The sequence below is a fragment of the Microcebus murinus genome, chromosome 2 (genome assembly GCF_040939455.1).
Source record: "Microcebus murinus isolate Inina chromosome 2, M.murinus_Inina_mat1.0, whole genome shotgun sequence".
In the NCBI taxonomy this organism is placed as follows: Eukaryota; Metazoa; Chordata; class Mammalia; order Primates; family Cheirogaleidae; genus Microcebus; species Microcebus murinus.
Genome location: NC_134105.1, coordinates 31,697,261 through 31,767,818, shown reverse-complemented (window position 1 = coordinate 31,767,818; position 70,558 = coordinate 31,697,261). Strand labels below are relative to the sequence as shown.

General features: G+C 48.9%; 1 protein-coding gene, 2 long non-coding RNA genes and 2 pseudogenes across 3 annotated transcripts; 4 read left to right on the top strand and 1 right to left on the bottom strand.

Moving 5' to 3' along the window:
- The first annotated feature begins 16,339 nt into the window (after positions 1–16,339).
- Positions 16,340–46,225, top strand: SLC2A1 (solute carrier family 2 member 1). Its single transcript, XM_012748462.3, has 10 exons — positions 16,340–16,672; positions 28,866–28,961; positions 40,789–40,949; positions 41,099–41,339; positions 41,885–42,047; positions 42,140–42,327; positions 42,587–42,691; positions 43,168–43,269; positions 44,558–44,761; positions 45,140–46,225. The coding sequence occupies exons 1-10, from the start codon at positions 16,655–16,657 to the stop codon at positions 45,338–45,340; spliced, it is 1,479 nt and encodes a 492-aa protein (XP_012603916.1). The 5' UTR covers positions 16,340–16,654; the 3' UTR covers positions 45,341–46,225.
- LOC142864141 (uncharacterized) lies at positions 18,871–22,351 on the top strand. The gene is made up of 2 exons (XR_012914727.1): positions 18,871–18,936; positions 20,985–22,351. It is a non-coding gene; the product is annotated as an uncharacterized LOC142864141 (long non-coding RNA).
- LOC142869910 (uncharacterized) lies at positions 43,873–43,986 on the bottom strand (annotated as a pseudogene).
- Positions 46,226–47,650: 1,425 nt separating the features above from the next.
- Positions 47,651–52,757, top strand: LOC142864137 (uncharacterized). The gene is made up of 3 exons (XR_012914719.1): positions 47,651–47,964; positions 50,645–50,724; positions 52,114–52,757. It is a non-coding gene; the product is annotated as an uncharacterized LOC142864137 (long non-coding RNA).
- Positions 52,758–68,425: 15,668 nt separating this feature from the next.
- LOC105862283 (vacuolar protein-sorting-associated protein 36 pseudogene) lies at positions 68,426–70,294 on the top strand (annotated as a pseudogene).
- The last annotated feature ends 264 nt before the right edge of the window (positions 70,295–70,558 follow it).

The following is a 70,558-nucleotide window of genomic DNA, read 5'->3' as shown; positions in this document are numbered from 1 at the left end:
GGACCAGGGCCCCACCTGACACCTGCCTGGTTCAAAGGAGCTCTTCCCCAGGCTGGACTTGGCTCGGATTCCCAGGTGTGGGCTGGGGTCCTGATGTGGACCTTCCAGACTCCTGGACACAGAAGACCCATCTGCATTTCCTGACTTTGAACCCAGGAGGTTCTGCCTCCTGAGGCCTGGAAACACCTCGGCGTGGCCGGCTCTACAGCCTGTCTGCCCCCTGCCCACCTCAGCCCCTACACCATAGGCGCTCACATCTGCTCAGCCAACTGCCCTGCCCCGGGTTAGGCCTCGGCTTCTCCTGCCTGGACTCTGTCTGGTCCTGTTTACTGAACACTCGCCCTGACCTCTCCTTCCCCAGCCCATTCCCCAAAACCCACTGCCCTTCGGCAGGATTGTTCTAAGATGCAAATCTGAGCATGTCCCTCCCCTCCCTACAATCCTCCAGTGGCTGCCCATTGCCTACGACAGAAAGTTCCAGTTCCTGAGCTCTGGGTTCAAGGCCGCTGGTGGACTGCCCTGCTAACCTCCCCGGCCTACACTCCCTCTGCTCCCGTGTTCCACACCTTTGCACTTGCAGTTCTCACCGCATGTCGCGCCATCCTTAAATTCCTGCTCATTCTTCAAGAATCAGCCTTCCCGCAGTTACTCCCTGGTTTTATAACACCCTGTGCCCAACTGCGTGGTGGCAATAATCACATTGTTTCAGCGCTGTCTGTGTGTCCCCACCCACCTGTGAACTCTGTGTCAGCGCACACTTCGCCTTCGCACAGTACCTGCGTGTTGAGGGAAGGAAGAAAGAAATGAAGGAAGGGCAAGAGTGAGCGGGACAGGACATCTGGGGGGGGGGGGGTCAGAGTGGGCCAGGGGTCCGGATGAGCAGAACAAAGTGTGAAGACACAAAGGATGGCGCCAAGAGGGAGGTGAGGAAGCTGCCCCAAGAGGTTCCCCCATCTCTCGGTGGGGGTCCATCCTGGACCTGAGCTGTGTGCTCTGAAATCCCAGGCATCCCTGTCATTTCCTCCTGTTTGTTGTTTCTGCTACCCTGTGAGGAAGTGCTCCCTCCCCCGCCTTTGGGAAGAGTGGCCCAGGCTCTCCCCAGGGCTTTGTCCCCTACACAGTCTGCAGGCAGGAAGGCGGCTGCCCAGCACATTCCTACCCAGGCCCCAGGCCCCTCGGGCAGGCAAGGCCTGAGCAGGCACTGGGGAGGAGATGCGGGCTGTGAGACGGGGACCAGGAGGCCACAGGGCCTGGAGGCTGCACCATGGGCACTGCTGCTGCTGCTCAAGCCCCTGGGTAGACTTCCTCTCCCAGCTCTGCCGCCTTAGCCACATTGCTGGTGACCTTAGCCACGTTCCTCATGGCAAAGTGCCTGATGCTCAGCCGAGCCCAGGGGGCCGGGATGCACTGACAGCTTTGTGGGCAGGGGAGGAACAATCTACTTTATTCAATACAGTCTCTCCAGGACCCTACATGCCTGGCACATGAGGGAGGAGCTCAGAAACTACAGGAAGGAAGGAAGAAAGGAAGGAAGGAAGGAAGGAAGGAAGGAAGGAAGGAAGGAAGGAAGGAAGGAAGGAAGGAAGGGAGGGAGGGAGGAAGGGAGGAAGGGAGAGGGTAGGAAGGGAAGGAGGAAGGGAGGGAGGCTATACTTGCTGTAGCTAGAGGACTGCAGGGAAGAAGCATCTCCAGGGGCGGCCCTGGTGGTAAATGTGGCCATCAGAGTATGGGACTCCTTCACAGAAGAGTGGGGGGCTGGGAGTCAGAGTCTTCCACCGGCACTCAACACCTTCTCAAGCTCTCTGCCCAGTTCTTGGAGGTCTGGGGTTGGCATCTCAATGGACTCTATTCCTGCTTAAAGACATCCCCACCCCTGTCCACGGCAGGGTTCCCATTTCTGGGTGGCCATCACAATTTCCTGTTTCCTTCAAACAGTGAAGATTCCTGGGTCCTACCTCAGACCTACTGACTCAGAATATTGTTCAGTGGGATCATAAAATGGTTTTTTTTTTTTTAGTGCCTAGGTGACTCTGCCATATCAACATGTAGGAAGTCCCCACTTACCAGATCAAGTTTAAACCCCCAGGCAAGGGATTCCCAGCCCTTTGGGATCTGGCCCTGCTGCCCCACGCAGCCTCACGCCTTGCCCCTCACCCCAAACATGCAGCCTCGTGAAACTGCCCGTGTTTCTCTGACACGCTCAGGCTCTCTCGCAACCAAGTCTCCGCACACTTCATCTTTCTATCTCTCCCAACTCCCAGAGACCTTCTACACGTCCAGCGAGGCCCAGCTAAAATGCCACTTCCTCTGGGAAACTTTTGAAGAAAATCAAAATATCTCACCCCAAAATATACTTCTCTTTGACATATGAGATGACACATGACATGCGAGATGACACATGACATGCGAGATGACATATGAGATATGAGATGGCTGCTCAGAGGCCTCCAAACGGAAGCAGCCCTGCGAAGCTGCCTTTTGTGGAGCAGAGTCACATCTGCAGGGAAATCCTGCATGCATGCGGTCTGGCCTCCTCTGAGGGCCTCCCCTTATCCAATCTAGGAAAGATTAACTGAGAGTCTGACGCCTTAAAGGTCCGAAAGAAACATTCAGGCCTACAAAAAAGAAGAAAGCAAAGAAAAGAAACATTCACCACCTAGTCCCTCCGAGGGCTGCCGGCTGTGAGGTTTCACCTGTGTTAACGAGACCACCTTTGCTGGCCAGGCCCCCTCTTCTCCCCTTCCAATACCCCATTTTGCCACCACAACCTGCTTTGCCACAGTCCAAGCCCCCATTCTTTCCGTAACCTCACGATGGCACATAAGCTTCTGAACCCCCTTGGGGGTTTTGGTGTAATCACTCTGTGGTTCCCCCAACATGCATGTTCACAGTTTGTACGTCATTTCTCCTATTAATCTGCCTTTTGTCAGTTGATGTTTCAGGGAATCTTCAGAAGGCAAAGGAGTTTTCCCTGGCCCCTGTGCCTTCCACGCCCTTCTTCCACCCAGCCAGACAGAGCTCTTCTCTCCTGCCTGGGAGTGTCCCAGAATCTCCCACCTCCCTGCATCGCAGCCTTGTAATTATTTAATGATGCCAATGTCAGGCAATTTGCACAACCTGCCTCCCCAGAATCTTTGAGGTAGAGGATGATGATGATGACGACAGCAGATTTAGCGGTGAAAAGCCTACTCTAAGCCTCTACACACACCGCTAGAGCCTTTCGTCTTCACCCCAGCCTGGTGAGGTAGGTTCCATTATCATCGGGCCCATAGTATAGATGAGGATGCTGAGGCCCAGAGAGGTGAATTCACTTGTCCAAGGCCACACTGGCAAGTGGTGGAGCCAGGATCTAACCCAGGCAGTGCTCTGGGTACCCATGGGGCTTCAGCCCTTTTGCAGGTGGGGACACTGAGGCTCAAGGAAATCATTTGCCCAAACTCACCATTCTCATAAGTATCAAAATCACAATTTGCATCCAGGAATCTCTGACCCCAAAGCTCCAAAATCCCACATGGCCCCTGTTTAAACTTTCTGCTAAGGAATCCCCTGGCCAAGCCCCCATTCCTGGCCTGTTTGATGTTCCCTTCCTCTCTCCCGCAGGCCCCCAGGGTTTATTTGCCTTCCCGTCTTCCCTGGCCTCCGCTCTGATCTCACTCCCTACCCATCCTGCCCCACCTCCAGTTCCCTGGAAGGAACACCCAGGCCTTGTTGAGGTCACCACTTCCCTGGCAGCAACACATACGAGCTTTCCCATCCCTTCTCTATCCAGCATTCCAGAAGGAGCGGGCGAGGCGTTGGAAGGAGCAAGCCCCCTCCTCTCTCTGGTCCCTCCACCAGGACGGTGCAGAACGGCCCTGCCTGGCTGTCTGCCAGGGCTGAGAGGCGGCTCTGATGGGAGAACAGGGCACAAGGCTCTGTTAATGCCAGTGGTCCAGACCTGATCGCCTCACTCCTGAGCCGTGATTAGGAGGAGGGTAGGGTCCCAAGTTGGCCAGGAACCCAGCCCTGCCACCCTGGCAGGCTACCTAAATGTCCTGTGCCCCAGCAGCCCCACCCACCAGACGACAGCTCCTTCTGCAGAGAGCAGCTGTGTGGACCGACCATAGGCTGTAAAGGGTGCCCGGCACAGAGCTCCAGAAGTGAAGTGTCGCCAGTAGGTGAGGCCCTGCCTCCCTCTGCAGAACCGCAGCTGTGCATTCAGGCACCTTTTCAGAGGTGGGAAGCCGGGCTCCCCAAGGTGGGTCCCTGGTCCAGCCATGCCACCCACTGAGAGTGACTCTAATCAACCATCCAGCTGGGTAACAGCAGGCTTTCCAAATTACCTTGTAATCATAGATATTCTTTAACACACACAACTTGCAGAGCTCATTGCTTCTTCTCATCCAGCCTTTACAAAGCCTAGAGAAGCCTTTGTGAGGGCTTTGGTTCCACGCCAACCTGAGCTCATTTCCAGCTCTGCTGCTTACTTGCTGGGAGATCTTGGGCAAGTTATGTCCCTTCTCTGGGCCTCACTTTGCCTCATCTGCAGAGTGGGCAGGGTCCTCCCAACCTTTGCAGGTTTCTGTGAGGATCCCAAGTAACAGGTGTAGAGGAAGTACTGAACCGTCCTTAAAGTGCTAGTTCCCTCATTTTCTGGATTCAGAACAGCGTCTTGCTTGTCCTACAGCTAGGAAGAAGCAGGGGCAGCTCTGAGTCCAGGAGCCCTGCCTGCTTCCACGCAGGAAGACGTCCCCCGGTTTGTGAGTTTCTGAGGCCATGAGGAACGGCTCTGGCTGCTCAAGGACAAAGACCAATCTCAGGGGCCCGCTTTATGTGCCTCTTGTTACAACTCCCCTTGGTCATGGCCGGCCCAGGTCCTGCAGGTGGGTCAGAGGGAACAGGGTGAGAGCCAAGATGTGGGTGGCGGTCATGGGGTTTGGGGCCGTAAGCCCCGTGTCCCCCGGAAGGCCCACAGACACAGGACAGGAAAGCAGCGGCTGGCCCCATGGACCGCACAGCAAGGACGCAGTGACCTCATCCTCACAGCCCGGAGCACGGCCGTCAGCACCACACTCCGCGTTTATGGCCTGAGTCAGCGGGCAGAGACATTGTGCGTTTCACGGGCTGACACTGTGCAGAAAGACTCTACATCGCACTGCCCTTGCCCTGCTGATTTATTAGGGCTACCTCTGAGCAAAAGACAAAAACTCTTCTCAAGCATCTGGCTCTGGGCAGCTTACTTTTAATCTTCTCACTTTTGAAGACAATAAGATGCCATTTTTCACTGATCCAATTGACAAAAGACCGAAAAGACAAACCACACCCAGTACTGACCAGAGGATTTTGAAAAGGGCAGATCCTTTACACTGGTAGAACTGCAAAATGTCCCTTTTTTTTTTTTTGAAGAATAATTGGGCAAAGCCTTTAAAATGCACCTGTTGGCCACGCACAGTGGCTCATGCCTATAATCCTAGCACTCTGGGAGGCCAAAGCGGGAGGATTGCTTGAGGTCAGGAGTTTGAAACCAGCCCGAGCAAGAGTGAGCCCCTGTCTCTACTAAAAATAGAAAACTTAGTTGAGCGTAGCGGTGCACGCCTGTAGTACGAGCTACTCAGGAGGCTGAGGCAGGAGGATCACTTGAGCCCAGGAGTTCGAGGTTGCAGTGAGCTATGATTGCACCACTGCTCTCTAGCCCAGGCAACAGAGCAAGACTCTGTCTCAAAAAAATAAAGAAAAAAAAGGCACCTGTTCTTTGACCCTGTAATCCCTCTCCTATTAGAATTTGTACCAATCTTGGCACAAAATTGTCCTTCGCAGAGTTGTTTATAACTGCCCCAAAGTGAAAACCAGCTATAGGGGATTGGTTCAATCAACAATGGGCTATCAGCCGGCCGTTAAAAATCATTTGGGAAGAACATTTACTCACAGAGCAATGTTCATTATAGGTTAAAAGACAAAGCAATTTATATCCAGAATGAATTGCATTGACACAACCAGGCTTGATAGGCTTTGCCATTGGGGCTTGTCATCTTAGAACACTCCCTCTTGGAACCCAGCCCCCAGGCCATAAGGAAGTCCAGGTTACCCTGCAGGAGACAGAGGAGGATGTGACACCACAGGGAGAGGATGGCTCCAGCCATGTGTTGGCTGAATGCAGCTGCAGGAGTGACCCCAGCTGATGTCATGTGCAGCAGAACTGCCCAGTCAATCCACAAAACCATGAGAAATAGTAAATTGTTGCTGTTTAAAGGCACTCAATTTGGGGGTGGTTATTCTACAGCAATAGATAGCTGAGACACCCAGTTGTTTTCATTCCCAGATTCTCAGACTGCACATACACCATAAGAGCAGAAGCACTTGTTAGAGCACCCAGCCTCACTGTGTGCTCCTGAAAACAGAGCCCGGAGTGACCCCAACTTATTGAGCCTCTACCACTGGCCAGTCAGTGTGCCGTTTTTGCAAATGCCATCATGTATGGAGTGCCTAATGAATAAGTGAATAAATGTCTCAGTTAACACATACTGTAGCCCTGTGAGGTAGGAGTTATTGTTTTATTACTTAATAGATACCATCTCATTACAGAAAAATCAGAGAAATGCAGATATTACAAAAGAAGAATATAATAAGCAGCTGTAATTCTGCTACCCATATATAATTTCAGTTAATATTTAGCAGATATTTAGACAAATCCAAGTATATTACATATGCACATTTACTTTTAAAACTATGGTAAACATGCTGTTTTGTAACCTGTTTTTCCCACTCCAAAATACTTTTTGACTTTCTTTCCTTGTCAACGAATGAATATCTCCATTCAACATTTGTAATGGATGCACGGCTGCCTGTGGGACAGCAGTGGGAGGCACCCGCCCTTCCTCCACCCCGTCCCCACACAGCGGGGCTCTGCCAGCCTTGTTTGCACTCTGTGATCCTATCACCAACCACGGCCAACTAGACCCAGGACAAACGCCTCACCCAAATTGTACCTTCTCCCATCTAGAAAACTCAGAATCAGGACCAGCAAATAGTTGAATCAGCTTCCAAGGGTTGTTGAAATGGTCCCATGTCAACTCTGGCATTGTGTGGTGGTCATTCCCTGCCGTGTGGAGCAGAACTGGCCTGTCTATGGGGAAAGAGAATAATACAACAGAGAGGAGAAATGTGCCAATGTGGTGGCAGTCTGCTCCCTGAGTCCAGATCTTTGTTGGCACCTGACAGCATCCCTGACCCTGGTGTATGAGACATCTCTGCATCCTTTAATAACTTCTCCCTTTCTGGCTGAAGTTGGCTTAAACGTGTTGATACTTGCAACAAAAACACCCTAATAATCATTGCTATAAGGAAATAGGGAAGAGGGGATTCTCAGCCAAGGCCAGGCCTCTGGGAATAAGTAAAAAGAACTTCCTAGGACAGAAGACGATCGCCTGAGCATCTTCATTAAGTAGAAACTGTACCAGCTGCTTTGGGAAACCAGGCGAGCAGGCTGGAATGGAAGCTCCTTCCGGGGAGAACTCCATAGCCAAACAGTCGGGGCCCCTCCCTCCTTGATGTGGCCTCTCCCTCCCAGCCTCAGCAGCAAATGTCTGTTGGGCACCTGCCAAGTGCAGGCACTGTGTCCAGGGCAGAGGTGTACAAGGATGCATAAAGTTCCATGTGTGACTTGGGACAAGTCACTTCTACTTCTCTAGGCCTCCATCTGTGAATGGGTCAAAATGCACAATCCTAAAGCCTTTCCGGCTCTCACACCTATAAACCTAAGTCAGGGTCCCAGCCCTCCAGGAAGAAGGTATGACAAGTTCTAGAAGTGGCACTGGGCTTTCCAAGCATCTTCATCCCCATTGTCTCCTGGGATCCTCCCAACAGCCATGCCAGGCAGAGTTCATTAGCCCCACTTTAGGGATGTGGACGTGAGAGAGGCAGAGAGGTTAAGCAACCTTCTCAAGGGTACACAGCTGGTGAATGGAAGAACTAGAACTTAAATCCAAGTCTGAGCCAACTGCACCACTGGGAGAAGAATAAATAACACTTGACCTTTATTATCATAGTTTTAAAGATAAAGAAACTTTACATGAGATACCTAGAATGGTCAAATTCATAGAGGCAGAAAGTAGAATGGTGGTTGTCAGGGACTAGTGGGAGAGGGAATGGGGATCCGTGTTTACTGGGTACAGAGTTTCATTTTAGGAAGATGAAAAAGTTCTGGAGATGGATGGTGGTGATGGTCATACAAAAATGCGAATGTACTTACTACCACTAAACTGTACACTTAAATGATTAAAATGGTAAATTTTATGTTATGTAGGTTTTACCAGTTTTTTAAAATGAGGAAACTGAGGTCTAGCAGGATAATGGTGTAGATCAGAGTTTATTTTTTTTTTTATTTTTTCTTTCTTTTTATTTTTTTGAGACAGAGTCTCGCTTTGTTGCCAGGCTAGAGTGAGTGCCATGGCGTCAGCCTAACTCACAGCAACCTCAAACTCTTGGGCTCAAGCGATCCTCCTGCCTCAGCCTCCCAAGTAGCTGGACTACAGGCATGTGCCACCATGCCTGGCTAATGTTTTCTATATATATTAGTTGGCCAATTACTTTATTTCTATTTATGGTAGAGACGGGGTCTCGCTCTTGGTCAGGCTGGTTTCGAACTCCTGACCTTGAGCAATCAGCCCGCCTCGGCCTCCCAGAGTGCTAGCATTACAGGCGTGAGCCACCGTGCCCGGCCTAGATCAGAGTTTATATGAAGTCTAGGCACAGATGGGGTTTAATTCTCTGCCACTTGCTTGCCTGCTTGACCTTGGGCAAATTACTCTGAAACTGTGCCTCAGTTTCCTCCTTTGTGAAATGGGATAACAGTAGTACCTCTAGAATTTATTATGAGAATTAAAAGAGGTAACTCCATACCAATCACTTAGCTCCATACCAGGCACGTTGTAAACTATCAATGTATACAACATTATTATGACGAGGTTTCTCAACCCAGAGCTAGAGCAGCCTTGGAGACACTGGCAGAATCTCGGAGGTTATCTGATGCAACCTCTTCATTACAAAGCTAAAGAGAAGGAGGGACGATGACTTGCCTGAAATCACCCAGCCAATCAGCTCAACGGAGCCCAGGGTTGAGCCAACCTCCCTTTTCCGTGTACAGAGATCCCGGCTCCAGCCAGCCCACAGAGCTTTCCCTTTCTTAAGAGCTAAACTGCCGTGGATGTGAGGCATTAATTGCAAGTCTCAGTGTGGAAAGGAAGGGCTCCTCGGGGCTCTCTACTGGTTCTCACTCTCTCCCTTATAAAGCGTGAGTCAACTCTGGTTGGTATAACCTGTGAGTCATCAGCCCCTCAGTGATGAATGTGCATGTGACTGCCAGGTGGCATCCAGGTGGGGGCTGGGGGGGAGAGTGGGCATGTCCAGACGCCGGCTGGGGGGTAAGCTATGTGCTTTCTTTTCAGATCCAAATTGCTTGGAGGTGGTATCTAGAAGTCAAGAGGTCCCCGTTTCATACTTTCAATTTGCTAACAAATTCATCCTCCACTGTGGTCTCAAGCAGGTCTCTGTGCCTCCGTATCCTAGCTGCAGATATGTGACTCATTCCGGTCTTGCCTTCAGCGTGAGGTGCGAGGAGGATCCAAGGAATGGCTTGTGAGAAGGAATTCTGCACAGTTAAAAAGTTACATCAAAGCCAGGTGCAGTGGCACACACCTGCAGTCCCAGCTACACAGGAGACAGAGGCAGGTCCTCTGAGCCTAGGAGTTCCAGGCAACTTGGGTGAAATAGTGATATGAAAGGAAAGGAGGAGAGGAGAGGAGAGGAGAGGAGAGGAGAGGAGAGGAGAGGAGAGGAGAGGAGAGGAGAGGAGAGGAGAGGAGAGGAGAGGAGGGAAGGAAGGAAGGGAGAGAGAGAGGGAGAGAGGAAGGAAGGAAGAAGAGAGAGAAAGCAGGAAAAAGTTGCCTCAGCACGAAGGGCACTGTCATTCCACCTGCCTAGAGAAATGTGGTTGTAAGAACAAAGCAGTTTGCTTTTCCAGACAGCCTTTGAATTTCCCAGGTTCTCTTTGCTGGACCCCTACCCTAAGGGTGCCAAGTTATTCTTCACACTCAAACTTTGCGACCGGCCTACTGTGCACTAGGCCAGGGCCAAGCCATTGAATCCTCCCCAGAGCTTCCCAAGGCCAAGATTATTCTGGGCCCCATTTTACAGAGAGAAAACGGAGGCTCACAGGGAATAAGCAACTCCCCAAAGATGGCACCAGGGGCAGGTGGAGCTGGGCCATACAGCCAGACTCCTGGACTGTTCAGCATCCTGCCCTCCCTATGGGCTTAGAGAAGACAGCTCCTCAGGGCTGCATCTAGTCCTCTCCTGCCAACCTTAGACTTCCAGAAAACAATATGTGGAAATTGAGAGAGGCAGATCCCTGCAACCCTGAAATAAATCAGGCTTTGATTTTTTTCTAGTTTTTGTTAAAAACTAGAAATAATAATTAGCATTTTTCAAGTATTTCTATTGTATTTGTTTTTGTTTTTAGAGACAAGTTCTCAATCTGTTGCCCAGGCTGGAGTGCAGTGGAATCATCATAGTTCACTCCAACCTCAAACGCCTGGGCTCAAGCAATCCTCCTGCCTCAGCCCCCTGAGTAGCTGGCACTACAGGTATATGCCACCATGTCTGGCTACTTTTTTTTTATTTTTGTAGAGATGGGATCTTGCTATGTTGCTCAGGCTGACCTCAAACTCCTGGACTCAAGTGATCCTCCCACTTTGGCCTCCCAAAGTGCTAGGATTACAGGCGTGAGCCATTGTGTCTAGCCTTTCAAGTATTTACTATATGCCAGTTTCCGACAGTCATTTTCTCACTTCATATTCACGATATATTTTGGAGGTGTGTATTGATGGTATTCCCATCTTACAGTTGGGGACTCTGAGACTCAGATTAGGTATCATGCCCAAAGACACACTAGCAGGTCTGTCTCCAAAACCTCTGGTCCACTCACTGCATGCCACGGTCAGCCTCCTCCTTCATTCATTCTTTGATTCATTCATTTATTAAACATTTATAGCTTCTTTCTTGTCCCAAACAACTTGCTGGACATAGGGAAGACATGAATGTCTGAACCCCTGTCCTGGAGGAGATTGTTGGCAAAGGGAAGAGAAGGCTCAAATAATCACAATCCAGGCAAAGTAAACTACTCATGCTGGTGCCGAGTCAGAACAAGCAATGCTGGTTGGAGTTTGTGTTTGTTTGGGTTTTTTTTTTTCTTTAAAGGCAAAAGATCTGGCAGCATTTGACCTGACATGTTTCCCTGGAGTCAAGTCATTTAATTAAATTTATTTATTTACTTACTTACTTATTGAGATAGGGTCTTCTTATGTTGCACAGGCTGGCCTTGAACTCCTGGGCTCAAGCGATCCTCCTGCCTCAGCCTCCCAAATAGCTGGGACTACTGGTATGTGCCACCATGCCCAGCTTTGTTTATTTTTTTTTAGTAGAGGTTCTGGAACTCATACTTACTACCTGTGTGATTTTGGACAAATTACTTCCCTGAGCCTCAGTTTTCTCCTATAGAAAATGGAGAGAAAAATACTCATAGAGTCCCTGTGGGAATTAAATTGACAGAAATGTTGGAGTCTTTCATTCAACATGTACTGAGACCCAGTGTGTGCTTCTTTTGGTGCCGGGACAGTGGAGGATGCAGACTAGAGACATTCCCTGGAATCATGGAAAGATTTTAAGTAAAAAAAAAAAAAAAGAAAGAAAGTTTGTAATTGAAGTAAAGTATGCATACAGAAAAGTGCAAACATTGGAGATGTACACAGCTTGATGAATCTTCACAAACTGAACACACCCATGTAACCAGCACCCTGATTAAGAAACATTACCAGCAGGGTCAGATACAGGGTGTGGCAAGAAAGGTTCTCTCACCTTCCCTGTAAAATTTAAGGGGAGGAATGTGCCAAAAAAACTCAGTCATCAAGCAAATAAATAATATTTTTATTGCAGTATTTTCCCCCAAAAATCAGACTTAATGCAAAAAATCCATGATGACAAAATATCAAAGTTTTAAATTAAAGACGGGATTAGTAACAGTGCTGTTCTGAGTCATATTAAAGCTTGGGGCAAAAGGAAAAAAATCAGTATTGCTGATCTGGTCTCTATCTGCCTCACCCTGATTACCAGCTTCCCCTCATAGTCAGAACCCTCCCTTCCAAGGTTAACTCTTCTCCACTGCTAATCCTGTAGGTAAGAGTTGCCTGTTTTTGAACTTTATGTACATGAAGTCACACTTTTGCATATCGCTGCTGCCATTCAACATGATGTCTGTGAGAGTTAGTCATGTTGTTGCATGCCATGGGAAGATGTTTAGAGAAGGGAGTGATGTGGTCAGCTGTGCATTTTAGAGAGACCAGTGTAGTGGCAAGGAGGATGAATGAACCGTGGTGTTAGCCTGCCCTGGAGGAGGGGCTGTGCAGGCGGAAAGGACAGGCAGAGTCCGCAGGATTGATTGGATATTGGAAAGGAGAGAGAGAGAGAGGAGTCAAGGAATATGCCAGATCTCTGGCTAGGGGAATTGGGAGGAGCCATCTCTGGGGTAGGGACTAAGAGGGATAGGGGATGGTGACGAGTTTAGATTTAAGCATGGTGAGTGTGAGCTACCTGTGGGACATCCAGAGGGCAGTTCTGGAGGCAGCTGGACAGAGCCTTGGTGCTCAGAAGAAAACAGAGGAGGGATATGTCCCTTCCCCCGACCATGGGATGGGGATTTGACTGAACTTCTGACATCAAGAATTAGCACAGTTTATGTGGATAAATTTCTATAAACATCATTTTTCCAGAGTCAGAGAGCAGGTGGTGGCACTGATGAGAGCATTTGCAGAGGGTTGACAGGGGGCACACAGACGGATAAAGAAGGGACGCTGAAAAGCTTTCTGGGAGCAGGTGGTTCAAGCAGGTGTGCAAATCAGAATGAAAACACTGGGCACACAAAACTGTCCCGCCTGGCCCATCAGGCCTTCCTGGAGTACAACACCGTGTTTACCTGCAGATCAGGAGGATATGAGTTGCAAAACATCCTTCAGGATTAGGGGCTCTCCTCTCCCAGCCCCTGCCAGCCCCCCTTGCATCAGCTGCAGCTGATTCAGCGGAGCCTTCTCTCCTGGTGCCAGGGGCGCATGCCTTTAAAGGCAAAAGAGACTTTTCCCAGCCGCCTTACTCACTCTTAGCTCTAGAGCTAGGACCGCCCTGCACAGCACCAGACACCACCGCCCTCCCTCCCCCCAGCCACATGCGTGCTCCCAGGCACGCACCAGGCGCCGGCATCCGCCCTCCCGTCCACCTGGCACCTCCCCGCCAGTCCCAGAGAGCCCTCTTCCTCCCGACTGGCTGGGGCTGGAACTGCCTGGAATCGGACCCACCAGAAAAGCCCAAGTCCCGCCCAGGGCTACCGGCAGCTTCCAGGGAACAAAGCTGCCAGGGGGGACACAGACTGCCAAGGGGGATTCTAGGTCGCTCCATGACGAACGCTGGGACTCCACAGCCTCCTCACTTCTCCTTTAGAGCTCCAAGTAGGGTAGTCTTGTGGGGAGGCTGAGGTTTCCTCATGTCCTTCCTCTGCTCAAAAACTCTCCATGGCCCCCCACTGCCCACTGCACGAAGCCCTAACGCTACCTGGCATTTGGGGTGTTTTGTGATCCCCCCCTCTTCAGCCTCTTCACTGACTCTCTCCAGCCACAAGGGGGCTACTCAGCTGCCCCTTCATGCCTCCCCTCTAGGCGTTTGTTCCTGTCCCCTCTCTTCCTGCACCCAGACCCTCCCCGCTCAGATGCTGCTTCCTCAGGCCTTCTCTGGCGCTCCCTCCCTACTGGGGGTTAAATTCAGTCTCCAAGGACTCAGCCACCCAAATAACAAACCAGTCCGCCAGAGCCTCTAACCTCCGATCCCATCAATAGCTCTTCTAATGAATTTGCCCCAGACCAGTGGCCTCTAAGAGTCGTAAAACGTTTACAAAGAGAGAACACCAAGAAGTAAAATTGCAAGCAGGGAAGGGGGGTCTGTGTTTGACCAGGTGTGGGGGTGGGGTAAAGATAAAGCAGTTTTTCTGGCCACCTGCTTTGTCCTCAAGCACCTCCCCACTCCAACCATAGGATGGGGATTTGACTGAATTTCTGACATCAAGAATCAGTACAGTTTATATGGATAAAGTTTTAGAAACTGTTTTCCCTCAGGCCTACCCAGGAGGGAATGGATTTGCTCAGGGATGTTTGGTAAGTAAACAGCAAAGATGACACTCAGGAGTCCCAATCTGGGGCTCTACCATCAGTCCCTAAGAGTGGCCCAGAGATTCTTTTGTCCCTTCCACAATCACTCTCTGCTGCCTTTGCACATGCTCCTCCCTTTACCAAGAACGGCCTTCCCTCTGATCCACCTGGGGAACTCATATTCAGCCTTCCAAACCCTGTTTGGCATGCCCTCCCGCTTCCCTGAAGCTCTCTCTGCTTCCTCCCTTTCCCCAGTGGTACAAGTTCTGCACATAATCTTATCCCACCACATTCACCTTGCTATGGCTGCTGCTCATCTTCCCTCTTGCTTCCCCTCCAGTTTGAGGGCTCCGTAAGACTAGCAACAGGCTTACATGTCTCTGTCCCTGGTTAAGTGGGAAGGTGCCTGCTTGCTGATTGTGCCCCATGGGCAGAGCGAGGCTTACCCACAGCTGGGAAGAGGCATACACAGTAGACTGGATGTGCTGGGAAACAGGCTTTGGAGAAACTTTGAGCAGGGAAGTGGCAAAACCCAAAAGGTTCTTAAGGAAAGACTGGAAGTGTTGGCAGATGGACTGCAGTGGAAGGAAAACTAGAGACAGGTAGACTAGTTACTCATTCATTCCTTCCTTCACTCATTCACTCATGTGCCTCGGCTGCAGAAGCTGTCCTTAAGGTGCTCCCAGGCTGGGGACAGACAGACAGAGGACAAGCAGAAAACTAAGAAACACCAAATGGTAAAGGAGAGAAAGATTTCCACCTGGGGGAATCGGGGACGCTTCCCTGAGGAGGACCACGGCACTTCATGTTGAAGTGGAGCGTTCTGGCATGCTGAGGTGGAGGGGACCTCCCAGGCAGAGGAAACAGCCTGAGCAAAGGCATGGCTCTGAGGTGCTGTTATGAGGGGTGAGGGGGAGCTTGTAAACTGGCACCCTGAAGAAGGGCCTTGGGCCTTGCTCCCTCCATGACAATGTCAAACATATCTAATCCAGGATTAGAAGAGGTAAAATCGGAGGAGACAGAGGCCCTGCAGATGGCAGGGGAGGGAAGGAGGATGAGGTGGTGGAGAAGGTGGAGTCAGCAGGACTTGGCAGCCTCTGGTCCCTGGGTGAGGAGAAAGGAGAGAGGTGACCCCAAGCTTTCCAGGCTGAGCATGGAGAAACCATAGAAATTGGAGCTATGGGGAAGGTGTGCCCAGAATGGGCCTGCCTTCCCTTCCAGGGCTCTCTGCCCAATCAGGGTGCTCCCTCAACCAGCACTGAACACATGGCCCAGGGAACTCCAGGGTCACCTGGTCAGCTCGGCCTCCCAGTTTCCAATGGGCAGTAAGCCCAGCACCTCCCCCCCCCCCCCCCCCCCCGCCATGGGGAAAGGGGCCCCCAGCCTAACTTTAGGACTTTCGCCAGAACTTTGGGCTGAGGGCCTTTCCCTTCACTGCATCTGAAGTAAGGCACTGGTCTCAAAGAAGCAATAAGGTGGAGTGAGATTTTAATAACACCATTATTAGCAAATGAGAACTTACGGACTAAGCACTTCATGAGCTTATCTGGAAATTGCAACTCTCATGATAGCACGTGAGACTGGTGTTATGAATTCCATTCACCCATAAGAAAACTGGCTCATTGGCCAGGAACTTGCCAGGATCACGCCAGGGCTAGTATACAGTCGAGCTGGTTCCAACCCAACGTTGCTTGTGTCCTTAACCATTCAGTTAACCTGCTCCCCATGTTTTTCACACTTCCGTATCACCACAGATTGACCTGAACTGTCAGAAGTAGAGGAAGGCGGCACAGAGGAGGGGATTTTAAAGCCCAGGGGAGAGGTGAGTACAGAATCCTAGCTCTTAAGCGATTCTCAGTGCTGCTCCCAGCTCTCCTTACAGCCGGGTACCAGCTCCACCATTTTGCCAGAGGAGGCCGCCGGGGCTCAGAGAGGTGTGCACACTTGCCCAGGTAACACAGCAGGCGCCCTCCCCGTCCCAGCACACGGAGAGCTGGGAGCTGGAGCAAGGCCGGCAACAGGAGCAAGGCCGCAGCCACCAGCCATCCCGCCCCCTCCTCCGCCCCTCGCCCCCTCCCCGGGAGCCCCGCCCCGGACGTTGGCGCTCACAGGCCCCGCCCCAAAGCCCTACCCACACACCCCCGGCACACGGCCGGCGCCAGCTAAAGGCTGGGGTCTTATAAACGCTACCGTCCGCGCGCTCTCGGGCAAGAGGAAGCACGGGCGAGCTTGCAGATCGCTGGCCGCGGGTCCCGGAGTGAGCGCGCCTGGGAGTGGGAGGCCCAGCGAAGCGACAGAGCGACGGGAGTCGGAGTCAGAGTCGCAGCCGGAGTCTCAGGACCGGAGCAGGAGCCTGAGCCGGAGAGCGCCGCCCGCCCGCCCGCTGCCACCCGCGCACCCGGCGCTGCCAGAGCCACCAGCGCAGCGCGGCCATGGAGCCCAGCAGCAAGGTGAGTCGCGCGCCCGCGGGCCCTCTCCGCCCGGAACAAAGGCGCGGGCCCCTGCGGACCCCTCCGCGTCCTGGGCCTCCCCAGCCGCCCGGCCGCGCTGTGCGCCCAGGGCGGGCTTCGCGCCTCTCTGAGCCTGGCTCCGCGCGGGACCTGAGCGCAGCGCCCTGCCGGGCCGGGGAGCTCGATGGGTATGGGTCGGGATCTAGCGGACGGAAGGGCCCCGCGTGCGTAATTGGCGCCCGCACTGAGTACCCGGCTTCCTTCCGGGGGCGCCGCGCCGTCCACGCGGCCCTGCGGGGGCTGGGGACACAGGCCCAGAGCGCTGCACGTCGCACACGACCTCGCTGGTGGCGGCCCTGCGCCGGCTCCTCCCGACGCGGAGGAGGGGGCCCAAGCGCGGCGCCCATTGGCTGAGCAGGCCGAGCCCCCAGCCCGGCCCCAGCCCGGGAGAGCGGAGCAGGCGGGACCGACCCGCCCCCGCTCCCGGCCTTCTGGGCCCCGCTGCTCCCCTGGCTCCCGCGCCCCTCTAGGTGCGCGGCCTGGCGCGAGTCCTGCCGGCCTCTGCACCAGCATCCCTAGGCGCCGGGGCTCGAGCGCGGGCGTGAGATGAACAGCCGGCCGCTGAGGCCTTCCCTGCCGAGCAGTGCAGGCCCCAAAGCTTTTGCCAAGTCCGGGGTAGATGTGTTCCGAGAAGGCGCGTTTCCCCGCTCGGAAGCGGCTGGGGACGCCCAGCTGGGGAGAGCACCCTGGAGGGCGGCCGCCGCGAGCGCGGGGAGCCGCGCGGGGAGCCGGGAGCTAGGAGGGGGCCCCAGGCTGGAGTTGAGCGGGAAGAGTGCACCCCGGGGGGCTTGGGGGCAGGGACTCCGGTTTCGGAGTAGATGAGGACTCTTTCTCTGTGGGCAATTAACTGCCTAGATGCGATCTCTGTCTCTCTTAAAAATCGGTAAATGGGCTTGTCCTGCAGGGGATCTCGTGACTTTTCCCCAAAGCGGTTCCTTTTCTACAAATATGTATTGAGCCCCTCCTGTGTGTAGGGCATTATCTCTCTCCTCCCTTCCTTCTTCCTCCTAGTCTAGAATATTTCCAAGCCACTTTGTTCTTTTGAAACGCTCCCTCTTATCTACTTGGATTTTTCCCCTCTCCTTAGCTGGGAAGACAAAAGGATGACCGATGACCTTTTTTTTTTTTTTACCTGGAACTCGGGGGTAGCACTGAATTCTGAACTGCGTTTCTATGGGCTGTGGAGGTGTCCAGTGGGACTGAGCGGGGTGACGCCAGGCTGTACCCTCAGCGGGAAAAGGCCCCTCCACACCTGTTGAATCCAGATGAGTTGGTTCACCCTGCCTTGTCCCTGGCTTGAGGTGAGGCCCCGGGGGCAGTTTCCCCGGAAGACTCCTGGACTGTCATAGCTGAGCCGGAACGGCGCGATTTAACTAAATAAAAATAGGGCAGGGACGCTGTTTTAGTTTGTGGCAAGGGCTGAGACCCTGGAAGTCCAAATACTGCGTTATCCCAGGGCTCCGGCAGGCCACTTCACTTCTCTCGGCCTCAGTTTCTCTACTTGCAAGATAGAGATTGCTTTTTTCACTTCCACAAGGGAAAGAACTGTATATTCAACATGTGATGCCAGATATGAGTGTTTATTTGTTGAGCGGTGAGTATTCTGCGCGGGGACAGAAGAGTGGAGGAGAAAATCAGCAGGCTCTTGGCTAAAATGCTTTTCAGTGTCATCAGCCATGTAGTCCTGCTGGTTCCTCACCAGCCTGGAGCTCAGGGAAGGAAGTAACTTTACTGAAGCCACACAGCTAGTGAGTGGCTTTTGAAGCCAGGCCTATCAAAAAGGACTTTCGTTTTTGTCTCCACCGTCTCTTTTTCACTATAGCATTTCTTGAATTTTGGGCAGAGGGGGGAGAGAGGTACCTATCTTCAAGGGTGGCCCTTGTACTAGCTGGTTCTGAATGCCATAGTGGTTCTAAATTGCTTTTCATGCAATGTTTTCCAAATTTTCCACTGTCCACCTTGTCAGTAATTTTGGAGCGCCTCCTTCCCAGTGGTTTATGTGTATTTATAAATTCATGTACATGTACTGTGATACTAGTAGATTCCATGCATACATAAAATAGAAATTTCAAAAGACAAATATGTACAAGAAAACAGTTATAGTAAATTTTTTTTTTTTTCCTAACTCCTCTACAGATCCTCTCCTTTGGAGCCTGCTGATTTAATCAGCAAGCACAGCCATTTGTGCAGGATGGTAAACTGAGGTCTGGAGAGGTGGTTTCATTTGCATAAGGTCTTAAAACCAGGTCTGTCTGGCCCTGAAGCCTTGGTTCTGCTGTGTTCCTCTTCATCTCCTAGGAACTGGGAATTGACTCACCTGACTTCCCTGTGTTCCATTGTGCTGCTCTGTAGCTTGTAGTAATGAGCTTAACTGAATCGGAAGTAGCAAGGAGACAGGTGAACTCACCTCACCTCCCGTCCCAGACAGGAGTTCACTCACGATCCCTCCTGGGGTGAGGGATCGTGAGGGCGAGGCCTGTCCCGGATATCTGACCCCACCCTTTGTGAAGAACTTGTGGCTAGTCTTGACTGTGCCCTCCAGAGAAGGAAACATCAGAAGTCCACAGGATCCCTCAGCCCCTTGGTGGCATAAAGAGCTTTTGAAGTCCTGCATATGTGGTTTTAAATTCCCAAAGTAGCTCAGTTGCCTCATCTGGAAATGATACCATTTTTCATCATTAGGATATCTGTAGAAATTCAGAAAAAAATGCAGGTATATGTCTCCATAGATTCTCCATAAATGTTCCATGCTTCCTTGGACTCCTAGGATGCATTGCACTCACCTGGGTCCAGGTGACCTGTACCTGGGCCTCAGCCTCCATCCAGAAATCTGGCATTCTGGCAGTGTAAGCTTTGGGAGAGTCAGGATTCTGGCCCATGAATATTACTTAGGTAAATCATTAAAGCTTCCACTGACTGCTCTTCCCCAGGAAAAGCTAGTCAGGAAGTGAGTAGAGATGGCACTTGGGAGAGTGCCCCACCCAGGGAGGGTCAGCTAATGTGGCTGCCCTGCCCTGGGCTTCTTTGCTTTGTTCTTTTGCCTTAGGCTTCCCACCTACCTACCTGTGACTTTCATGTCCAAGATCCTCTTGGCTGTCCCTTGAGAAAGGTATGAGTCATGATGACTTCATAGTCCAGTGACATTTGACTTTGCTAATGTCACACATTGAGCCTCCCACCCCAAAACACGCTGCCAGTCTATCCAAAGTGACAAGAAGGGATAAAGGAAAGCCACACCAGGAAGGGACCGTCCAGTCCATGGCCAGCCCTTCACTTGACAGATGGGGAAACTGAGGCCGGAGAAGGGAAGGGACTTGTCCAAAAAAAGACTACCCCAGACTTAAGGACTTTCCAAGCTCTTTCGGGGTGCAGGAGTCTAAAAGTTAGATTGGGTATAACTTGACAACTGAAACTCTTCTGTGAATGGAAACAAAACAGTAGATGTTCCCACGAAGCCATGACCTTGAAGAAGTGGCTTTCCTCAGAGTTTCCTTCTCTGTAAAATGGAGTCTCTACCCTTGGTGGTGAGACTGGCACAGGGCCCTAAATCAGGGTGGTGGCTATTTTAAGTGGAAAGACCCTCTGTGTAGCCAGTTTGGGTGTACAAACCATGCAAACAGACCCAAGACGGTCGTTGTCCTGTGCTGAGCCACCCAGGGACTCAGCCCCACTTGCCCCAAAGCCGGGTCAGCCCCAAATCCCCATAATCAGCTTGTGACTTCAAGGAGCTCAGCTTTGCCCAGTGCCTCCTGGTCACAGGGTGTCAGGGCCCAGAGGTCTACTGCACTTCTGAGGGTGCAGGCATCCAGTTCTCCCCTCCCCGCAGACTGGCAGAGCTGGGAGGCCTGGAACAAAGAGGAAAGTGTGCAGCATTGGCTTGGGGCCTGTAACCTCACCCCTTCCCCCACCTTACTCCTGGGCATAGAGGTGACAAAGCCACTCAGTCTGGTAGCCAGTGTCCCCAGGATGGCGGAGGCTGGGAAGCCTCCTGACCAAATCATGGGCTCAGAGGCTGTATCCAGGCTAGCAGGCCCAGCCCTGGCCACCCAAACAAGCCTCCAATTGTTACTTTCCTCTGAGGGAGGGGTGGAGTGGAGCCCGAGGTTCTGTTGTCCAGCCTCAAGGCCTGGCAGTAGCTGGTGTACAAACATTGGGGTTTTGCAGTGACGGGCAGGGCTCCCAGCCCCAAACCCAGGCAGAAAGAAGGCAGCGTCCACCCTCTTCATGACCTCACTGGCTTTTGCTTCCCCAGGGCCTCTGCACCCTGGAAGGGGAGAGAGTTCTTGCCAGATCCCAGCTGATGGAGCCTTTGGCAACAAGGACAGAACTGGACAGAATATCTGCCCAAATTGCCTAGCCCAGAGCTCAGGTTCCCCTGCTCTGGCATTTGGGAGCAGGGAAGAAAGGGCTCCATCAGAAACAGCTCTGCCATTTGACCTGTTGTTGGAGCTTGTGTCCTCAGCTATACTGGGATGGGGGTGCCCAGCTAGAGGAAAGAAAGAAACAGCTATCCTAGACTCCTTGAGTGCCCAGCTGTGGCCATTGTTCCTGAGGCCCTCCTGCCCCTGGCTAGGTGACCTCTTTGGCTTCCTATTGTGTGTGATAGCTTGGGGTGGCCCTCACAGCTGTGTCAAAGCTACCCCCATAAGGTCCTGGCTTCAGGTGTCCAGTGTGCTGCTATGGGCTCACCTTGCCTGCGTCCCACAGCCCTGGGTGCTGCCTATGGCACAGCCAAGAGCGCCACCACATCATGACCATGTCCATCAAGTGGTTGGAGCTGATCATGAAGTCCAGCGTCCCAGCAGTCATGACTGGCATCATGGCCATCTGTGACCTGGTGGTGGAAGTCCGCATTGCCAACTCCCTGAATGGTGACATCAGCTTCTCCAGGAGTTTCTTCCAGCTGAGCAGTGGCCTGAATGTGAGACTAAGTGGCCGGCAGCCGGCTTTGCCGTCAGCATTGTGGGGGACTCCAGAGTGCAGGGCACTGCCTGGAAGCCCAGCTGTTTGTTCCTGATCTTCGCAGCAGGGTCTCACTGTTGCCCTCACTTTCCCCACAAAGTGGCCCTCCTTGAGCCCACCAGCCACAGAATATGATCTAAAGATCACGCCCCCTCATTCCTCAATGAGCAACCTGATGCACACGCACGGGCAGTTGCCCCTCCGAAGTTGGTCTTGTGAATGAATGCACAGTGTCCTAGTCTGTCATCTGTTGGCCCTGTCCTTGCCTCTGCCTGCCCCGTGCTGTGACCATCTGGGCTCACTCGTCACTCTCCCTGCCCCCGAGCAATGAAAATGCCCACACCCATCTGGAGTGCTCTGTGTACAAAGATGAGCTAGACTGTTATATTCGTCTTCACTGGATGTTCGTTTGTAAAAGATTTGACCTATTTGTGTGTCTTCGGGGCAGCCCTCCTTCTCCCACCTATATACGTTCTTTAACTAGAGCGTTGCATTGTGGGGTTACCATTTGCTCCAAAACTTCCTTGGATGGAGCCACCCTCCCTCCAGCCCTGGGCTGCCCGGGCACTGGAAGGCAGTATACTTACTGGGCCTGCCAGGCCCGGGGAACCAATCTGTGTCCAATAAAGTTCTTAGATGTGACTGGAAAAAAAAAAATCGGGATTTTTTTGTTTGTTTGTTTAATTACAGAAGTTATAGAGCCAGTCTATAGAGAAGTATTAAAAAAAAAATGAAAGAATAAATGTCTTCCAGTTGTGAAGGTTTGGTATTTACCCTCACTGACCTCTTTTGTGCATGTGCAGATGCATGCCTATAAATGTAATGTTTGTGTAATTGGATCGCACTTTCTACGTAGTTCTGTGTGGCCCATCCTGTTCACCAGCCCCACCCTGAGAGGTAAATACTTGCAGTGTTTCTGTGCATACAAGTTCATTAACTCCCCCTTCCTTACACAAAATGTATATCGTATACCTCGTAATTCACCTTTTTTCCCCCTTAACAATTGGCCCTGGTGTTCTTTCTTAACAAGTACGTACAGATGTGTTGCATTCTTTCCAACAGCTGCATAATACTCCATTACAGGCACGTCCCACCATGATTAAGAAGTAGCGTCCCATCACCTTCTTTCTTCACACCACTTGCCACCTGATGTATGACATGTGTTTATTTTCTGCCCTGGCCCACAACTAAAATATCAAGTTCCATAGGCAGGATTTGGTTTAGTTTATCACTGAATCCCATTGTCTAGGGTAGTGTCAGGAACATGCATTCAGGCATCATCTTTGCTTAGGAATATGATTTATTCTTAGAAAATCTTCTCTTTTGGAGAACTGAAGCTTTAGGGGAAGGGACTTTTTTAAAGTGACATAAATAGAGGATCTAGGGCTTAAGTGTGTCTGCTGAGAGTGTCAGTGACTAATGCATATGCCCAGTCTTATCTAATTAATTTTATGTTAGTTTTAAGTAGTGCCCATCTTGCCACCAAATTTGTGCCTTCTCAGGAGTGTCCGTTTCTGCAAGATCCAGGTCCTGCTTCAAGGCCCTCGCACACAGCCCACGGAGCCAGTCATTTACATTGAACACCCCCTTGTAGGATGCACATCTTCTCCGTTATTTAAGGAGGATGATTTTGTTTTGCCTAGAAGGCTTTGGAAATCCGGCGCAGCTCATGCATTGGGTCTGCACATGGCAGCTCAGGGCACCTGGGGCTTAAAGCAGAGATTGACCAACTTTTTCTGTTAAGGGCCAGATAGTAAATATTGTCAGCTTTGTGGGCCATATGGTGTCTGTCTGCCCCAGCCACGCAGCTTTGCCGTTGTAACACAAAAGCATCTATAAATAATAAATAAACAAATGAATGTGGCTGTGTTCCAATAAAATTTCATTAATGGTCACTGAAATTTGAATTTAATGTAATTTTTACATATCCTAATATGTTAGATGATGTATTCCCCCCACCCCCAAGACACTTAAAAATGTAAAACTCATCCTGGCAGGTTGGGTTTGGCCCATGGAGCGTAGTTGGCCAGCCTTGGCTTGGAGCAAAATGCAGCAAAGTGTCCCAAAGGACAAGAGCTTGAGCCTGGGCTGTCTCAGCTCAGAGTGGGCAAGGCTCAGACAGCTGCTGGAATGGAGTTTGACCTACATAGAAACCACTAGGTAGAAACCTTGTTTCCTTCAGGACCAGCACCCGGAAGCAAGGAGGGGAGGACATGAACAGGAAGGGCATAGAATTTGGCTTCAGAGACCCTCAGCTCGAAGCCGAGAGCCCTCTGGTTATGCGCTTTTCCCTGTCTGACCCTCCCATGTTCTCATCTGTGAAGTGGGAGCGCTCTCTATCCCAGAGCTTGTTGTGGTGGTTAAATCAGGATGTGTGAGCAGCCTTGGCAGGGTGCCTAGTGCATAGCGGTGCAGCTGATAAATGCCTCAGGGCCTCCGTGGGGTACCGGGAGGCTGGGTCAAGCAAGAGCCTTGACATCATTGGAAGGCTCGAAGGAAATGGCTTCCAGGGTAGTCAGTGCCTGAGGTCACCCAAAGGTCAGGCTTCCCACTGTCAGCCCATCACTTTTCTTTTTGAAAAGACTTGGCAGGATGGAAGGGGTCAGAGGGGAAAACGCCAGGCTAGGACACTAAGGAACTCAAGTCCTAGCCCTGGCTTTTGTCTGCTGGGTGTCCAGGGCACCTGCCCTCTGCCCTCAGGCTGCCCATTTGTCAAAGGAGGGTGTAAGAACAGTCTGAAATTCGTTGAGCTGCTTTCTTTGTTCAAATGAAATCTTAGAAAAGAAACATACACACAATAGATAACAAGAGAGCTGTCCTGGATCAGGTAAGCCCATGTCCCATGCTCTGGGGCACCTCAGGAAACTGGTGAGCAGTGGGGGAGGACAAGATGGAGTGACATCTGGACTCAGCCAGCTCTGGGCCCCTCCTCTAACCAGGAACACTCTGAGTGGCAGAGGGCCACGTGCCCTCCCTCTGCCAATATTGACTGTAGTGCTAAAGGGCCGTGCTGTGCACACGGTCAAAAGGCCATGGCGTGTGGCAAGTTATGCGATGTGGCCAGGGCCATCTGGCGTCCCACTGTGTGGGAGGAGAGGTCCTTGAAGCCAACACCTTGTTGATAGCTTCCTGGAAGACAGTGCTCTTGGTGGGCCTCAGGAACCCCAGAGTTGGGATGGGAGGGCGAGGAGTAGGGGTGTGCGATAGCATCCTCTCTGCTGGACCCTGAACCCAGGCGCTTGCTGAACCAAGAGGCCCGTGGCACTCCTAGGAGAGTCCAGATTGGAGCTCAGGCTGTCTGACTTCAAAGGTCTTTCCTCAACAGACAGCCCTGTGGGCTTGGAGTGGAGGGTTTTGGGTGGTACTGTTAGCCTGTTTCCACCTCCCAGAGCTCTGATGTTCCAGCACTCATCAGAGGTTGGATAAATAGCTGAGTTAGGGTGAACACCAGTTTGGCAAAACCAATACACACGAGACCAGTTTTGCCCAGAAGCTAAATTGAGAAATGATGGGTTTTGTATTGCAATTAGTCTGTGCTGGCCCCTCCCTGGGTACTCTGGCTGCACAAATGGTAAGACCCAGGTCCCATTCTTGAGTTCGCAGTTGGAGTGGCAGATGGGTATTGAGCTTTAGACTGCAGAGGACATAGCACAGCAAGGCCTGGAAGAACATGGAATATTCTAGAAGATAGCCCCATCCTCAGGGGATGGTGATGGGCTGCTGGGGGGAAATTGCCCAATTCTGGGCCCTACATTGTTCCCCCCCTCTAAAAAATGGCTTCCACAAGAAAAGCACAAGCTGTGGGGTTTATACCTCTTTAAATCATCACCAACTAGTCCATTAGCTTGACACCTAAATAAATACCTGTTGAATGAATGTACCTCATTCCTGTGGGTCAGTTCCAGCCATGGGCTGGAGGGGGCAGATGGTGCTGTGGTGGCCCCAATCCAGGGTGGCTTGCTATCCTTCCTTGATTCAGCGAACACTTGTCATGGGAACTCTGCCAATCTCCACGAGGGGCACCAATACAGACAAACCTGGGTCATCTGATTCCAAGTCCAGCAATAGTCAAGCTGGCTGTGGTGGGTGCAGGGGCTGGGAGGTGGGGGCATGGCTATGTGACTGGCCTTGGTGCCGTGTGCCTGTAGAGAAGCTGGAGCTGTTCCCCTCCCCCCGCACTTCACACTGAGCCACACCGAGCACCCTGTTTCTTAACCTGGCCGATCGGCCCTGTTTCTTCCCCCTGCACATACTGTTCTGTCTACCTAGAATGTAGCCTTGCCACTGCTTTCCCACTTGGCAGTCTCCCCACCTGTCCTTCAAGGCCCAGCTCCAATGTCACCCCTAGGAACCCATTTTTGATTGTCCCCAGGCAAAGTCAGAAGTCTCTCTCTCCAGGGCACCCACCATGCCTCATCCACCCCCCTGCTGAAGTCCAGACCACACCAGCCTCCCCACTGGCCCCCCCACAGACCCCTTCCGTGATGTCAGGACTGGGGCCTGTTTTGGCCAGGGCGCCAGCTCAAGCTCGGGGCCTGGGGCATGGGTCACTGAGTACGTTAGTGAGTCCTACTGCCGCAGCCTGCCCGGGTAGATGTGCATACAACCAGCGCATGGGTGGGCAGGTTCTCTAAAGTGCAGTTTGACCTTGACCTGCCAGTGGCAGAGTCCAGCAGAGGGGTTTGTCCTTGGCTCCTGGCAGCCTGCCCCGCCAGAGGCTACCCTTGAGCAGCTGCTCAGCGAGGCCCCCAGAGTGACTTCAGATGCCCAAGAACATCAGAGCTGGGCTCAGATAACACGGGGCCTGTAATAATACTACCCACCTCACGCGGCCACTGCCTTGGTGTCATCTGCTCATGCTCTGCCAGAGTCATTTTTGCCAGATCCATGGAGCATCTGTATTATTTTTCACTTAACATTTTATTTAAATTGCTTTGTTCTAAGTAATATGAAACCATAAGGCTTATAAAAAATTTATTTTGAATAGATCTGTTCACATGGTTCAGAATTCAAAAGCAGTGCAAAAGGACATAAAATAAAGTTTCCTTTTCACCCTGCCCCAAGCCACCCAGGTCCCCCAAGGTACAATGTTACCTTTCCTGTGCATTCTTTTAAGTAGATGTATATGTCCTCCCCTATCCCCCAGTCAGCTTTTTTTTCTTACACAAAGGTGTAAGAGCACATACAACTACCTTTACTTAACACTATAATGTGGAGAGTGTTCCAAATCAATACATACATACAGAGCTTTATTCTGATGTATTCCGTTATATAACCATAATACATTTTTTAAAATTATGAGTTTGCATTGCTCGTTTTTTGTCTATTCTAATGTGTACTAGAGAAATGCAGTATATATTTTGCATAAGTATCAAGCTCTGGACAACCCCAAGCTAATGCATGCAACTCCCCAGACAGAATGCCCAGCACATGTTGGGGTCCAAGAGTCACTGTCTCTTGAGCCCTCTTGGCAGTGCTCAGTGCCTGACCACAGGCTCTCACTTCATCCCAGTGTTCACCCTGAGAGTTAGGCCTGGCCCAGTGCATGGCTGGCGCCCACCAGAGATTTGTCAGGTGCTCACAGCCCACTCAGAACCAACAGCCCTGGGTCCAAGTGCTCCCCAGAGAGTTGAGAGAAGGGAGACTTCCAGGGCTGCACCAGGGCATGGGGGGGGGGGGCGCAGGTAAGGGGGGTATCTTTTGAGTTGGACAGTAAAGAGCAGGATTTAGAACACAGCCCCTTATGGGACAAGGAAAGCCCAGTGTATAGGACGACTATCCAGAGGCTGGCCAAGGAGGGGCCAGGTAGACAGTAGTGGGAAGGAAGGACCCAGCACTGACATGTGGCTTCTAGAGAACGAAAAGACCATACCAGGAATATGTCTGATGAACAGCTACGCCCAGGGCTATCTATGGTGATCTTGAAGTCAGGGCTGCTTCCGGGTTCCACTTTCTGGGTAGGGAAACCAAGGCTCAGGGACCCATGGCCAGGACGCGGCCAAGCTGAGACTTCCCTCTCCACCTGCAGTGCCCAGCCTGGTGTGGTGCACGTAGGGAATGCCAGTCAGTCGCTTCTTTGGTGTGCCTACTCCAGCTCCATTCTGCCACAGCCAGTTAAGGGCTTGTCTAATGTCACATTTCTTGGCTTCCTCATATTAAAAGCTGGAAAGAGTCCAACAAGGCAGACACCTGGCTGGCCTCTCACTCACCTGTGGGTAAGCAGGGCCCTTGGCCTACTGGCTCCTTCCCTTCTGCCTCACACCCTCAGCCTCCAGGTGATAGAGGCAAACCACCCTTTTCCTCCCCAGCCCTTTGCCTATTGGAAGCACCTTGGCCCAACACTCTTACTCACCTTGTGTGTACTTTTCCAAAGCACATTCCTACCTGGTATGTCATCTGTGTTCAGATAACCTTGGGAAGCTCATGGCTTAGGGATGACTGCCATGAGGGGCACTGGGTTGGGAGTCCAGAGCCCTGAGCCCAGCCATGGCCCTGTTCCCTAAAGGAACTGGAACCTGGCTCTCCCTCTCAGGGCTCAGTCCTTTGCTCTGTGAACAGTGGGAAGGAAAGGGCAAGGTGGGACCACATCTCCAATGCTGACAAGTGTGGCTATTCCTGTTTTGCAGATAAGCAAATAGAGCATGGGGGGAGGAGTGGTGCAAGGGTGACATAGCCTGCAGGGATTCACAGAGCAAACAGGCAGACAGGCTGGAATCAGAAGCCAGCACCTTCTGTTCCAAATCCTGGGCACTTCCCCCCAGCTGTGCTGCTCCTACCATATAATATGGCTCCCTTTGCATAGGAAGGTTTGTTCCTGGGCCTCCCAGTCACAGAGTCTATAGTCACATGGAGCCCTGGCATGGCTCCAGCAGTGTAATGAGACCCCAGAGAATCCAAGACCTCTCCCTCTCTAGCCAGGACCGGGCTACAGAGAGAGAACCCCACTTTCCTTCTCTCCCCAGGAAAAGATCTGGCCAGCCAGTGTCTAGAAGTCAGCTGGGCTGGTTTGGGCACCTAAGGTCAGGAAGTAGTCAGATTTCCTGGGAGAAGGATTGGTGCAGTGCCATCAGCCAGACAAGATATCTGAACATCAGAACCTGCCAGCCTAGCCCTGCCCTGTAGCCACCTGGGCCCAGACACGCCTGTAACAGTGTGGTGTGTTTCTTTGCAGAAGCTGACGGGTCGCCTCATGCTGGCGGTGGGAGGGGCAGTGCTTGGCTCCTTGCAGTTTGGCTACAACACTGGAGTCATCAATGCCCCCCAGAAGGTGAGTACCATGTCATCCTTGGCTAATGGACACCAGCTTGGTCTGCTGCATACCACACACGCCCACATACTCATGCTGCCACCTGGGTGTCAGAGTCTCACTTACATCAGCTCACCGTCTGCCCCTGTAGCCAATTTTCTGGCCCAGACCATATCAGAGACTCTGGGCTTTGGCCTTGAAATCTTGGGGCTGCAGAATTCTAGAATCTCAGGGGCCATAGAATCTTGGGGTCTTTTTTTTTTTTTTTTTTTTTTTTTGAGACAGAGTCTCACTTTGTTGCCCGGGCTAGAGTGAGTGCCGTGGCGTCAGCCTAGCTCACAGCAACCTCAAACTCCTGGGCTCAAGCGATCCTACTGCCTTAGCCTCCCGAGTAGCTGGGACTGCAGGCACGCACCACCATGCCTGGCTCATTTTTTCTAGATATTTTTAGTTGTTCAGCTAATTTCTTCCTATTTTTTTAGTAGAGACGGGGTCTCACTCTTGCTCAGGCTGGTCTCGAACTCCTGAGCTCCACCCATCTGCCCGCCTCTGCCTCCCAGAGTGCTAGGATTACAGGCGTGAGCCACCATGCCCAGCCGAATCTTGGGGTCTTTATTATAGGTCCTCTTGACCAGCTTCCCACCCAGTACAGACATTTATACTAAGCAAAGCAACGCTCCGTATAATGAGGCTGCATTTCTACGGCACTCTGGGGCTGCAGCGGGCTATCGTGATGCTCATCTCACTTGATGCTCCCTGCAGCATGCCCCAGCAGGTGGGCAGGTGGGCAGGTGGGCAACAGTCACCACTCCCGGCCTGCAGGTAAGGAAAATGGCCAGAGAGAAGAAAGCTGCCCAACATCACCCAGCTAGTCAGAGATAAGAGCTAGAAACCAACACCTGCCTCCAGGTGGTCTTTGAGCCTGTGCTCCCCCCCCCCCAGTACACTCCCTCGTAAGGCATCCAATTCTAGTTAGAACTGCGTCCTCTGCCCAGGCCCTGTGCCAGTCACAGCGAAAATGGCGTCTTGCCCCAGGGAACCGCAGGGGGTGGAGGTTCGTGCTGACTTCCTTCTCCCCACAGTGCATCCCAGATCTGTCCTTACTTGTTTACTTGAAAGGGGACTGGAAGGGACCCAGACAATGTCCTCCAGCCCAGCATACTTGCTTTAGGGGGGAGAGAAGAAGAAAAAGGAGATGGGGATGGCAGAAAAGGAAACTGTGACAGAGTCTTTCCTCTGTACCAGGCATTTTGCATGTGCTTATGAGGTTGGGCAGTGATTTCCATTTTAAAGACCAGGAAACTGAGACCTAAGCTGATGAAATGACCAGAAGGCCCAAGGTCATATAGCTATTGAATAGTGGAGTCAGAAGCCAAGCGTTGTTGTTTCCACAGCCTCAGGCTGTCTTCCTAACCAACTGCCTCATCTGCGTAAAAGTCTGTACCCTCCCAGGGAGGCCAAAATGAGAAGGGGCAGTCCTCCTGGCAGGACCACATTCACTGTCCAGACGGGCAAGGCTAGAAAGTGAGTGCGGCTGGCTCCTGGGGGTCAAGGGCCTTGGGGGGGGGGGAGCAGTGTCTGCAGTCAGAGCTGGGCTTCTTCCAAATAGGCAGAGGGTGGCTGTGGGGGCCACGCCTAACCCCGAGGAGCAGGTCACCAGGAAGGCTTGGCCTGCTGAGTCATGCTCAGCTGCAGTGGAGGTGACAGGACTTTTCCAAGTTCGTCTGGCATGGTGACTGTGGGCCCATGCTTGGAACAACCCTGAGCCCTGCTTTGCTAAGGGCTCTGGACAGCTCTTGCTAAAGTGTCTGCTTCGGAGCTGGTCCCCTTTGGGAATCCGTACAGGTGGAAAGTCTGCAAGAGAGACTGGGAAGAAAAAGGGAGGTTGAGCTCTCCATCTTGGTTGCACATTGGGGTCCCCTAGACACCCTCGGATTCTGATTTAATTGGTCTGGGATACTGTTTGGGCATTTGAATTTAAAAGCTTCCCAACTAAATCTAATGTGCAGCTGAAGCTGAGAGCTAGAGAGCTACTGGGTTTGGTGGTATCTCGACTGTGATTACATAGTGAGTTCGTGACAGAACTAGGACTCTGAGGTCAGGATAGAGGAGGTGTTTTCAAAAACAGAACAGGAGCTCATTCCTCGTTAGTATATTGGTGAGTATCCCCGCCTGTCAGAAACAGAACAGGGTTTGGGTGAGCAGGGGGCCTGCAATGGTGGGAGGGAAATGCCCCAGGAGAGAAAGCCTGGCATGCGGTAAAGGGTGAATGGTTTGATGTGTCACTAAGGTGGACAGCAGGGGAGCAAGGTCAGCCAGAGCCAAACCACAAAGAGCCTCGTGGGCGCGGCATGGTGCAATCAGAAGGGACATATGGGCACCAGCATGGGGCCGAGCTAGGGAGTGTGGACTTCAGCATGAGGACACTAGGGTCCTCCTGGGAAGGACAGGCATGATGAAACCTGCATTTTAGGAAAGTGATTCATGCATCTGGTATGGTGGGGTGGATCTGGGTGTGAGATGAGAGACAGGGAAACCAGTGAGAAAGCTGCTGTTGCACTAGTGACATAAAACAAACGTTCAGAGGGGGAATGGCCAGGGTTCGGTCATCAGTTCAGTGTGAGGATGAAAAAGGGGTTCAAGAATGGCTCCTAGGTTTCTGGCATTGGTGATATGTGGCATCGAGGAGGAGCGGATAGGTGGCCATGGCATGTGCAGGAATTGAGGTTTGGGCAGCACAGCTGGGATGTGTGCGTGAGTCTGTTTCTTAGAGGCCGGCTAGAGAAAAGTCGAGAGCCGGTCACTGGTATCCAAACAGGAGTGGAGGGAGATTCCTCAGGAGACTATGAGGAATAAAAAGAGAAATAAAGATCAAGCCCCCAGAAAACATCCCCACTGCTAGAAGAGGACTCCAGGTAGAAGAGCTGATATCTCCAAAACCAGGAGATGAGACCCCTGCAAGACAAAGGGAGAATGGAAGCTCTTGGAGGGCGGGTATTTGATTCCTGTACTCCTGTGTCCTTGGTGCCTGGAACGGTGCCTGTCACAGTAACTGGCGCGTAGTGGATGGTGAGTGGATGAACGAAGGGAAGGAAGCTGCCCGGTGCCCCAGAGGCTGCACCGGACGGACGCCCTCCGCATTGCCAAGTGCAGAGAGGGGCTTTCAGCCGCTTAGACCAACCGATGGCACCGCGTGGGCAGAAACCTCGCTGCAGTGGGTTGAAGAGCGAGAGGTGGACGGGGAAGCTTAGAGACGGCCCTTCCACGGAGGCATCACGGAAGTTGGTAGAGAAGGGAGAAGAGGTGAGGGGAGTAGGAGGGCTGTGTAGGATTTTTTTGAAATGAAGACTTTGTTTTTAAACATGTTGGGGAGAATTAGCAGAGGAGGACAGAGTGAGGATAAGGAAGTAGGGGTGGGTCCTTGAGGCAGGTGGAGCAGAGGGAGGGGCTGCCTTTGGCCTGGGGGGACTAAGAGACTCCTAAAGATGTTGGAAAGTCAGAGATGATGTTCTCAACCCTGGGGCCTCCCTTCTAATCAGAAGTAAGCAAGAGGTTAGCACTGCGGGAAGATGGGTGGAACCGCTGACCAGGGCGTCATAGAAGGGCTGGTGTGCAGCACAAAGGGCCCAGCTGAGGCTGTCACCTGCATTTATAGGAGCCTTGGTGGCACCTGTCCAAAGGTTGCTATAGAAACCAGCCTCTGCAGACCGAAGCTAGAGACATGAGCAGCCAGAAGTAAGAGCACATGCTGAAATCTAACGGCGTTTCCGGGGCGAGCACTGGGGCACTCAGTCTGTTTACTTTTGCACTTTACAAACACTCCTCACAAGCCTGGCCGTAGCTTTTCCAACCAGAAGCAGATTAGAAATGATAAATTTAACATGTAAAGAGAGGACAGAAGGGCTCAAGAGTAAGAAACGCAAGTGCAGCTCAGAGCCAACATGTAGTAATAGGACATAGTGACCATGGTGCCAGGCAGGTGCTGAAGGCATGTCCCAGGACGCACAGGGAATTGACTCAGCCAACACTGCCATTCGACCAGCGCTCACTGGGACATCCACTCTGTGCCAGGCACTGGCCTAGACAGTGGCGGGAGTATCGCTGGCCCCCAGGGAGCTGCCTCAGACTTGGTCTAAGCCAGGCCCTGGCCCTGCCCTCAAGGACTCACCATCTAGTGTAGGGGGAGGGACCCCTGGGATCTCGCGGGGAAAGCCAGAGTGTAATTGATGGAGGCTTCAAGGTGCTGTGAGAGCAAATGGGGAACAACTGTTGGTGGGCTGGGAGTGATGGGAGAGACAGGAAGGGCTTCGTCAAGGACTTGGCAGCCGAACTAGACCTTGAGGGCTGAGTTGGCCTCACGGGGAAGGAGGGGCAGATGTCCAGGCAGTGGGAACGGCTTGTGCAAAGATGCAGTGGCCTGAAGTGTTCCGCTAATGTAGAATTGCCAACTGCCTGCCCTGGGCACGCCAACTTCCCTGTCTTTTGGGGAGAACTTCTCTTAGAAAACAGCATTGGGTTGCCTACTCTCGAGAAGAGACTGCCGCACGAATGGTAAGGATGCCAGTTCTGCTGTTAATTACCAGAAGTGTGTTCTCTTCCATAAAACAGACCCCAAAGGGCTTCCTCCTGGAAGTGGTTAATTAATCATAATATTATCTTAGATGTTTACAGAGCACCTCCCCATAAATTATCTCCTCACAGCAGCCCTACCAGGTGGGTGGAGCTGAGATTACCTTCCCCCGCTCATAAATGAGAAAACTGAGGCCAGATGAGGCCACCTGGAGAGTGAGGCCGAGCTAGAGGTAGGCTCCAGGTCTCAGGCTGCCCCTGTCCCTGCCCATACTGAGCAAAGAAGACCTCCCTCTCCCCAGTGGAGGGGGAAGGAGGCGGGAGAGGCGAGCCCAGCCACGGAGGGAACGAATTCATGAACGAGGGTGTCATGACTGCCATACTGGGCTGGTCCAAGCACTGCCTCTCCCCTCCCTAAATGGCTGAGCTGCCAACAGAGATGACTAACAGCCATTGAGAAACAGTGAAGTCCTGGCCAAGGGACAGTGTCAGACGTGTCTGAGAATAAGGAATCCTCAGAACCCAGAGAATGTGGGCTTGAAGGGGCCTGATGGGCCCATTGGCTCAACTCTCCTTGTTTGCTGGAGGAACCTTGTCCACAGAGGAGGTGCGGTCTGGTCTACCCAAGACGACCCAGCTTGGTGAGCGAAGGAACTGAAAGGGGCTGGAGGCGAGACCCGCCTCCCAAACCAAGCCCTCTGTCCCCTTGGGCTGAGCTGGGCTCTGGGCTCCAGGCAGCCTTTCCTTATCTCTTCTACATCCAAAGAGTTCTGGGTCCCCTCTCCCCTTCACCCACCGCCACTACCACAAACCCTTACAGCTTACTTCCTGTGTGCCAGGCATCGTTATACCTGCTTTAGAAACAGTAATTCAGTTGTTCCTCTTAATAGTCCCATTAGGTAGACACCATAATCCCTGTTTTATAAGAAACTGGGGCACAGAGATGTTTAGCAATTAAGCTGAGAACACACAGCTAGTAAGCGACAAAGCTAGGATTTGAATTCAAGGAGTGTGGCTCCAGTCTGTGCCCTAGACCCCTTTGGAAGGTGGGCACAGTCAGAGAGGGGGACCTAAACACCCTTTCACACACCTACAGCTGCCACCCAGCTGGCCCTTGTGCTCCGACTTCAGAGCTGAATCAAGCTCAGTCATGTACAGACATCTCAACAGTTTCCCACACACATTGCACAACTCTTGCACCATCACACCCTGTCACAGTCACATCATCCCTAAGCCCCTTCTGGCTTGTTAGTAAGTTAGTGTCGACTGTACTCCAGCCCAGGACACAGGCGAGTCAGAGCATCTCCACGCTGAAGTTTAGTCGTGAGGGAGCACGTGTGCCTCACAGTTAGCTTTTGCAGGGCAGTGGTGGACATGTGGCCGGGAACAGTGGAGCAGAGGAGGAGGAGGGAGAAGGTAGTTGGCCGACAGAGCAGGGTTTCTCAACCTTGGTACCACTGACATTTTTGCCAGATAACTCTTCGGTGTTGTGGGGGCTGTCCTGTGCATTGGAGGGTGTTTAGCAGCATCCTTGGTGTCTGCCCACTAGATGCCAGTAGCCAATGTGACAACCAAAAATGTCTCTGGATGTTGGCAGATGTCCTCCGGGGCCCAAATCGCCTCCGTTGGGAACCCCTGCGCTGGAGAACGAGGGGCGGTTATCGGGAGGAAGGCTTTTGAGGAGTCTCTGTGCGTTCTCTGAAAGGTGAATAAGCATAAGCAAAGCATAAGCACCCCACAGGGTGTCCGGGTTGTATGGGGGAGTCGCTGTGTCTGCCAGAGGAAGGGCACATGAGTTGTAGTGTGGGTAGAGGAGACACTTCCTCTTAAGGGCCGAGAAAGGCTTTGGACGTGGCCGACGCAGCAAGAGGAACATCCCTCTGTCTGCAAGGAGACCCTCAGACCCTCAAGGCCAGGTGCCAGTGAGGAGGCCTGGCCTGGCCCTGGTTTGGAGGCCAGCCATGTCAGGGCTTTTCCAGAGAGGCAGCCTAGGTAGTCTGGGCCTCTGCTGTGGGGCCCCAGGGTCCTGGCTTCTAGCTCCAACCTGGGCCTCTTCCCCCAGGCCCCAGAGAGGCCCTAGGGGACCCAGTGGGCAGGGCTATCTGTCCTCCACCTGGAGCATCTGGCTCTGGACTCCCAGCTGACCCTGGGGTGTGGCTGAGAGTTGCTATGGAGACACAAGCTGGGGCTGATAGCTGGGGAAGGTGGGGGACGGGGGTCAAGGCCAGGCTAAGGCACTAAGCTGGGCCTTCTCTCCTAACTGGAGCTGAAAGCTTGGCTGGCTGTTTAACCTCTTCACCCAAACAGTAACATCTAGGAGAGGGGAGGGAGGTTTGAGAAGGAGCTTTAACTCCCTGGCCTGGCCCAGGGATGCTCTAAAAGACCCAGGCCTCCCAGGGCAGAGGAATGTCCACAGGGAAAGAGGATAAGACCAGCCTGAGGTTCCAAACACATACCTCTTTTGCCAGACAGGCCATTTGGCAATAGCCTGTATTTCTGTGGCCCATGAGCTAAGAATGGCTTTTACATTTTAAAATGGTTGGAAAAAAATAAAGAATAATATTAAACAACGAAGGCCATATATGGCCCACAGACCCTTCCTAATATGTTCTATCTAGCCTTTTATGTAAAATGTGTGCCAGTCCCCGCTCTAGATCACTTTGACTTGCATGCTCCCCACTGACAGAGAACTCACCACCTGTAAGGTGGGCAGGTTCATCCTCTGAAGCCTAGAAAGTGCTTCCTTCCCCTCAGCTGAAGTCTGGCCCTGGGCTCTCTTCTCTCTGAGGCTACAGACCTGCTGGATCCCTCTGTGGGGGTGGGATGCAGAGCCTTACCCCTGAGGCAGGCCTCTACTTCCCTCAGGTTCTTCCCCACCCCATATATTCCATTGGGTAATGATCTTTTTCTCCTGGCAATTTCAAAATGGAAAACTCTGTCCCTAATGCTTCTCTGAAAGTGGTAGCTTCTCTCCTTGAGAGGACAACAGTGACGAACGACACTAACGACTTTTCCATGTGCCGGGTGGCATGCTCTGCCTCATGGCTCTACACAGAGAGGAAGTGAGAACTTCCTCTGTAGACGGCAGACGTGTGGTCGTCACCCACAGTTGCCTGGCCTGGCGGGGAGGGGCATGGGGTGTCCTGGGGCATGTGTGGGCACCCTCTCCCGGGGAGAGCTGCCTGGGGAGGACAGCTGTGAAGTGGAAGCCGTTCAGTCTAAGGGCTCCTGGCTGCCCAGAGTCACCCTGCTTCTCCAGGGTGGCCGCCACTGTGTACTAGCTTCAGGGGCCTAGACAGAGATCTCTGAGGGGCCCTCAGCTCCAGGCAGGCTGATGCCATGGCAATCGCCCCTGCAACTGAGGAGGACCCTCCCTCCCTCCCCAGCAAGCAGACCCTCACCCAGACCCCGCAGTAGGGTCAAGAGGATGTGAATGGGGGGGGCGGGGGGAGGTAGGGCAGAGAGGCAGGTGGTTGGCTGAGTTGATTCATTTAACCGCCATTCTGAGGGGTAGTTCACTGTGGGAGATGGGCTTGGCTTTGGTGGATGGGAAGAGTCAGGAGCAGAATCCAGGTAAGACCTAGGGCAGGTGCTGCGTGGAGAGAAAAGGAAGACAGAATTTGGGGGGGGGGCGATGGCAGGATCAAGTGTAACTCTCAAGCTTGGGAAGGGCAGCGAGGTGGGAGTGTTCAGGACAGGCGTGTGGCAGGCCTCACCTGAAATGTGAGCCAGGGCCAAGGAGGCTGCCAGTGGCCTGTGGAGACTGGGTCTGTGCAATCCTGCCAGGGGAGTGACAAGCAGGCTCTTCTTCCCTGAGGGGCACCCAGGCACTGCTAGGGTGGATGCTGGGGGCAGTAACTGGATAGAGAACTGTGACCCCAGAACTCTTCCCCATGTAGGGGTCTTCTGATTCTCCAGGGACCCCCTGTCTTTTCTGGGTCAAGGGCCAGCTTGGAGCCCCACATGGACCCCTAGAGAGGAGAAGACACAGAGCCCTCAAACCAGCAGCAGGAATGGAAAACTAGGCATAGCTTCTTTCCAGAAGTGTCAAGCACCTGATTAAGAGGTAGAAACCCACTACCCAGCCTCGGCTTGGCCAGGAAGTGCTGCTGGGGGCTAGAGAGGATGGGCCTGGGGCCAAGGTTAAAGCAGAGGAGACTGGCTGCTCACCCCCAGCACTGCCCCCACCCAGTAAAGTGGTCTGAGCAGCAGAGGGGCTGGGGGCCAGAGCAGAGCCAGCCCTGGACAGGGCTTGGGCCCTGACTGTGTTACCAACTGAGGAGGGAGCTCGGGTAACACCTCATTTACACAGGGTCCCCTTATCAGCTGAGCTGCCAAAACAGAAACCTCCATGTCACATCCTTAAGCTCATTTAGTTTAAGCTCTTGTGTAGCACCTATTTACTTTCTTTATACACAATTCTAGCAAGTTCTATTACCTGGCTTCCGGGCAAATTTTAAGAGGGGTATGGAGAGTTATAGGAAACAAGCCTCTGAACCACATGTGGGGGAGGGAAGACCCTGAGAACTATGGAATGCAGTAACCGTAAGCCATGAGGAGCCAGTCGGCACAGGGATAAGCACCTCTCCTTGCCCCTGTGAGGAGCCCCAAAGACACCATTGTCCCAGAGCCCTGCTTGTAAGTCTAGTTGCTCAGGCAGCAAACTGAAATCTTTCCAGATTTCTACCCCGATTATGATGGGTCCAGAAAGTTTGGACCCTCAGAAGAGTGAGCGTCACTTATGTGGGCAGTTCCCTTATCCAGGACAGCTCGTTCTCTGCGGAGCCTGATAAATGGGGCATTACTGTTCCCAGCCAGTCCTCCTCTAGGCTTGGTTTTGTCCCTGGAAGAGCACAAGTACTTGGTGTTTTGTTTTATTTTGTTAAAATCTGTCTTCTCTCTGCAAATCAAGGGATTCTAGGAGGAGAGTCCAAGACTCTTTACTCATTGATTCTCCACTCACTCAGCAGGTATCCCTGGCACTGGCTCTGGGACAGGCTCTGGTGTAAATCAACTAAGGTCCCTGTCCTCAAGGAAGACATGAGTCAAGGAAACCTTTTAGCTGGATCTCAGGAGGTCCCAGCAGTAAGACAAGGTGCACTCTACAGGCAGGAGTCACAGCATCTCAAAGGCATGGGGCGTGTGGGGACATGGTGTAGGGCGAAGGTGTGGCTGACGCATGTGGGAGGCAGGGAGGTTGGATTCATACTTGGCAAAAGCCTTGATTTCAAATTGTGGGAGGAAGGCTTGGTTAGACTTTGTCAGTGGTCTGCACGACCTTCGGGCCAGTCCCAGTGTGTGATGGGCTGGTTTTAGGGGTGATGGTGCCAGGCACTGTAGAAGCACAGTGTGTCACTAAATCCCTGTAGCACTGTGAAGTAGGCATTGCTAATGTCTGTTTCAGAGATGAGGCCACTGAAACTCAGAGATGAAATAACTTGCCATGGTCACACTAGAAATAAGGAGTAGAGCTGGGGTCTAAATTCGGTTGTGTCCAGATTCCACTACACTGTCTGGCTTCCCCAGGACAGAAAAGTGGATCTTTACGCCTGCCTCTCTCGTGTCAACCTGTCCTAACCCCTGGAGCCTGGTTTCTGTCAGGTGACTCCAGACCTGGGAGAGGTTATGGCAGGGCAGGGAAAAAGATGGCTAGAGGCCAAGGACTCACCTGGAAGGAAAGCACCAGGGGGCAGGTCCATCATACTCAGTGGACATTTCTGGGACTGTGAGCCTTGATTTCCCCTTTGGCAAGTGTGGCTATCTACAGCCTCCTCTTCTACTAGAACTCTGTGGCTTGGGAGGCGTAGGGAGGCCCCAAAGCAGTGATGACGGAGGTTGAAGAGGAGGTTGAAGAGGCTGCCCGCTGCCCTGCGTGCATGAATTTGCAGCGTGCACCTGGGGGCGGTGTTGAGGTGGGTTGAGTTGGAGCTGCAAGTGGGGAGGGCTGGAGGGACATGCAGATTGGTGACTGGCTGGAGCCAGGAATTTTCAGGTTATATGAGCACAGTCTGTGTGTGATGGTATGTGTGCACAGGAAGCCGTTTCTGGGTAGTTGGGCCTGTGCCCAGCTACATGTGTGGCTGGGTGGGTCTAGCTAGACCTGTGGCACTGGGTGTGCGTCTGCTTTGCCTGCGAGTGTGCTGAGTGTCCTCAGGCAGAACCGGTGCTACCCACCTGCCACGTCCCTGGGAGCCAGCCAGGCCCTCCCCCCGGTGGGAGCAGGGCTAGTGGGCAGGCCTGTACTAGGACAGTTGTCCCCAGTTCCTGGAACTGCTTCCTTGTCTGGAGCCTTTCCCCATGCCTCCCAGCTGCACCCTAGGAGAGGAGAGGAGGCCATGAGTCCTTCAAGGTGGTGCTCCCAGGCCACTCTGAGGCAGCTGGGCCTGGGGACAGAGTAGTAACGTGAGTCTCGAGAGCACTTTTGAAGGGTGGTATGTGTGAGTTTGTCACCCCAGACCCCAAGTGCAAAGTCAGGGAATCTGCACTTCCTGGATGGCAGAACCCGTCCATCCAGCCGTGCTTCCTTCACAGCAGGGGTGTGGGGGAGGGCCTGGTGTCTTGGCAGAGCTGGGCTCCACCTGGGGCCTTGGGACACAGTGAGGAAAAGAGAAAAGGAGCAGGTGGAAAGAAGCCTCTTTTCTCTGTACCTCTGTACCTCTCTCCATTCTATGCACGAACTTCCACTATTGGTCACTTGCCATCATCCCCAGCAAGTCAAGTGTAGGCTATGAAACCACAGGGCCCTGGAAACCACACTCTGGGGAGTGGGAGAGCTGATGGGCGCTCAAAGGTGGAGCCTAACCCCTTGTTTCTCACCTTGAGAAACTGGGGCCCACAAAATGGAGGGCTTGGCTCAAGAATATGACCAAGCCTGGTGGCACTTTGGAGAGCTGAGGCAGGAGGATCGTTTGATGGCAAGAGTTCAATACCAGGCGGAGCAACATAGCAAGACCCTGTCTCTACTAAAAATAGAAAAATTAGCCAGGCATGGTGGCACACTAAGGCAAGAAGATCGCTTAAGCTCAGGAGTTCCAGGTTGCTGTCAGCTCCCAACTATCATTGTGCCAGTGCACTCTAGCCTGGGTGACAGAGTGAGACTCTGTCTCTTAAACAAAAGAAGAAGAAGAAGAAGATGCGGTGAGATGCAGTGAGTCTGAGGCAGAGCCAGGCCTGGGTCTTCTCCAGCATCTTGTGGTGAAACTGTGCCCTGAGGGAGGGGTGAGGGGAAGAGGAAGGCGGCCCTGGGGGCTTGCTCACCCAGACTGCTTCTCCCCTGCAGGTGATCGAGGAGTTCTACAACCAGACATGGATCCAGCGATATGGGGAGCCCATCCTGCCCACCACACTTACCACACTCTGGTCCCTCTCGGTGGCCATCTTCTCCGTCGGGGGCATGATTGGCTCCTTCTCCGTGGGCCTTTTTGTTAACCGCTTTGGCCGGTGAGCAGGAAGGACCCCGGCCCTGCCTAGGGCATCCGAGATGTGGGTGGGAGGTGGGGGAGACACCCCTGCCTGCTCTAGGGTTTCACCTGTGACCCAGCCCCTGGGGAGCCAGAGGGACACCACCTGACCTGCAACCCACCCCCCAGGCGAAACTCGATGCTGATGATGAACCTGCTGGCCTTCGTGTCCGCTGTGCTCATGGGCTTCTCCAAGCTGGGCAAGTCCTTCGAGATGCTGATCCTGGGCCGCTTCATCATCGGGGTATACTGCGGCCTGACCACAGGCTTCGTGCCCATGTACGTGGGGGAGGTGTCCCCCACGGCCCTTCGTGGAGCCCTGGGCACCTTGCACCAGCTGGGCATCGTCATCGGCATCCTCATTGCTCAGGTGAGCTGCGGCTGCTTGCCTGGCACTGCCACACCCCGGCTTCCCTGCCGGGCCTGTCCTGCCGGGCAGAGCTTCTCTGACTAGACTTGCACCTGGCTTCCACAGCCCTGTGAGCCCCAGGTACACAGGTCTAGGAACACACCACCACCCCAGATATCCCAGGCCTCCCCAACAGAAGAGCAAGATTCCCCCACCCTCCTCATCCCCTTTCCTCTCACTTGGGGTCTCCGACCCCAGGGACTACATGTGCCAGCTCTCCCGTGCCTCATGCTGCTGTGCCTGGATACACACTCTGCAAAAGGCTTCCCTGTCCCCATCCCTGAACTCCTGTGGCAGCGTAGCAGCCCCACTGTCTGTGCCTGACACATTCACAGCCTTGCCACTTGTCCTCCCAGCAATGCTGTGAGGTAGGTCCTGCTTTCTACACATGACGGATGAGGAAATTGGGGTTCAGAGAGGTTAGTGGAGGAGCCTCCAGAAGCAGCAGCCGACACAAAGCAGGAAAACGCCTCTGGCGGGACGCTCACAGCCCCTGCCTTCCCCAGGTGTTCGGCCTGGACTCCCTCATGGGCAACAAGGACCTGTGGCCCCTGCTGCTGAGCATCATTTTCATCCCAGCCCTGCTGCAGTGCGTCGTGCTGCCCTTCTGCCCCGAGAGCCCCCGCTTCCTGCTCATCAACCGCAACGAAGAGAACCGGGCCAAGAGTGGTACGGGCAGAGCCCTGCCCTCCTCCCCGCTGCCCGAGCCCCGGCCTGCTTCCCACTCTGAGCACCCCCCTCCTTCTCTCCGGTCCCCCCAGTGCTGAAGAAGCTGCGCGGGACAGCCGACGTGACCCACGACCTGCAGGAGATGAAGGAGGAGAGCCGGCAGATGATGCGGGAGAAGAAGGTCACCATCCTGGAGCTCTTCCGCTCGCCCGCCTACCGCCAGCCCATCCTCATCGCCGTGGTGCTGCAGCTGTCCCAGCAGCTGTCGGGCATCAACGCTGTGAGTGCCCCAGCCAGGCCCTGCGGTTAAGTGTGGACTGTGAACAAATCCCAAACTTAAAACAACATATATGCCTCCCCCAAAGGAGAAGCTTCCCGTTAGACCCAGAACTGCAGGTCACTGCAGTGCAGTGTCCCTCAGCCTGAGAAGTGCTTGTCCCCTTTACTCCTTACTCACCCTGGGTCCCACGCCCGCTGCTGCAGACGCAGGGAAGGGCCACCGTGCCCAGCTGAGCCACAACAGTCTCTCTACTTGGCAGGTCTTCTATTACTCCACCAGCATCTTCGAGAAGGCGGGGGTGCAGCAGCCCGTGTACGCCACCATCGGCTCCGGCATCTTCAACACGGCCTTCACCGTCGTGTCGGTGAGTCTTTGCTTGCTGCCTGTCAGTGGCTGGGGTCCGGCTCAGGGCCTCAGGGCAGAATGGCAGCATCTGCTGGGAGCAGGCATGCGTCACGTCTCCATATGTGCCTTCTCCCTTCATTCTCAACAACCTGTGAGTTCACTTCTCACATCACACAGCTGGCATGAATGCTCAGAGAAGTGAAATGGAAAAGGTTTGCCCAAGCTCACAACCAGGACGCTCAGCTCTCTGGTTCTCTAGGGCCGGCCACCTCTTGCCCCTGTACTGCTGTGGGGCTCTGGGGCCAGCTCTGTGCCCATCACCCCCTATCTGGCCCCCAAGCCGAGCCCCAGGGAGAAAGCGGTACTGTCTTCCCCACTGGTCTTTGCAGTGCCAAGTGGCTTTCCCGAAGGTTGCTGGGGTGGGCCTCTGGGTGCGTGGGTTCAGAGGGGCACCAGGCAGTGGGGGGGGGGTGCTGACTCTCTCTCTGCCCACAGCTGTTTGTGGTGGAGCGCGCCGGCCGGCGGACCCTGCACCTCATAGGCCTGGCTGGCATGGCGGGCTGTGCCGTGCTCATGACCATCGCGCTGGCGCTGCTGGTGAGTTGCCACGCTCTAGGGGGCAAGGTGGGGCTGGGGGGCGGGGGTCAGCGGCCATTCACCTGGGCTTCAGATCCCAAAGCAGGCCAGGTGGGGGCTGCACTCACCCTGGTTCTGCTTTGACCTGACTTTCCAGCTCCTGAGGTTGTGTCCTTCCATCCCACTCACATCCTGTCTTGAACTTGCTGCGCCCTGCTCGGTGGTTTCTCAACACAGAACCTCTGGTCCTAGACCCCAAACTCTCATCTCCCCAGGGAATTACCTTGCCCAATATTAAGCCTTTCAGAGTCTTTATCTGTAACCTCAGTTCACTATGGCAACAGTCCTGGAAAGCGTTACCGTCCTCACCACAGAGGTGCAGAAACATGTCTTGTCTCACTCAATTCCCCTGACATGGAGGTGGAATTTAGTTATTATTCATATTTTATGGGTGAGGAAACCTAAGTCCCAGTGAGGTTAGTGATATATTGGATAAAGGAGGAAGCCAGGACTCAACCTCAGGTTTGCTCAGGCCCCAAGCCTGTGACTGTCATCACTGTGTTAACCCTGTGCCAGGCACTCACAAGCACAAACACTCATTTGTCCTTTCTTTCTTTTCTTCCACGTCAGATGGGTAACATGCTGACGTTGTAACATGCTGATGCTGTGACAAGGTTTGAGGGAGGCAAATCTCACATATGCACGTGAAAACTAAGTCATCACGCTTATGAACTAAATTTCTTTCTTGGCTAGGAAAGCACCGTTAATCATTTTGTAGGTGAGCCCAGGCTTGGAAAGTCTGGCGGTTGCCAAGAGGTCTGGCATGCAGCAAGTGATGAGCAGCAGATCTGAGATCTGAGCCAGAGTCCATAATTCTTCTCCTGTGGCCTCCTCAAGGAGAATGATCACATACAGAACCATAAATCTAGTGCCTACTCTGTGCCACACCTTACAAGCCTTCAAATATGAATCCACTCCTCACCAAAAAATGTCATTCTACATCCTCCTGCCACAAGCAGACTGCTCTGCAGCCAGACCCAAGGGACCATGGGGGCCTCTTAACACTTCCTTAATGCATAACACATTACTTCTCTCAAGCTTGCAACCACCTTGCAGGACTTAAATCACTTTGTTAAGAGGAGGAAAGTGAGACCCAACACAGGGTAACCAGGGTACACAGCAAGTCCAGGATCAGCCCCAGGCCTACTGCCTTCCAGGCTAGAGTACATATGTAACCCTACTCCATGCTGCCTGTGTGCTGAGGATCCATCACAACCAGTCTGACTTTCCCACTCTCCACTCTTAACAGGAACAGCTTCCCTGGATGTCCTATCTGAGCATCGTGGCCATCTTCGGCTTTGTGGCCTTCTTTGAAGTGGGCCCTGGCCCCATCCCATGGTTCATTGTGGCTGAACTCTTCAGCCAGGGTCCTCGTCCAGCTGCCATTGCTGTCGCTGGCTTCTCCAACTGGACTTCAAATTTCATCGTGGGCATGTGCTTTCAGTATTTGGAGGTGAGAAGCCCCCTTGTCTCTCTACGTACCATTTCTCACCTGCATGCATGACCCCGAGTGCTGTGAAAAGTGCTCTCCCATCATTCTCATTAGGAATCACACCAAGCAGGAAATTGAGGCTCGGGAGCCCAGGTTACATGGCTAAGAACACTGAGCTCAACTCCGGGATTCTCTCCTTAGCTTGGAATGGTGCTCCTGATACCTGTTCCATGCCAGGCGCAAGCATAGTCTCATTTAATGATCACAGCATCCCTGGGGAGTAAGTGGGTGTTCCCTATTTCAGATCAAAGGCCCAGACATAAAATAACCTATCTTGAGTCCAGCAGCCAGGATGTAGGATTGTGATTCCAACTGTGAATGTGTCTGTGTATCTTTCAGCAACTGTGCGGTCCCTACGTCTTCATCATCTTCACTGTCCTTCTGATTCTGTTCTTCATCTTCACCTACTTCAAAGTTCCTGAGACTAAAGGCCGGACCTTCGATGAGATTGCTTCTGGCTTCCGGCAGGGGGGTGCCAGCCAAAGTGACAAGACACCCGAGGAGCTGTTCCACCCCCTGGGAGCTGATTCCCAAGTGTGAGGCGCCCCACACCACCAGCCCGGCCTGTTCGCAGCAGCCCCAAGGAGCTCTTGGGAGCACAGGCAGCTGGATGAGACTTTCAAACTGACAGATCTCAGCCAAGCCGGGCCTGGGGCTCTTTTCTTCAGCCAGCAATGATGTCCAGAAGAATATTCAGGACTTTAACGGCTCCAGGATTTTAACAAAAGCAAGACTGTTGCTCAAATCTATTCAGACAAGCAACAGATTTTATAATTTTTTTATTACTGATTTTGTTACTATTTTTTTTATCAGCCTGAGTCTCCTTTACCCACACCCCAGGCTTCACCCTGAATGGCTCAGAACCTGAGGGTGGGGACCAAGCCCTGTCCAGACACTTGCCTTCTTCACCAAGCTAATATGTAGGGCTGGACCTATGACCCAAGGACACACTAATCGAACTACGAACTCGAGGCTTCTACCCCAGGAGGTGGCTGTGGCCACCCTTTCTGCAGGCCTGGATCTCCCTGCCCTGGGGGTTAGGCTCCATTAGGATTTGCCCATTCCCATCTCTTCCTACCCAGCCACTCAAATTAATCTTTCCTTGCCTGAGACCAGTGGGGAGCACTGGAGTGCGAGGAGGAGAGGGGAAGGGCAAGACTGGGCTGCCAGATTCTAGTCTCCTTTGCACTGAGGGCCAAACTATCGCCATGAGAGGAGGGCCTATAGGAGGCTGAGAACTCACTGCTCAAGAAGACATGGACACTCCTGCCCTGCTGTGTATAGATGGAAGATATTTATATATATTTTTTGGTTGTCAATATTAAATACAGACACTAAGTTATAGTATATCTGGACAAACTTGTAAATACACCACCTCACTCTTGTAACTTACCTAAGCAGATATAAATGGCTGGTTTTTAGAAACATGGTTTTGAAATGCTTGTGGATTGAGGGTAGGGAGGTTTGGATGGGAGTGAGAGAAAAAGGGGTTACAACCACTGCAGTGGCTTTAGACTTTGGCAGGATCCAGTCCCTTCCAAGCACCTTTGATCGGTGCCCTCTATTGCTTAAAAATGTTTGATTCCTAGTGCCCAGAGAATATCTCAATTCTTTATTTGGCATCCAAAATATTTCTATCACATAATATTTGATAGTGTTCAAAAAATGGTAGCTGTGTGCCAACCTTGATGCTCAGGCTTGATATGCACTATTTTGAATGTGAGGTAGATACCATATCTTTATTTGACAGCCTCAGGCTATGTGCCTGAAGTCTCACAGCAAATATGCGAAAACCCCTGCTTTTAACAATTATACTATACCACTCCTTCCCCATTAACTGCCCCCACACTCATACACACACACACACACATACACACAAACAAAATGAACCATGTTCGTTGTATGGGCCCAGTGAGCTGTCAAGCTGCTTTGTATCCATTTCATTTGGAATTACCCCCTCTGGTTCCAGTTTATATGCTACTGCCTCCTCTAAAGACATCAGCCACTCCCCCTACTCCCTGAATTTCAAGAACACGTCATCTGTTCCTTTCCTGTGGCACTTTACCCTTCCACTGTTTATCGCAAGCCAAATTTTCCCACTAGTCTGAATTTCATGGAAAGAAGACTATTTGGTTCATCAGGGTCCTTAGCAGTATTCAATACAGTGTTTGGCACACAGTGGGCACTCAGAAAATACTTGATGAAATAAACCACCAAGAATATTTGTCTCTAGAGGTTCAGCTGACAATCCGAGGAAAATCTGTCTTCATGATTGGACAAAAAAAAACTAGAAAATCTCCTTGGCATGAAGAGGGGTTGTAAGGAGAGGGTAATAAGGGAACATAAGTAGTAAATGGAAATGCCTATGTGCCTTATGAGGAACAAAGAATCTATGAGGACGTCCATCTTCATCTCAGATGAAGGAGGTTGTCTGAGCCTGGAGACAAGGCGTTAACCTAAGAAGGGCTGGGGCCAGATGAGAGGAAGCCATATCTCATGTTCCCCAGAGGCTTCTGTGATAGGAGATAGGAGTTATCTCCGTAAGCTTCACGGATGAGGGAGGCCCCGGAGGGACAGTGCGAGTCAGGGGCCCAGGCTGCCAGGGGTGCAGTCTGGGCCCTTAATCCTATGGCGCTACTTAGCGGCTGTTCGCTCTGGGTGGGAGAGGAAACCGCCGCCCTGGGGGTGCGGGGATGGGTGGGGTCAGCGCGTGGGAGGCCGTAAGGACCGCAAAGCAGATGGTGCGCGGAGCTCACTCCGCGCCCGAGGGCCCAAAGGCCGGCGTAGCAGGGCGGCACCCAGGCCCCGCCCCCCGACGCCCCGCCCCTGCCCAGGGCGCCAGACCCAGTCCGAAAAGGCCCGAGAACCCACTCGCAGCTCCCTGCCGCCCTGAGAGGCATCCAGATCCCCGAGCGCCGCCATTTCCCAAACTGTGAAGTGATGCGCAGGCGCAGGCCCCAGCCCGCCCCAGCCGTGTTCCAGGGCGCTTCGGCGACACAGCGCCCGGTCCCGAGGCGCCTTTTCTCTAGGAGCTGCAGTCCACCCCGGGGTGGGAGATCTGGGGCACAGTTCCATCTGACATCATCTCCAGGACCCTCAGCGGCGCCTGCAGCACGCCGGCCGTGGCGCGCCGACACGCCAGCGGAGAGGCGGGGCCAGGCCGGGTATGCACCAATCAGGGCTGTGCTGTTGGGGGCGAGGGGCGGGCCCACGCCTCCACCACCCCAGCCTGGCGGCCCCCGGCGGGCTCCGAGAGACCACCGACCGACCCCTCCTGGGAGGTGCAGTTTACTCCGGAAAGAGGGGACGGCGACTCGCCTAGCGCCAGACATCGTGGGGAGTGTAGCTCGCCCGGATCCCTATCCCTGTAGGGTGATGTCCACAGTTTCTGACGAAAAGGGGTAAATAGGTATCGGGGCTCCTCTCCAGGCCGCCTTTCCCCACCAGTGCTTAGGTCGCTCACTGACAGTTTTGTGAGATCTTGTATCCGAAGCCTTAGGCTCAGAATCTCCTCTCCCTGGAAGCCTTCTGGATCAGGTTCCCCGCTGGGCTCCACGGCGTCTTGTATTTCCTCCATCAAAGGGCTCTCCGGACCGTACCGGAATTGACTGTCCTTCCACCCGACTGGGGAGGCAACTGCTGGAGGAACAGGGCTAAGCCATCCCCTGGTCCCCACCTCCAACCACAGGCTCTGGTCAGGATTATGGAATGAATGACCTGGAATTGAGGCTCAACGAAGTTCTGAAATCTGAGTTCTTCCGGTGAGGTTTCAGCAGAAAAATCCAACAATTCGGAAGGCAAATTTAATAATAGGGAAAGAATATTCATTCTCTTCAGTCCCGACTGCATTTTTAATGACCCCTTACTCATTCTATGATTTTTATTTCTTAAGCTTCCTAAAAACCTGACCCCTCTGTCCATTGCAGTTGCTGGCCCTGGTTCTGGTCACTCATGGTCTTTCCCGGAGTCGTTGCAACAGCCCTGTCACTGTTCTCTCTGCTTCCTGTGTCTTTCCCCTCCTTCTCCACACTACAGTCTTGGTGATATTTCTAAAACGCAAATCTAGTCAGGTCTCTCTCCTACTTAAAAATCGTCCCTGGGTCCACATGTCCCTCAGGATAACGTCCATGTTTCTTAGCCTGAAAACTCAAGGTCATTCACAATCAGTCTCTATCCCTCACCATTGTCCCCCCCTACCCCCCACCCCAACCATATCCTGCCATCGATCCACTCTGTCCTCTGATCTCCCCACTCTCCTTCCCCGCCTGGGTCTTTGGCGTTCACTCCACACAAATGTCCTCCCGCCTTCTCCAGTTTTCCTCCTGGTGATCATGCCCCATCACAGTCCAAGGAGTGAGAGACCGGGAAGGGGCGAGTTGGGGGGCCTGCTTCATCCATTCCTTGGCACACTGCTGCCAACTAGCGGCAGTTGTGTGAACATTTGGGTGAGGATAAGTTTTAAACTCAACCTCTCAGGGGTTCAGAGAGAATAGATTACTCTGGAGGGAACCCTTGACTGAGACTACTACACTAAATCCATCTGGTAACCCTTCCCCTGGTACCCCGAATGACCTTCCTAAAGCAGTGTTCTGAACATTTTACTCTGTGGCTTAATGCTCCCTACTGTCTATTGATAAAGCCCAAATTCCTTAACCACATTCTGGCCTTTGCAGACCTTATCTCCCAATATGCTCCTTCAACACCTGAAGCTCCAGCCAAGCTGGTGCACTCAGTGTTCCCTGGATAGCTCCTCATCCTAACTGTCTTACACTAAAACTTCTTGTTCAAGCTCCTTTCTCCTTGTCTGCCTTTGGTCACTCCATGAGATTATCTGATCTCAAAAGACCAAATTAACTGTCATTTCTCTATGAAGCATTTGTTCATTCCTTGAACTGTTATCTAACTGACTACATCCTTTTTGCCACGTTTTCTCCTAAGCTATGCAGTGTCTTGGAAAGAATATGGTTTCTAGAGTAAGAAAGGGCTGATGTTAGATTCCTGTTCTGCTACCTAGCTCAATAATCTTGAGCAAGTCACTTTGCCTTTCTGATCTGCAGCTTCTTCATCTCTTGTGATATTAAAATGAAATAATATATGTGTGATGCAGATGTCAGCTGGAGCTACATGATCTTCTCCCTTCCACATGTTTCAGAAAGCCTGGTACTCACCCCCAAGGTTTCTGTGAATTGCCAGGGATTTCATCCATTCTTAAGGTCATCTCTGGCTCTGATGGTTGGCATCCCCTAAACCACCAGGTGCAGAGTTCCCAGCACAAGCTATTTCCTGTCATGGAACTCACATCTTTTCTTTAGTTTCACTTCATTCATTTACTGAGCACCTCCTGGATGCCAGGAAAGTATCAGTAAGAAAACAAAGATTTTCCTTTGTGGAGCTTCCATTCTACTGGGGAAAAAACAATAATAAGCAATCAACAAATATGTAGTAAATCAAATGGTGATTTGTGGTACAAGGAAAAAAGGCAATCTAAGAGGAGACAAGACAATGGATTGTGAAGGTGGCAGTGGGGGCAGTTTTAGATGAGAGCATTTGGAGGCTTCCCTGAGGAAGTGACGTTTGAACACAGACCTGAATGATGTAAGGGGATCTTCTAGGCAAGTTCAAAAGTACTGAGTTCAAAAGGACCATGTTCAGTATTTTGGAAGACCAGCAAGAAGACCAAGGCACCTGGACCAGGGTGACAGGTAGATGAAATCAGAGAGGTGGCAGGATCATGTAGGGTCTCATATGTCACATGAAAACTTTGGGTTTTATTTCAGTGGTGATCAGAAGCCATTGGAGGATATTGACCAGAGAGGTGACACAATCTGATTTACATTTTTAAAGGATCATCTGGCTGCTGTAAACTGTAGGGGAGCAAGAGTGGAAGTGAGAAGACCAGTCAAGAGGCAGTTGTGGTTGTCCAGGTGAGAGGTGATGGGGGCTTACCTCTGGTGTAGCAGCAGCAAGTAGATGTGGTCAGAGCAGGGATGTATTTTGATGTTTCAGCCTACAGGATTTGCTGATGGGGTTGACTGTCAGGTTTGAGAAAACAGAGAAATAAAGGATAGCTGAATTAACTGGATAAATGCTAGTGCCATTAACTGAGAAGGGGAGCATTGAGGAAGTTAGAATGAAGAGTTTAGTTTGGATGTGTTGAGTTAGGTCCTGTTGGACATTTGAGTAAAGACATTGAGTAGGCAGTTGTATATACTAGCTTGAGGTTCACATAAACCTTTTTAGAAAGTTTGGGCCAGGCGCGGTGGCTCACACCTATAATCCTAGCACTCTGGGAGGCTGAGGCGGGCGAATTGCTGGAGATCAGGAGTTAGAAACCGGCCTGAGCAAGAGCGAGACCCCATCTCTATTATAAATAGAAAGAAATTAATTGGCCAACTAATATATATAGAAAAAATTAGCCAGGCATGGTGGTGCATGCCTGGAGTCCCAGCTACTCGGGAGGCTGAGGCAGCAGGATTGCTTGAGCCCAGGAGATTGAGGTTGCTGTGAGCTAGGCTGATGCCATGGCACTCACTCTAGCCTGGGCAACAAAGCAAGATTCTGTCTCAAACAAAAAAAAAGAAAGAAAGTTTGGAGAAGAAGGAATTTAAATCATAGCAACATAACCTAAATTTGAATTTTAGACACCTAAGCCCCTTGGTCTCTCCCCATGCACCCTCGCTGATTATCAAAGGCCTTGGCTGGCCGGGCGCTGTGGCTCACGCCTGTAATCCTAGCTCTTGGGAGGCCGAGGCGGGCGGATTGCTCAAGGTCAGGAGTTCAAAACCAGCCTGAGCAAGAGCGAGACCCCGTCTCTACTATAAATAGAAAGAAATTAATTGGCCAACTGATATATATATAAAAAATTAGCCGGGCATGGTGGCGCATGCCTGTAGTCCCAGCTACCCGGGAGGCTGAGGCAGAAGGATCACTGGAGCCCAGGAGTTTGAGGTTGCTGTGAGCTAGGCTGACGCCACGGCACTCACTCTAGCCTGGGCAACAAAGCGAGACTCTGTCTCAAAAAAAAAAAAAAAAAAAAAAAAAAAAAAAAAAAAAAAGGCCTTGGCTGATGTTTTAAAATGACATCTGGTAAGGACCTGTCTGTTTAAATTCTTGGGCTATCCTTTACCCAGTTTTTATCAGGAAGCAGGGAAGTCATAGTTTTCCCCTTAATAAATTTTGCAATCTCTTCCAAAAGTTATCCCACCTGATTTTGCATTAAGTAGTGGGTGAGGAAAAGACTTAAGAGTATTTCAGTGGCAGCGGATTTCTTTCTTTCTTAGACTCACTGGTTTTGTTCCATTCTTCTCATAAAGGGCTGGCCTCCAATGTCTTACAAGTTTCATGGACAAAGAGCCTGATTTTGAATTAAGGCTCAAGAGGAGAATGGTGTTGGCCACAGCCTAAGGTATCAGTTGTTCCATCTTCCTCCACTGTCTCAGATTCCTCATCTGCCTTTCTTCTATAGTAGTTATCTTCAAACTTTTTTGCTCACATACTCCCTAAAAGAATTTTGAAAAATGGTATCTCTTTGTACATTTTTAGGTTGACATTAAAATTTTTTCATCCTAAATTCAATTATTTGCCGGGGATTTAATTTCTGGTAGGTGGTATTGTCATTTTAAAATAAAAGTGTTACATTAATCTTCTAAATATATTCAACAAAATACCACAGTGATATGATATCCATATCCATAAGATATGAGATATTGTACATATTTTGTTAGGTTTATACCTAAGTATTTCAATTTTGATGGTGCTAATATTAATGGTAGTATGTTTTAATTTCAACTTCTACTTGTTTATTGCTAGAATATAGGAAAGCAATTGACTTTTGTATATTAACCTTGTATCCTATAACCTTGCTGTAATCACTTATTAGTTCTAGGAGTAATTTTGTAGATTCTTTTAGATTTTCTGCATAGATAATCATATCATCTGCAAACAAAGACAGTTTGTTTAATTTCATCCTTCCTAATCAGTATACTTTTTTTTTTTTTTTTTTTTTTTTTTTTTTTTTTTGAGACAGAGTCTCGCTTTCTTGCCTAGGCTAGAGTGAGTGCCGTGGTGTCAGCCTAGCTCACAGCAACCTCAAACTCCTGGGCTCAAGCGATCCTCCTGACTCAGCCTCCCGAGTAGCTGGGACTACAGGCATGCGCCACCATGCCCGGCTGATTTTTATATTATATATATTAGTTGGCCAATTAATTTCTTTCTATTATTATGGTAGAGACGGGGTCTCGCTCAGGCTGGTTTTGAACTCCTGACCTTGAGCAATCCGCCCGCCTCAGCCTCCCATAGTGCTAGGATTACAGGCGTGAGCCACCGCGCCCGGCTAATCAGTATACTTTTTATTTCATTTTCTTATCTTATTACATAAGATAGGACTTCCAATATGATGTTGAAAAGCAGTGGTTAAGGGGACATCCTTGCCTTGTTCCTGATCTTAGCAATAAAGCTTCACGTATCTCACCATTAAGTATGATATTAGCTGTAGGTTTCTTGTAAATGTTCTTTATCAAGTTGAGGGAGTTCCTGTCTATTTCTACTTTATTGAGAGTTTTCATCATGAATAAATGTTGGATTTTGTGAAATACTTTTTCTGCATTCATTGATATGATTATGTGATTTTTCTTTTTTAGCCTATTGATGTGACAGATTACATTAATCAATTTTTTGAATACTGAAACAGTCTTGTATGCCTGGGATAAATCCCACTTGATCATGGTGTATAATTCTTTTTATACATCACTGGGTTTGGTTTGCTAATACTTTTGTTGAGGATTTTTTTTTTCTTTTTTTTTTAGTACCTAGTATGCTGCTATTTGTTGAGGATTTTTGCATCTATGTTCATGAGAGATATTAGTCTGTAGTTTTTAATTTTATTATTTATTTATTTTTAATTGACAAATAGGTCTGTAGTTTTCTTTTCTTTTCTTTCTGGTTTGGTATTAGGGTAATGGTAGCCTTGTAGCTGATTCTATCTTCTGGAAAATATTTAGAAAATTGGTATAATTTATTCCTTAAATGTTTGGTAGAATTCAACAGTGAAACCATCTGGGCCTGGTACTTTCTATTTGGTGAGTTTATTACTTATTGATTTAATTTCTTTAACAGATACAGGCCTGTTTCAAATTCTCTACTTCTTGTGTGAGTTTTAACAGATTATGTCTTTCAAGGAATTGATCTATTTCATCTAGGTTATCAAATTTGTGGGCATGGAGTTACTCAAAATATTCATTTATTATCCTTTTAACATCCATGGGATTTGTATTGATGTCCCCTCTTTCATTTCTGATATTAGTAATGTGTGTCTTTTCTCTTTTTTTTTCTTAGTTTTGCCAGAAGTTTACCAATTTTATTGATTTTTACAAAGAACCAGCTTTTGGTATTGTTGATTTCCTCTATTGATTTTCTGTTTTCAATTTCATTGATCTGTGATCTAATTATTATTATTTATTTTCTTCTGCTTACTTTGGAAATGAGGATACAGAATTCTAGGTTGGGGGGGATTCCTCTTAATACTTTAAATATTTCACTCCATTCTCTTCTTGCATGATTTCTGAAGAGAAGTTGGATGCAATTATTTTCTTTGCTCCTCTGTAGGTGAGCGTTTTTCCCCATCTGGCTTCTTTCAAGATTTTTTTCTTCATCTTTGATTTTTCTGAAGTTTGAATATGATATACTTATGTGTAGTTTTTATTTGTTTATTTTTGTTTGTTGATTTGGTTTGGTTTTTTGTTTGTTTTTTGGCATTTATTTTGCTTGGTGATCTCTGATCTTCTTAGATCTGTGGTTTGGTGTTTGACATTAATTTGATGAAATTCTCAGTCATTATTGCTTCAAACATTTCTTCTGTTCCTTTCTCTCTTTCTTCTCCTTCTGGTATTTCCATTATGAAAAAGTTATACTTTTTGTGGTTGTCCCATAGTTCTTGTATATTCTTTCTCATTTTTCAGTCTTTTTTCTCTTTACTTTTCAGTTTTGAAAGTTTCTTTTGACATATCCTCCAGCTCAGAGATCCTTTCCTCAGTCATGTTCAGTGTACTAATGAGTCCATCAGAGACTTTCTTCATTTCCATTACAATGGGTTTGTTTTTTGTTTTTTGTTTTTTTTATCTCTATCATTTCTTTTTTATTCTTTCTTAGAATTTCCATTTCTCCACTTACATTGTCCATCTTCCATCTGTTTTTACATGTTGTTTGCTTTTTCCAGTAGAGCCCTTAACATATTAATCATACACATCTTAAATTCCCAATCTGGTAGTTCTGACATCCCTAAAATATATGTTTCTGATTCTGATACTTACACTGTTTCTTCTTCTTTTTTTTTTTTCTTTTTTGAGACAGAGTCTTGCTCTGTTGCTCAGGCTAGAGTGCCTTTGGTGTCTGCCTAGCTCACAGCAACCTCAAACTCCCAGACTTAAGGAATCTTCCTGCCTCAGCCTCCCGTGTAGCTGAGACTACAGGCACACACCACCACGCCTGGCTAATTTTTCTATTTTTAGTAAAGATGGGATCTTGCTCTTGCTCAGACTGGTCTCAAACTCCTGAGCTCAAGCAGTCCTCCCGCCTGGCCTCACAGAGTGCTAGGATTACAGGTGTGATCTGCCACACCCTGCCTTCTTCTCAAACTGTGGCTTTTACCTTTTAGTATACCTTCTAATTTTTTGTTGGAAGATGAAGATGATGTATTGGTTAAAAGTAACTGTGGTAAGTAGGCCTTTAGTAATGTAATGATAAAGTATTGAAGGAGGGAAAGCATTCTACAATTCTATAATTAGATTTCAGTCTTTTGGTGAGCCTATACCCCTGGACTGTGAACTTCAGCACTGCTTCTCAGTTTTTGTGTTTTTCCTCTGGGTGAGACAGGACAGCTAGAGGGGACTAAAGTTCAGAATTTCCCTTCTTCCACATAGAAGGCTAGAGGGAGCTGGAGTTGGTATTTACCTTCCCCCATGTGGAAGGATATAGCCTGCTAGAGTTGGGTATTTCTCATGTCCAAGGTAGGTCGGGCTCTGGCAAAATTGTTTTTCCTGAGGGTAGATCTTTATAAGAATAAAAGAGTGCTCTGGCGTATTACCAAATGGTTTCTTTGCCCTCCCCCTGCTGGAAGCATGAAGGGATTTTTCTCTGATAGTCACTGTGAGGACCTGGTAGAGTTCTGGGAGGTAAAGGTCACAAAAGTGTGGGAGACCCATATAACTCAGTCCCCCTGGAGTTTTTTTTTTTTGTTTTTTTTTTTTTGAGACAGAGTCTCGCTTTCTTGCCCAGGCTAGAGTGAGTGCCGTGGTGTTAGCTCACAGCAACCTCAAACTCCTGGGCTCAAGCAATCCTCCTGCCTCAGCCTCCCGAGTAGCTGGGACTACAGGCACGAGCCACCATGTCCGACTGATTTTTATATTATATATATTAGTTGGCCAATTAATTTCTTTCAATTTTTATGGTAGAGACGGGGTCTCGCTCAGGCTGGTTTTGAACTCCTGACCTTGAGCAATCCGCCCACCTCGGCCTCCCAGAGTGCTAGGATTACAGGCGTGAGCCACTGCGCCCGGCCTCCCTGGAGTTTTTAACTCTTAGAATTGTCCATGCTGCTTCTCCAGAAATCGGTCAATTACAATTTAGGTTTTCCTATTCTGGCATTGGTTCCTGCAGAGGTTTCTGCTCAAGGATTTCATTTCTGGTAACTTGTGATTCTCTTTATTTGCCTGTCTCTCCAGTTTGGGGGGACAGAAATCTGCCCAGTGACATCATTCCTTTGAGATTTAAGAAGAATTGTTCAGCTGTTTAACTTATAATAGATGGAGTGCTGTCTTCTAAGTTCCTTATATGCTGGACTGGAAACTAAATCTCTCTCCATTTTTGAAGGACAGTTTTGCTAAATATAATTCTTGGTTGGCAGTGTTTTCTTTCAATGCTCTGAATATAGTATCTCACTTCCTTCCAGCCTGTAAAGTTTCTGCTGAAAAATCTATTGATAATCTTATGAGAGCTCCCTTGTACTTGATGAGTCACTTTTCTCTTGCTGCCCTCAGAATCTCTCTGTCTTTGACTTTTGACAGTTTGATCATAATGTATCTCAGTGTGGACCTCTTTAGGTTCATCATAGTTAGAGTCCTTTGAGCTTCTTGAATTTAGATGTCCATTTCCTGCCTCAGATTTGAGAAGCTTTAGGCTATTATTTTTTAAATAAGTTCTCTGTCCCTTTTTCTCTCTTTTCTCCTTTTGTAATTCCCAAAATGTGTATATTAATCTACTTGATGGTGCCCCATAATTCCATTAGGCTTTCTTCATCTTTTTTCTTTCTTTCCTCTGACTCAAGAATTTCAAATGACCTATCTCAAGTTCACTGATTCTTTCTTCTGCTTGGTTAAATCTCCTATGACCCACTCTAGTGAATTTTTCAATTCAGTTACTATTTTCTTCAACTCTAGGATTATGTTTGGTCTTTTTAATGGTTTCTGTCTCTTTGTTGATATTCTAATTTTTGTGCATTGCTTCCTGGTTTCATTTGTCTGTCTGATTCTCTTGTAGCACATTGAGCTTCTGTTGTTTTTTGGTTTTTTTTTTTTTTGAGACAGAGTCTCGCTTTGTTGCCTAGGCTAGAGTGAGTGCCATGGCATCAGCCTAGCTCACAGCAACCTCAAACTCCTGGGATCAAGCAATCCTTCTGCCTCAGCCTCCCAAGTATCTGGGACTACAGGCATGTGCCACCATGCTCAGCTAATTTTTTCTATATATATTAGTTGGCCAATTAATTTCTTTCTATTTATAGTAGAGACAGGGTCTCGCTCTTGCTCAGGCTGGTTTTGAACTCCTGACCTCGAGCAATCCTCCCGCCTCGGCCTCCCAGAGTGCTAGGATTACAGGCGTGAGCCACCAGGCCTCGCACATTGAGCTTCTTTATGATGATTATTTTGAATTCTTTGTTGGGTAATTCATAGATCTCTTTCTCTTTGAGGTTCCTTTCCTGAGATTTATTTGGTACTTTGATTGGGCTATGTTTCCCTCTTTATTCATATGTCTTGTTATTTTTTGCTGGGATCTGTGGATTGAAAAAGCAACCATATCGCCCAGTTTTTATGAACTGTCTTCATATGGGGGGAAACCTTTAACAATCAGGCTGGCTGACAATCTGTGGGAGGCTCTCAAACCTTTTCTGGAGGTATGTCTTCTTTGGGTTTATGCATGTAATTTCCTAATTTAAGAGGTTTGCTGATTTCTTTTTCAGAAGCTTATAATCTCTTCTTCGTTCTGATATCTGTCTATAGTACTGCAGGTTCTCAGGGGCTGTGACAAGCCACTGATCTCTCTTTTGTTCTCAGCAGTCCCCAGGCATCCAAAGTACACCCATTGCTTCAGGACTAAGAGTCAGGCAAAACAAAAATCAGTCCCTCAGAGGAAAGGAGAATTCTCTCTGTGTCTTTTCTTGAGCTGGGGCATCCATCTTCATCTTCCCTCAGACAGTGGAGTTCCTGGTTCTTGGCCCTTTGGACTCCAGGATTTATGGCTGCAGCCCCTTAGGTCTCAGGTCTTCAGCCTTGGACTGGGATTTATACTATTGTCTCCCTGATTCTCAGGCCTCCAAACTTGGACTGAATTACACCACCAGATTTCCTGGTCCTCCAGCTTGCAGACAGCATATGGGACTTCTTGGCCTCTATAATCACATGAATCTACTCCCATAATAAATTCTCTCTTAAATATCTGTATAGATATACTATTTGTTCTGTTTTTCTGGTGAAGCTAATATAGATTTTGGTACTCACTGTGGTTCCAGAGGAAGAGAGTTGTAAGTATGAGTTTTCTGAATTGGTTTTGGGATTTCTGTAATTGGCTCTCTAATCTGATTATATTTAAAGATGCTAAGGACTCTATTTCAGTAGTAAATAGCATACTGATAGCCCATTGCATGAACTATTTACAGAGATATGCTTTAGATACTCCTAATTAATCACATACAAGAAGCAAGGACCTAAGTAACTCTATATATGATATTTGCAAATATTTTTGGAAAACTGAGGAATATAATGCTGTTGGTTGATTGCTTCTAATGTCACTGGAAAAAAATGGTGAAAGAAAAGAATTAGCTCCGGCATTCAAATTTCCAGCTCAAGTACCACATAAATGACTTAAGAGCTTCTAGGTTTGCCCTGAGGGAGAGCCTTATTTCCTGTAGCTATAGAGATGAAATTGCTGAAAATGAAACAGAAGACCTCATCTGTGATCGGCTGAATTACAATGCAAATTGAACTCCCAGCCTCACAAGGTGCCTATGTTCAGGTGAGAGTACTGACTGGGAATAAATTGGTTCCTGTATGTTGGGATGGGGACTTGAGAGAAAGACCCTGATGAAGCTGAGGACATTGAGTCCCTAAATTCTGATTAGTCTTCTTTGCCAGTGGAAGAGGACTCCCCACTCCCAGCAGAAGTGGTCTTCCTACCCACTGTGCTATTGGCTTTTCCACCTCTGTCTAATGGGATTAACCCTATATTACCTCAGGAAATGATAGTGGCCTTCCTGAGGTAGTTGCCATGCAAAACAATGCTGAACTCCTCAGAACCTAGTCACCACTCCTCTCTGCTTCTAGACCTATAACTAGACTCAAGTCCCAGCAGGCCCGTAAATGTGAGGTACAAAGTGTGAATGAAAAGGTATGGTATATTCCAAAAGGATTACTTGAGTTTTCTAACTTATATAAACAGAAATCTGGGGAACATGTAAGGGAATGGATATTAAGGGTATGCAATAATGGTGGGAGAAACATAAAGTTGGCAGTCCTAATTTATCGATATGGACCCACTAAGTAAAGATTCTGCATTTAATGTTGCAGCTTGGGGAGTTAGAAAAGGCTCTAACAGTTCCTTTGGGTTTTTTGGCTGAAACATAGACCAAAAGATGGCCTACATGAGCAAGCTGGAAATACCCAATCTCCCTGGTTTAATGTAGAGGAAGGGATTCAAAGACTTGGAGAGATTGGAATGTTACAATGAATTTATTATTATAGCATTTCTACTAACCCACACTTGGGGGGGTCCAGAAGACATATACTTCACCAATACTTAGAGAAATAAATGTATGAGGGGACCCCCAACATCCTTGAAAAGCTCCATGATCACTCTTCTCTGTAGGCCAGACCTTACAGTGGGAATCACAGTCACCCAATTGGGAAACTTAAATACATGGGAGTAATTAAATCCCATGGTGATAGGGGCCAAGTGGCAGCACTATACTGCCAAAGGCATGGTGGGCATAGTTACCAGCAGAGTCAAAGCAGCAATCAGAATAGTTTGACTCATGTAGACCTATAGCAATGGCTAGTTAATCATGGTGATCCTAGAAGTGAAATAGATAGGAAGCCTACTAAATTCTTACTTAATCTGTACAAACAGAAAATGTTCAGATCAAGGGAATAAAAGTCTAATTCAACTCATTCAAAAAGAGTCACAACCCTTCAATAAATTCCCAGACTTGAGTCAGTTTACAGACCCAGAACCCCTCGAATGAAGGGAAATCCAGACCCCCTCGAGGAAGGACCCTCATACACTACCAAAAATTTATACTGCTAATCTTTCTCCTAGCCTCCCCCAAAGGGACCAATAGCCTTTTACCAGGGTTACTGTGTATTGAGGAAAAGGAAATAATAAGACCTTTTGGAGACTACTGGACACCAGCTCTGAACTGACATTGATTCCAAGAGACCTAAAACATCACTGTGGCCCACCAGTCAGAGTAGGGGCTTATGGAGATCAGGTGATCAATGGAGTTTTAGCTTAGGTCCATCTCTCAGTGGGTCCAGTGGGTCTCCAAACCCATCCTGTGTTTATTTCCCTAGTTTCAGAATACATAAATGGAATAGACATACTACTTAGCAGCTAGCAAAATCTCCACATTGGTTCCCTGACATGTGGAATAAGGAGTAGTATGGCGAGAAAGGCCAAATGGAAGCCACTACAACTACCTCTACTTAGGAAAATAGTAAATCACAAACCATACTGCATTTCCTATATTGCAGAGCTTAGTGACACCATTAAGGACTTGAAAGATGCAGGGGTGGTTATTTCTACCACATCCTCATTCAAGTTTCCTATTTGGGCTGTGCAGAAGACAAATGAACTTTAGAGAACTACAGTGGATTGTCATAAGCTTATCCAAGTGGTGACTCCAATTGCAGCTGCTGTACCAGATGTGCTTAAACAAATTAACACCTTCTCTGTTACCTCACATGCATCTATTGATCTAGGAAATGCCTTTTCTTCATCCCTATCCATAAGGCCTACCAGAGGTAGTTTTCTTTCAGCTGAAAAGCCAGTAATACACTTTCACTGTCCTACCTCAGGGGTATATCAGCTCTCTAGCCCTGTGTCCTAATTTATTTCTCAGGGATCTTGATCATCTTTCCCTTCTGCAAGGTATCTTACTGGACCATTACATTAATGACATGCTCATTGGACATATTGAGCATGAAGTATCAACTACTTGAGACTTATTGATAAGACATTTGCATGTCAGATATTGAGAAATAATTCCAACTAAAATTCAGGGTCCTTCTACTGAGTGGAATTTTTAGAGGTCTAATGGTATGGGGCATGTCAAGATATCCCTTCTCAAGTAAAGAGTAAGTTACAGCATCTGGCCCCTCCTGCAACCAAGAAAGAGGCACATTACCTAGCAGGCCTCTTTGTATTTTGAAGGCAACATATTCCTCATTTGGGTGTGTTATTCCAACCCATTTACCAAGTGACCCGAAAAACTGCTAGTTTTGAATGGGGCCCAGAATAACAGAAGGCTCTGCAACAGGTCCAGCCTGCTGTGCAAGCTGTTCAGTCACTTGGGCCATATGATCCAGCAGATCCTATGGTGCTAGAAGCATCAGTGCCAGATAGGGATACTGTTTGGAGTGTTCGGAAGGTACTCATAGGTCAATCACAATGCAGGTTTAGGATTTTGGAGCAAGGCCCTGTTATCATCTTCAGATAACTACAGTCATGCATCACTTAATGATGGGAATATATTCTGGGAAATGTGTCATTAGGTGATTTTGTCATTGTGCAAACATCATAGAGTGTATTTACACAAACCTTGGGCAGGGCAAGGTGGTTCATGCCAGTAATCCTAGCACTCTGGGAGGCCGAGGCAGGAGGATCACTTGAGGTCAGGAGTTTGAGTAGAGAAGAATTTTAATAATCAAGTGAATAGGGTGAGCCATTCTGTGGATATCAGTAAGCCTCTTTCCCCAGCCACCCCTGTCATTGCCCAATGGACTCATGAACAAAGTGGCAATGATGGCAGGGATGGAGTTTATGCCTAGGCTCAGCAGCATGGACTGACACTCACCAAAGCTGACCTGGCTACAGCCACATGGAGTGCCCAATCTGCCAGCAGCAGAAATCAACCGAGTCTCCAATATGGCACCATTCCCCAGGGTGATCATCCAGTTACCTGGTGGCAGGTTGATTACATTGAACCATTTCCATCAGGAAGGGGAAGTATTTTGTCCTTTGGAATACACACTTACTCTGGATACTGATTTGTCTTCCATCCATGCCTTATCCACCACCATGCTGTTCCACACAGCATTGCTTCTGAGCAAGGAACTCACTTCACAGCCAAAGAGTGTGGTAATGAGCCTATGTTGATGGAATTTACTGGTCCTACTATGTTCCCCACCACCCTGAAGCAGCTGGCTTGAAAGAATGATGGAATGGCCTTTTGAAGACTCAGTTACAGAGCCAGCTAGGTGGCAATACTTTGCAAGCCTGGAGCAAGGTTCTCCAGAAGGCTGTATATGCTCTGAATCAGCATCCAATATATGGTACTGTTTCTTGAATAGCTCATAGGATTCATGGGTCCAGGAATCAAGGGATGGAAGTGGGAGTAGCATCACTCACCCTGGTGACCTGCTGGCAAAATTTTTGCTTCATGTTCCTGCAAATTTATGCTCTGCTGACCTAGAGATTTTAGTTCCAAAGGGAGGACTCAACAATGATTATACTGAACTAGAAGTTAAGACTGCCACCCAGCCACTTTGGGATCTTCATGCCTCTGAATCAACAGGCCAAGAAGGAAAACATGGTATTGGCTAGGGTGATAGAGCTGACTACCAAGGGAAATTGGACTACTTCTCCACGATGGAGGTAAGGAAGAATATGTCTGGAATACAGATCCCTTAAGGTATCTCTTAGTATTACCATGCTTTGTGATTAAGGTCCATGGAAAACTACCACAACCTTGTCCAGACAGGACTCTGAATGGCCCAGACCCTTCCAGAATGAAGATTTGGGTAAACCACCTCCCCTCTACCCCAGGTTAAGAACCGTGACTAGCTAAGGTTCTTGCTGAAGGCAAAGGTAAAACAGAATGGGTAGTTGAAGAAGGTAGTTATAAATACTAGTTATAACCATGTGATCAGTTACAGAAAAGAAGACTAATTACCATGAGTATTTTCTCCCTATTTTGTTAAGAATGTTTGTGTGGATGTATCCATACATTAAGCAAATATCTTTGTTATCTATCCTTTCTTATTCCCTTATCATGTAACATAGAATGTATTAACTTTAACTCAGTATTTAAGTGTTAATTTTACATTTTAGTATTTAAAGTACAGGATATCAGAAAAGTACACATCATTTGAGGACTTTACTTCCTCTTCTGGAGAAGGGATTAGTGTGTTTTTGGTTGTTTTTAGGATAGTTGTGTCATGTTAGGTGGAATTACGACCTTGTTATTATCGTTATTTGGAGATTAAGTGTGGTTTAAAGAGATGCGTATGGGTGCCAAGTTGACAAGGGGTAGACTTGTGATGGTTAATGTTATTTACCAATTTGACTGGGTTAAGGGATACCCAGATAGCTGGTGAAACATTATTTCTGGGGGTGTGTGGGTGTTCCCAGAGAAGTTACCATTTGAATCAGCAGACTGAGTAAAGAAGATCCACCCACACCAGCCTGGGAAAGACATCATTCAGTCCATTGAGGGCCCAGGTGAATGAAACAGAAAGACAAAGGAAGACAAAATTCTCTCTCTCCTTTCTTGAGTTAAGATATCAATCTTCTCTTCCCTCGGACATTGGAGCTCCTGGTTCTTAGGCCTTCAGACTCCAGGACTTACACCAGCATTCCCCCACCCCCACCCACTCCCACCTCTAAGGCCTTCAGCCTTGGACTGGAGTTTTACCATCGCCTCCTTTGGATCTCAGGCCTTTGAACTTCGACTGAATTACACCACTGGCTTTTCTGACTCTCCAGTGTACAGATAGCATATTGTAGGACTTCTGGGCCTTTACAATCACACAAGCCAATTTCCATAATAAACCTCCTTCTATCTATCTATCATCTATTCTATTTGTTCTGTTTTTCTGGAGAAGCCTGACTAACACAAGTGGTGAGGGATGGGCAGCTACCCTGAGCCCAGATATAGCAGCAACAGGGTTAGTGTTTGGCCAAGAAGGTAAGCTCTTCCCTCTTCACTCTTAGAAGAAGCTCCCTGCCTTTATCTCAGACCCATACACACTGAGAAAGGAGTATCATGGTGGCTGTCTTCCCTCACCAGCCCCTCCCTCCAGGGAGGTCGGAGGGAAAGGGAACATGAGCTGTTCTCTCCTGGGGTCTGCATGGCTCCTCTTCCAGCTCTGCTCTTGTTTTCCTGCTCTTCCTAAGCAAGCCCCAGCTTCTGAATGGCCATAGTCAGATTCCCAGAGTGAGTGCAGTTTGTTAAAGATGCCTTTCCTCTGCACAGCCAAAGTGAAAAGTGTGAGCAACTCTATTAAACAGTCTCAAGCCCAGGCACCCTACACACCCTCACTCTGGAACTGAGCAGTAACCTCTCCATGTCTGGGGGCTGCTATCTTTGGGACAATATTCTGTTTCACTGAGTGCCTGCCAGCATGCACCTCTGCCTTGTCTCAGGCTGCCCACAATGTCTGTGGGTTGGTGGGTATCTCAGTGTGTATTTGTGGCAAGGTTCCTCACACTGTTAACAGAGTAATGGGTGTAGCCCTAAGCCAGGACCTGGGCCTATCCTGGGAGTCTTCTGACCTGCCTATCCTCATGTCCCAGACCTTAGGTGTCAGAAACTTGACAGAGATGTTCAAAAATTGGTAGCTGTGTGCCAACCTTGATGCTCAGGCCAAAAGTGTCAACAGTAAATGTGAGTGATATGATGAGGTATTCCCAAGAACTTTGGAGTAAGAAAGGTAAGGTTGTCCATGTAATAGACATCTATTTTTGCTGCCTGTCGTCCAATCACCCTTTTCAATGAGGGCCACTCCTTCCCTACTCTCAGTGCCTGTGTTTGTGATATAGTTGACTCCACCCTGAACTCCAGGGCTCAATCTCTGGCCCCAGGCACGGCTATGAAAGCACCACTTTCCCCTGGCCACAGTGATTAGTTCCAGAATGAACCCGTGACCTAATCAGATCAATGATTCTTTTGTGGGAACAACTGGAGAGACGCAGTCACATTTTTTAGCTGCCCTTGGGCCTGGAGGGGTAGCTCCTGCCATCTTGTACCGCAAGAGGAAAGAAAACCTGTCTCTGAATGGAGCCAACACAGATGGCAGACTTGAGTCTGCAGCTATCATGTCTGAAGCCAGACTTTTCAGTTACATGAGCCAGTAAATTCTCTTTTCTTAAGCTGAAATTGATTGCTTAGCTATAGAATCACCCTATAATGCAAACAATCAGACCCTGATATTTTTTAAAGTTACTTAAAACATTTTATTTAATTGTCCCCTCTGAAGAAACCTCCTCTAATTGTTTAAATAAAAAAATAAAAGAAATAAATATAAAATTTTAAAAAAAATAATTGTCCCCAAGTCACCTGACTTTTCAGAGGGTTGGTCAGTCATGGAAGCCACATGCACGGTGGATAAGGGCATAGGCTTTAGAGCCAGGCATGCATGGAGTTGATTCAGCTTTCTTAACCTTTCTGCACTTCTGTTTCTTCATTTGTTAAATGCAGATAACAATAGTGTCAATGTAATTTTTTTTCATGTTTGAGGACAGATTCTGTGAGCACAAAAGATTATTTATAGCATCTAATATTAAATTTATTAATTTAAAACCTAAAACTTTAGCTTTATTTAAGCCTAAAAAGTTCAATTTACAAGTATACTATTCTTTTTATAAATCTATTACAGTTATATAAAAATAATAATTAGGTTTGAGGGGCTCTTTTATTATTATTCAAGTAACTCAGGTAGAATAACCTAAACTCTGCTAAATAATCTTACTTATAAGCTTATAATATGTAATTCCATTAGCATTTTAACTGAATTTGTTTCACATATTCTCTTTTTATTTTATACCCTTTGTATGACCAATCAAGTTTCCATCCCTGATATGCAAATCCTTCTCAAGTACTCAACAAAAAGTTATTAGTCATTATATATAGTAAACATATAAATCTATTAGGTCTAGTCAAATATTCCAATACTATTCATAAACTTAAATAAATTTTCATATACCTCACAGGTCCAATTTATTCTTCAATATGCTAAATTATTTTAAAATTACACTTTATTAAACATACACAAGCAAGCACACATGAACTTATTTTAAACAGAATTATTTACATGATAGTTTTGATTGTTTTATCATCTCTACATTTAATTTTAAGCCTTTCTGGGTTTGAAAAGCCATTTACTCACTGAGAAAGAAGTCTGCATCTCCAGGGAGTTCATATTACTAGGTCAACAATTCACAACCATGATAGAGTTACCATCTCAGGGGGGCCATGCTAAGGTGACTGGCTCAACAATTCATGGCTGTGATATAGTTACCTTCTCAGAAAGTCTGAGGTTGACATGTTAAACAAGCTGAGGCTATTGAGTAGACAATTTATTAATACAATAAAATCACTATCAGTCAGAAATGTGACATTATGGAGCAGGACCTAACACTTGCAGGCTTCCAGGATGATTCTACCTGAGCCACATGTGGATACAGTGAGCTCTTTTTGTAGTGACCATGACAACAAAGAACTTCTAGTCCATATCCTTCTCCTGGATTCAAATTACACCCTTCTGTAATTCATCTGATTGAAGTTTGCAACCTCACCCAGGGTGTAAGAACAGAAACTTCTATCAATATTGAGTGGATTCTTGAGCCACTTAGGATATTTAAATGTAGTTATTGTTTAAAAACTACTGAGGCCTTTCCACCCATCTTCCAAAATTCTGGTGTAATTGGTCTGGGTACAGCCTGGGCATCAGGATTTTTCAAAGCTCCTCAGGTGATTCTAATATGCAGCCAAGGCTGAGAACCACTGTTATGCCTTCTCTCCTGGCTCTACAGACATTAATTTTATTCCATCAGACTTGAATATTTCTCATATCCTTCTTTGCTGCTAAATTATGTTAATGACAGTAAGTTATCATATAGAAGAGTGGCTAAAACTTCAGGCCCTTAGGTTTGCTTAGGTTTGATCTTGAGTGAATTTCTTACTTTCTCTGTGCCTTAGTGTCACTATCTGTAAGCTGGGATAATAATTGTTCCTATCTTCTAAGGTTTTTTAAAAGTAGGATTAAATGGCATTATATATGTACTATTTACTAAATAGCATCTGCACATATTAAGTGCTCACTAGATTTTAGCTATTCTTATCATAATTTTCTATATAAATTATCATATAATCTGTGAATAAATATCTTCTTTTCCAATCCCTATATTTCCTCTTTCTTTTTTCCTGGTCTTATTGTATTATTCAGGACCTCCAATATCATGTTGAGTGTTAATGATGATGGAAGTACCCCATCTTTCTGGCCTGTTTAGTTTTCAGTGTTGAAGGAAATGCTTTTGAAGTTTAGAAGCACACCTCATACAATAAAGTATGAGGTTTGAAGGAGGTTTTGCTACAGACAGCTTTTTTCATACTAAGGAAGTTTTTTTCTTATTTTTTAAGAGGCACTGAATGTTATTGCTAGCTTTTCTCACATCAAGGGAGATGATCACAGTTTTTCTCCTGTGATCTATTAAAAAGAATTCCATTTGTTGAAAAGTCACCATGGATCAAAGGGTGAGACTGAGAAGGGGAATTTATCATAGAAGAAGAGGGAAAGGCATCAAGATTAACTAAAAGAAGTAAAATTAGTTAAGTCAGCAAATTCAGAAGAAACTATACAGACCAGCCAGGCCTTATGAAGAGAGAGGAGAGAAACAAGCAAAAGTTATGGAACCTTTCCCTTTTCGTGACGATCAGTGTGAGGGTTTCAAGAACACAGTGGGTGATTAACCAAATAGGATTAAAGGCTCAGAAATGACTGCACTGCACATGATCTACTGCTTGCTGATCTTACTCTTTCCAACTACACTAAGATGCATTTTTTAGTTTTTGTTTTTTCCCAAATTTTTATGTTGAAAAATAATCTCCAAAAAAGTGAAATTATAGTATAATGGATTAATAATTTATCACCTAGATTCACCAATTGTTAACATTTTGCCATTTTTTATCTAACTATAATTTTTCCTTCTTTTGCTGAGCCATTTGAAAGTTGCAGACATCATAATATTTCATGCATAAATACTTCACCATGCATCTATCTCTTTAAGAACAACAGCATTCTCTGACACATCCATAATACCAATCTCTGGAGCAGACTAGAGACAGAGGCCGGCCTGGTGGCAGCCATGGACCACTGCATGTGAACCAACAGCCTCCTGGACATCAACGAGACCATGGGGATCCAGCAGCATGGGGTGTGCATCTACAACTGCAAGGAGAAGATAAAATTTGATGCTGGGACACTCCTTCTTAGTACACATTGATTGATTTGAAGAAATCATAAAAATCATGAGTGCTGCACGGTCGTTCCTCTTTCCCAAATCATGTTCATTGAAGAACAGGCAGCTGGCATTGGGAAGAGTGCCAAAATAGTGGTTCTTCTTACATAGCTCCTCCTAACAAAGAACCTGGCCCATTCCAGAGTAGAAAGAACTCCTGCATCAAACTCTCCTTCAAAGAACATGGCTGTATTGAGTTTTACAGGTGTTTATCAGAGGGAATGACACAAAGAAGATGGGAGAATTTACCAGTTTTCAGTCATTACAAACAATAGAGAACCCCAGCCAGGAAGAATAAGGGCTGTAGGAATTATAGGTATTAAAAGCAAACTGGAAGAAAAAAAGAAAAGAAACCACAAAAACATTTCTGAGGCCTTTGAAGACGTCAGCAAAATAATGATCAAGGCTAAGGAAATGGTGGAGTTATCAAAATTAATTGCTAATAAGATTAAAGACAAACAAGGTGACATCACAGAAGATGAGAACATCAGTTTTAAATCCTACTTGCTGAGCATGGGAATAGCTATCCCAGTTACCAGGGAAACCTATGGCTCAGGCACACTATACCACATGCAGCTGGCCAAACAGCTGGCTGGAATATTGCAGGCACCTTTAGAGAAATGAAGGGGAAAATGTCCCTGATGGAGGTGTACTGTTTAGTAAACCAAGCTCAAGGAATGAAATTTCTCTCACCAGAAGATTTAGTGAATGCATGCAAGATGCTGTAAGCACTGAAATTACCTCTTAGCCTCTGAGTTTTTGACAGCAGCATCATGGAAATCAAGGTTCGATCCCACAGGAAGAGGAAATGGTTTCAGAAAAGGGATCCCTGATGTCAGAAACATTTGCTAAGCTTGTGGGAATGTCTGTCCTCTTGGCCAAAGAAAGGTTATAGCTTACAGAGAAGATGGGCCATCTTTGTCAAGATGACTCATTGGAAGGCTTGCGGTTTTACCCAAATTTATTTATGACACAAAACTAAGGGTTTTGTATTGAAATCCTTTTTGTCCCTGTGCTTGTGTCATGTAGAGGTTGTATGACATTGAACTAAGAGACAAACCCTGATCACCTGAGAACTTATTGGAACTACATAGTAGAATATAAAACTTTCTTAATTCTCTCCCTAAATATTAAGATCCAATAAGCTTATTTAGGATACATATAGGAAAATACAGGAAAATGAATGCCAACATGAATTTAAAATCATGCTATCATTATGCAGAACCCTCAGAGTTTAACTTGAAATATGGGAAAGTTGATGCTCAAATCATTTCTTGATCCTCAAATCATTTCTATTGCCTAAATTGCTCTGGCTAGGTCCTCCAGTACTATGGTGAATAAGAGTGATGAAAGTAGGCATCCTTGTCTTCTCTAGTTCTTAGAGGAAAAGCTTTCAGCATGATGTTAGCTATGGGTTTGTCATATATGGCCTTTATCATGTTGAGGTATGTGCCTTCTATACCTAATTTGTTGAGTTTTTATCATGAAGGGATGTTGAATTTTATGAAGTGCTTTTTGTGTGTCTATTGAGATGACCATATGTTTTTTGTCCTTCATCTGTTGATGTAATGTATCATGTTTATCAATTTGTATATATTGTATCATCCATCCATGCATCACTGGAATAAACCCCTCTTGATCACAGTGTATTGATTTTTTCATGTGTTCTTGGATTGGATTTGCTATTCTTTTGTTGAGAATTTTTTGCATCTATGCTCATCAGGGATAGTGACATGTAGTTTTCTTTCTTTGTTGTGTCTTTGTCTGATGTGAGTATCAGGGTAATGCTGGCCTCATAGAATGAGTCAGGAAGAACTCCCTCCTTTTCAATTTTCTGGGATAGTTTCTGAAGAACTGGTGTACGCTCTTTAAAAGTTTGGATTTTTCTTCATTGAGAGACTTATTACTGATTTAATCTTGTTACTCATTATTGGTCTGTTCAGGTTTTCTAATTCTTCCTACTTCAATCTTAGTAGGTCA

Excerpts from the sequence above, each read along its gene's own strand:
- SLC2A1 (XM_012748462.3), top strand. Across the intron at positions 42,328-42,586 it reads AGCTGTCGGGCATCAACGCT|GTCTTCTATTACTCCACCAG; the intron begins GTGAGTGCCCCA and ends TCTACTTGGCAG. Across the intron at positions 43,270-44,557 it reads CCATCGCGCTGGCGCTGCTG|GAACAGCTTCCCTGGATGTC; the intron begins GTGAGTTGCCAC and ends CACTCTTAACAG.